The sequence below is a fragment of the Schistocerca piceifrons genome, chromosome 4, assembly GCF_021461385.2.
Source record: "Schistocerca piceifrons isolate TAMUIC-IGC-003096 chromosome 4, iqSchPice1.1, whole genome shotgun sequence".
NCBI lineage: Eukaryota > Metazoa > Arthropoda > Insecta > Orthoptera > Acrididae > Schistocerca > Schistocerca piceifrons.
In genome coordinates, this window is record NC_060141.1 from 810,855,756 (window position 1) to 810,927,844 (window position 72,089).

Below are 72,089 nucleotides of genomic sequence, written 5' to 3' on the forward strand. Positions count from 1 at the left end.
CTTTCTACCCTTGATGAAGAACAACTGTTAGGAGCTGCAGAAAGCACCATTCCCGCCATTCACAATGTGTAGACATAGTTAGCGCACTTTCTACCGTAGGTGAGGGAGAACTGTAAGGAGCTGCAGAAAGCACCATTTCCAACATTCACCATCTGTAAACACAGTTAGCGCACAGCTGTTCATGTCTCCCTTACTTTCCACCCTAGGTGAATGAGAACTGTAAGGAGCTGCAGAAATCAACATTTCCAACATTCTCAATCTGTTGACACAGTTAGCGCACAGCTGTACATGTCGCCCTTACTTTCTACCCTTGATGAAGAAGAACTGTTAGGAGCTGCAGAAAGCACCATTTCCGCCATTCACAATGTGTAGACATAGTTAGCGCACTTTCTGCCGTAGGTGAAGGAGAACTGTAAGGAGCTGCATAAAGCACCATTTCTAACATTCACCATCTGTAGACATAGTTAGTGCACAGCTGTACATGTCTCCCTTACTTTCTACACTTGATGAAGAAGAACTGTTAGGAGCTGCAGAAAGCACCATTTCCGCCATTCACAATGTGTAGACATAGTTAGCGCTCTTTCTACCCTAGGTGAAGGAGAACTGTAAGGAGCTGCAGAAAGCACCATTTCCAACATTCACCATCTGTAGACATAGTTAGCGCACAGCTGTACATGCCTCCCTTACTTTCTACCCTAGGTGAAGGAGAACTGTAAGGAGCTGCAGAAAGCACCATTTCCATCATTCACCATCTGCAGACACAGTTAGCGCACAGCTGTACATGTCTCCCTTACTTTCTACCCTTGATGAAGATGAACTGTTAGGAGATGCAGAAAGCACCATTTCCGCCATTCACAATGTGTAGACATAGTTAGCGCACTTTCTACCCTAGGTGAAGGAGAACTGTAAGGAGCTGCAGAAAGCACCATTTCCAACATCCACCATATGTAGACATAGTTAGCGCACAGCTGTACATGCCTCCCTTTCTTTCTACCCTAGGTGAAGGAGAACTGTAAGGAGCTGCAGAAAGCACCATTTCCAACATTCACCATCTGTAGACACAGTTAGCGCACAGCTGTACATGTCTCCCTTAATTTCTACCCTTGATGAAAAAGAACTGTTAGGAGCTGCAGAAAGCACCATTTCCGCCATTCACAATGTGTAGACATAGTTAGCGCACTTTCTACCCTAGGTGAAGGAGAATTGTAAGGAGCTGCAGAAAACACTATTTCCAACATTCACCATCTGTAGACATAGTTAGCGCACAGCTGTACATGTCTCCCTTACTTTCTACCCTTGATGATGAAGAACTGTTAGGAGCTGCAGAAAGCACCATATCCGCCATTCACAATGTGTAGACATAGTTAGCGCAATTTCTACCCTAGGTGAAGGAGAACTGTAAGGAGCTGCAGAAAGCACCATTTCCAACATTCACCATCTGTAGACATAGTTAGCGCACAGCTGTACATGCCTCCCTTACTTTCTACCCTAGCTGAAGGAGAACTGTAAGGACCTGCAGAAAGCACCATTTGCAACATTCACCATCTGTACACACAGTTAGCGTACAGCTGTACATGTCTCCCTTACTTTCTATCCTAGGTGAAGGAGAACTGTAAGGAGCTGCAGACAGCACCATTTCCAACATTCACAATCTGTAGACACAGTTAGCGCACAGCTGTACATGTCTCCCTTACTTTCTACCCTTGATGAAGAAGAACTGTTAGGAGCTGCTGAAAGCGCCATTTCCGCCATTCACAATGTGTAGACATAGTTAGCGCACTTTCGACCCTAGGTGAAGGAGAACTGTAAGGAGCTGCAGAAAGCACCATTTCCAACATTCACCATCTGTAGACATAGTTAGCGCACAGCTGTACATGTCTCCCTTACTTTCTACCCTTGATGATGAAGAACTGTTAGGAGCTGCAGAAAGCACCATATCCGCCATTCACAATGTGTAGACATAGTTAGCGCAATTTCTACCCTAGGTGAATGAGAACTGTAAGGAGCTGCAGAAAGCTACATTTCCAACATTCTCAATCTGTAGACACAGTTAGCGCACAGCTGTACATGTCGCCCTTACTTTCTACCCTTGATGAAGAAGAACTGTTAGGAGCTGCAGAAAGCACCATTTCCGCCATTCACAATGTGTAGACATAGTTAGCGCACTTTCTGCCGTAGGTGAAGGAGAACTGTAAGGAGCTGCATAAAGCACCATTTCTAACATTCACCATCTGTAGACATAGTTAGTGCACAGCTGTACATGTCTCCCTTACTTTCTACACTTGATGAAGAAGAACTGTTAGGAGCTGCAGAAAGCACCATTTCCGCCATTCACAATGTGTAGACATAGTTAGCGCACTTTCTACCCTAGGTGAAGGAGAACTGTAAGGAGCTGCAGAAAGCACCATTTCCAACATTCACCATCTGTAGACATAGTTAGCGCACAGCTGTACATGCCTCCCTTACTTTCTACCCTAGGTGAAGGAGAACTGTAAGGAGCTGCAGAAAGCACCATTTCCAACATTCACCATCTGCAGACACAGTTAGCGCACAGCTGTACATGTCTCCCTTACTTTCTACCCTTGATGAAGAAGAACTGTTAGGAGCTGCAGAAAGCACCATTTCCGCCATTCACAATGTGTAGACATAGTTAGCGCACTTTCTACCCTAGGTGAAGGAGAACTGTAAGGAGCTGCAGAAAGCACCATTTCCAACATCCACCATATGTAGACATAGTTAGCGCACAGCTGTACATGCCTCCCTTTCTTTCTACCCTAGGTGAAGGAGAACTGTAAGGGGCTGCAGAAAGCACCATTTCCAACATTCACCATCTGTAGACACAGTTAGCGCACAGCTGTACATGTCTCCCTTAATTTCTACCCTTGATGAAAAAGAACTGTTAGGAGCTGCAGAAAGCACCATTTCCGCCATTCAGAATGTGTAGACATAGTTAGCGCACTTTCTACCCTAGGTGAAGGAGAACTGTAAGGAGCTGCAGAAAACACCATTTCCAACATTCACCATCTGTAGACATAGTTAGCGCACAGCTGTTCATGTCTCCCTTACTTTCTACCCTAGGTGAAGGAGAACTGTTAGGAGCTGCAGAAAGCACCATTTCCAACATTCACCATCTGTAGACTTAGTTAGCGCACAGCTGTTCATGTCTCCCTTACTTTCTACCCTAGGTGAAGGAGAACTGTTAGGAGCTGCAGAAAGCACCATTTCCAACATTCACCATCTGTAGACACAGTTAGCGCACAGCTGTACATGTCTCCCTTACTTTCTACCCTAGGTGAAGGAGAACTGTAAGGAGCTGCAGAAAGCTACATTTCCAACATTCACCATCTGTAGACATAGTTAGCGCACAGCTGTACATGCCTCCCTTACTTTCTACCCTTGATGAAGAACAACTGTTAGGAGCTGTAGAAAGTACCATTCCCGCCATTCACAATGTGTAGACATAGTTAGCGCACTTTCTACCGTAGGTGAGGGAGAACTGTAAGGAGCTGCAGAAAGCACCATTTCCAACATTCACCATCTGTAGACACAGTTAGCGCACAGCTGTTCATGTCTCCCTTACTTTCTTTCCTAGGTGAATGAGAACTGTAAGGAGCTGCAGAAAGCTACATTTCCAACATTCACCATCTGTAGACATAGTTAGCGCACAGCTGTACATGCCTCCCTTACTTTCTACCCTTGATGAAGAACTACTGTTAGGAGCTGCAGAAAGTACCATTCCCGCCATTCACAATGTGTAGACATAGTTAGCGCACTCTCTACCGTAGGTGAGGGAGAACTGTAAGGAGCTGCAGAAAGCACCATTTCCAACATTCACCATCTGTAGACACAGTTAGTGCACAGCTGTTCATGTCTCCCTTACTTTCTACCCTAGGTGAATGAGAACTGTAAGGAGCTGCAGAAAGCTACATTTCCAACACTCACCATCTGTAGACATAGCTAGCGCACAGCTGTAGATGCCTCCCTTACTTTCTACCCTTGATGAAGAACAACTGTTAGGAGCTGCAGAAAGTACCATTCCCGCCATTCACAATTTGTAGACATAGTTAGCGCACTTTCTACCGTAGGTGAGGGAGAACTGTAAGGAGCTGCAGAAAGCACCATTTCCAACATTCACCATCTGTAGACATAGTTAGCGCACAGCTGTTCATGTCTCCCTTACTTTCTACCCTAGGTGAAGGAGAACTGTTAGGAGCTGCAGAAAGCACCATTTCCAACATTCAGCATCTGTAGACACAGTTAGCGCACAGCTGTACATGTCTCCCTTACTTTCTACCCTAGGTGAAGGAGAACTGTAAGGAGCTGCAGAAAGCTACATTTCCAACATTCACCATCTGTAGACATAGTTAGCGCACAGCTGTACATGCCTCCCTTACTTTCTACCCATGATGAAGAACAACTATTAGGAGCTGCAGAAAGTACCATTCCCGCCATTCACAATGTGTAGACATAGTTAGCGCACTTTCTACCGTAGGTGAGGGATAACTGTAAGGAGCTGCAGAAAGCACCATTTCCAACATTCACCATCTGCAGACACAGTTAGCGCACAGCTGTTCATGTCTCCCTTACTTTCTACCCTAGGTGAATGAGATCTGTAAGGAGCTGCAGAAAGCTACATTTCCAACATTCACCATCTGTAGACATAGTTAGCGCACAGCTGTACATGCCTCCCTTACTTTCTACCCTTGATGAAGAACAACTGTTAGGAGCTGCAGAAAGTACCATTCCCGCCATTCACAATGTGTAGACATAGTTAGCGCACTTTCTACCGTAGGTGAGGGAGAACTGTAAGGAGCTGCAGAAAGCACCATTTCCAACATTCACCATCTGTAGACACAGTTAGCGCACAGCTGTTCATGTCTCCCTTACTTTCTACCCTAGGTGAATGAGAACTGTAATGAGCTGCAGAAAGCACCATTTCCAACATTCACCATCTGTAGGCATAGTTAGCGCACAGCTGTACATGTCTCCCTTACTTTCTACCCTTGATGAAGAACAACTGTTAGGAGCTGCAGAAAGCACCATTCCCGCCATTCACAATGTGTAGACATAGTTAGCGCACTTTCTACCGTAGGTGAGGGAGAAGTGTAAGGAAGTGCAGAAAGCACCATTTCCAACATTCACCATCTGTAGACACAGTTAGCGCACAGCTGTTCATGTCTCCCTTACTTTCTACCATAGGTGAATGAGAACTGTAATGAGCTGCAGAAAGCACCATTTCCAACATTCACCATCTGTAGACATAGTTAGCGCACAGCTGTACATGTCTCCCTTACTTTCTACCCTTGATGAAGAACAACTGTTAGGAGCTGCAGAAAGTACCATTCCCGCCATTCACAATGTGTAGACATAGTTAGCGCACTTTCTACCGTAGGTGAGGGAGAACTGTAAGGAGCTGCAGAAAGCACCATTTCCAACATTCACCATCTGTAGACACAGTTAGCGCACGGCTGTTCATGTCTCCCTTACTTTCTACCCTAGGTGAATGAGAACTGTAAGGAGCTGCAGAAAGCTACATTTCCAACATTCACCATCTGTAGACATAGTTAGCACACAGCTGTACATGCCTCAGTTACTTTCTACCCTTGATGAAGAACAACTGTTAGGAGCTGCAGAAAGCACCATTCCCGCCATTCACAATGTGTAGACATAGTTAGCGCACTTTCTACCGTAGGTGAGGGAGAACTGTAAGGAGCTGCAGAAAGCACCATTTCCAACATTCACCATCTGTAAACACAGTTAGCGCACAGCTGTTCATGTCTCCCTTACTTTCCACCCTAGGTGAATGAGAACTGTAAGGAGCTGCAGAAATCAACATTTCCAACATTCTCAATCTGTTGACACAGTTAGCGCACAGCTGTACATGTCGCCCTTACTTTCTACCCTTGATGAAGAAGAACTGTTAGGAGCTGCAGAAAGCACCATTTCCGCCATTCACAATGTGTAGACATAGTTAGCGCACTTTCTGCCGTAGGTGAAGGAGAACTGTAAGGAGCTGCATAAAGCACCATTTCTAACATTCACCATCTGTAGACATAGTTAGTGCACAGCTGTACATGTCTCCCTTACTTTCTACACTTGATGAAGAAGAACTGTTAGGAGCTGCAGAAAGCACCATTTCCGCCATTCACAATGTGTAGACATAGTTAGCGCTCTTTCTACCCTAGGTGAAGGAGAACTGTAAGGAGCTGCAGAAAGCACCATTTCCAACATTCACCATCTGTAGACATAGTTAGCGCACAGCTGTACATGCCTCCCTTACTTTCTACCCTAGGTGAAGGAGAACTGTAAGGAGCTGCAGAAAGCACCATTTCCATCATTCACCATCTGCAGACACAGTTAGCGCACAGCTGTACATGTCTCCCTTACTTTCTACCCTTGATGAAGATGAACTGTTAGGAGATGCAGAAAGCACCATTTCCGCCATTCACAATGTGTAGACATAGTTAGCGCACTTTCTACCCTAGGTGAAGGAGAACTGTAAGGAGCTGCAGAAAGCACCATTTCCAACATCCACCATATGTAGACATAGTTAGCGCACAGCTGTACATGCCTCCCTTTCTTTCTACCCTAGGTGAAGGAGAACTGTAAGGAGCTGCAGAAAGCACCATTTCCAACATTCACCATCTGTAGACACAGTTAGCGCACAGCTGTACATGTCTCCCTTAATTTCTACCCTTGATGAAAAAGAACTGTTAGGAGCTGCAGAAAGCACCATTTCCGCCATTCACAATGTGTAGACATAGTTAGCGCACTTTCTACCCTAGGTGAAGGAGAATTGTAAGGAGCTGCAGAAAACACTATTTCCAACATTCACCATCTGTAGACATAGTTAGCGCACAGCTGTACATGTCTCCCTTACTTTCTACCCTTGATGATGAAGAACTGTTAGGAGCTGCAGAAAGCACCATATCCGCCATTCACAATGTGTAGACATAGTTAGCGCAATTTCTACCCTAGGTGAAGGAGAACTGTAAGGAGCTGCAGAAAGCACCATTTCCAACATTCACCATCTGTAGACATAGTTAGCGCACAGCTGTACATGCCTCCCTTACTTTCTACCCTAGCTGAAGGAGAACTGTAAGGACCTGCAGAAAGCACCATTTGCAACATTCACCATCTGTACACACAGTTAGCGTACAGCTGTACATGTCTCCCTTACTTTCTATCCTAGGTGAAGGAGAACTGTAAGGAGCTGCAGACAGCACCATTTCCAACATTCACAATCTGTAGACACAGTTAGCGCACAGCTGTACATGTCTCCCTTACTTTCTACCCTTGATGAAGAAGAACTGTTAGGAGCTGCTGAAAGCGCCATTTCCGCCATTCACAATGTGTAGACATAGTTAGCGCACTTTCGACCCTAGGTGAAGGAGAACTGTAAGGAGCTGCAGAAAGCACCATTTCCAACATTCACCATCTGTAGACATAGTTAGCGCACAGCTGTACATGTCTCCCTTACTTTCTACCCTTGATGATGAAGAACTGTTAGGAGCTGCAGAAAGCACCATATCCGCCATTCACAATGTGTAGACATAGTTAGCGCAATTTCTACCCTAGGTGAAGGAGAACTGTAAGGAGCTGCAGAAAGCACCATTTCCAACATTCACCATCTGTAGACATAGTTAGCGCACAGCTGTTCATGCCTCCCTTACTTTCTACCCTAGGTGAAGGAGAACTGTAAGGAGCTGCAGAAAGCACCATTTCCAACATTCACTATCTGCAGACATAGTTTGCGCACAGCTGTACATGCCTCCCTTACTTTCTACCCTAGGTGAAGGAGAACTGTAAGGAGCTGCAGAAAGCACCATTTCCAACATTCACCATCTGTAGACATAGTTAGCGCACAGCTGTACATGTCTCCCTTACTTTCTACCCTTGATGAAGAAGAACTGTTAGAAGCTCCAGAAAGCACAATTTCCGCCATTCACAATGTGTAGACATGGGTAGCGCAGTTTCTACCCTAGGTGAAGGAGAACTGTAAGGAGCTGCAGAGAGCACCATTTCCAATATTCACCATCTGTAGACATAGTTAGCGCACAGCTGTACATTTCTCCCTTACTTTCTACCCTTGATGAAGAAGAACTGTTAGGAGCTGCAGAAAGCACCATTTCCGCCATTCACAATGTGTAGACATAGTTAGCGCACTTTCAACCCTAGGTGAAGGAGAACTGTAAGGAGCTGCAGAAAGCACCATTTCCAACATTCACCATCTGTGGACACAGTTAGCGCACAGCTGTACATGTCTCCCTTACTTTCTACCCTAGGTGAAGGAGAACTGTAAGGAGCTGCAGAAAGCACCTTTTCCAACATTCACCATCTGTAGACATAGTTAACGCATAGCTTTATGTGTCTCCCTTACTTTCTACCCTTGATGAAGAAGAACTGTTAGGAGCTGCAGAAAGCACCATTTCCGCCATTCACAATGTGTAGACATAGTTAGCGCACTTTCAACCCTAGGTGAAGGAGAACTGTAAGGAGCTGCAGAAAGCACCATTTCCAACATTCACCATCTGTAGACATAGTTAGCGCACAGCTGTACATGCCTCCCTTGCTTTCCACCCTAGGTGAAGGAGAACTGTAAGGAGCTGCAGAAAGCACCATTTCCAACATTCACCATCTGTAGACATAGTTAGCGCACAGCTGTACATGTCTCCCTTACTTTCTACCCTTGATGATGAACAACTGTTAGGAGCTGCAGAAAGCACCATATCCGCCATTCACAATGTGTAGACATAGTTAGCGCAATTTCTACCCTAGGTGAAGGAGAACTGTAAGGAGCTGCAGAAAGCAACATTTCCAACATTCACCATCTGTAGACATAGTTAGCGCACAGCTGTACATGCCTCCCTTACTTTCTACCCTAGGTGAAGGAGAACTGTAAGGACCTGCAGAAAGCACCATTTGCAACATTCACCATCTGTAGACACAGTTAGCCTACAGCTGTACATGTCTCCCTTACTTTCTACCCTAGGTGAAGGAGAACTGTAAGGAGCTGCAGAAAGCACCATTTCCAACATACACCATCTGTAGACACAGTTAGCGCACAGCTGTACATGTCTCCCTTATTTTCCACCCTAGGTGAAGGGGAACTGTAAGGAGCTGCAGAAAGCACCTTTTCCAACATTCACAATCTGTAGACACAGTTAGCGCACAGCTGTACATATCTCCCTTACTTTCTACCCTTGATGAAGAAGAACTGTTAGGAGCTGCGGAAAGCACCATTTCCGCCATTCACAATGTGTAGACATAGTTAGCGCACTTTCTACCCTAGGTGAAGGAGAACTGTAAGGCGCTGCAGAAAGCACCATTTCCAACATTCACCATCTGTAGACATGGTTAGCGCACAGCTGTACATGCCTCCCTTACTTTCTACCCTAGGTGAAGGAGAACTGTAAGGAGCTGCAGAAAGCACCATTTCCAACATTCACCATCTGTGGACACAGTTAGCGCACAGCTGTACATGTCTCCCTTACTTTCTACCCTAGGTGAAGGAGAACTGTAAGGAGCTGCAGAAAGCACCATTTCCAACATTCACAATCTGTAGACACAGTTAGCGCACAGCTGTACATGTCACCCCTTCTTTCTACCCTAGGTGAAGGAGAACTGTATGGAGCTGCAGAAAGCACCATTTCCAACATTCACAATCTGTAGACACCGTTAGCACACAGCTGTACATGTCTCCCTTACTTTCTACCCTTGATGAAGAACAACTGTTAGGAGCTGCAGAAAGCACCATTTCCGCCATTCACAATGTGTAGACATAGTTAGCGCACTTTCTACCCTAGGTGAAGGAGAACTGTAAGGAGTTGCAGAAAGCACCTTTTAAAACATTCACCATCTGTAGACATAGTTAATGCACAGCTGTATGTGTCTCCCTTACTTTCTACCCATGATGAAGAAGAACTGTTAGGAGCTGCAGAAAGCTCCATTTCCGCCATTCACAATGTGTAGAAATAGTTAGCGCACTTTCTACCCTAGGTAAAGGAGAACAGTAAGGAGTTGCAGAAAGCACTATTTCCAAATTCACCATCTGTAGACACAGTTAGCGCACAGCTGTACATGTCTCCCTTACTTTCTACCCTAGGTGAAGGAGAACTGTAAGGAGCTGCAGAAAGCACAATTTCCAACATTCACCATCTGTAGACACAGTTAGCACACAGCTGTACATGTCTCCCTTACTTTCTACCCTAGGTGAAGGAGAACTGTAAGGACCTGCAGAAAGCACAATTTCCAAGATTCAAAATCTGTAGACACAGTTAGCGCACAGCTGTACATGTCTCCCTTACTTTCTACCCTAGGTGAAGGAGAACTGTAAGGAGCTGCAGAAAGCACAAATTCCAACATTCACCATCTGTAGACACAGTTAGCGCACAGCTGTACATGTCTCCCTTACTTTCTACCCTTGATGAAGAACAACTGTTTGGAGCTGCAGAAAGTACCATTCCCGCCATTCACAATGTGTAGACATAGTTAGCGCACTTTCTACCGTAGGTGAGGGAGAACTGTAAGGAGCTGCAGAAAGCACCATTTCCTACATTCACCATCTGTAGACACAGTTAGCGCACAGCTGTTCATGTCTCCCTTACTTTCTACCCTAGGTGAATGAGAACTGTAAGGAGCTGCAGAAAGCTACATTTCCAACATTCACCATCTGTAGACATAGTTAGCGCACAGCTGTACATGCCTCCCTTACTTTCTACCCTTGATGAAGAACAACTGTTAGGAGCTGCAGAAAGCACCATTCCCGCCATTCACAATGTGTAGACATAGTTAGCGCACTTTCTACCGTAGGTGAGGGAGAACTGTAAGGAGCTGCAGAAAGCACCATTTCCAACATTCACCATCTGTAGACACAGTTAGCGCACAGCTGTTCATGTCTCCCTTACTTTCTACCCTAGGTGAATGAGAACTGTAAGGAGCTGCAGAAAGCTACATTTCCAACATTCACAATCTGTAGACACAGTTAGCGCACAGCAGTACATGTCGCCCTTACTTTCTACCCTTGATGAAGAAGAACTGTTGGGAGCTGCAGAAAGCACCATTTCCGCCATTCACAATGTGTAGACATAGTTAGCGCACTTTCTGCCGTAGGTGAAGGAGAACTGTAAGGAGCTGCATAAAGCACCATTTCTAACATTCACCATCTGTAGACATAGTTAGTGCACAGCTGTACATGTCTCCCTTACTTTCTACCCTTGATGAAGAAGAACTGTTAGGAGCTGCAGAAAGCACCATTTCCGCCATTCACAATGTGTAGACATAGTTAGCGCACTTTCTACCCTAGGTGAAGGAGAACTGTAAGGAGCTGCAGAAAGCACCATTTCCAACATTCACCATCTGTAGACATAGTTAGCGCACAGCTGTACATGCCTCCCTTACTTTCCACCCTAGGTGAAGGAGAACTCTAAGGAGCTGCAGAAAGCACCATTTCCAACATTCACCATCTGTAGACATAGTTAGCGCACAGCTGTACATGTCTCCCTTACTTTCTACCCTTGATGATGAAGAACTGTTAGGAGCTGCAGAAAGCACCATATCCGTCATTCACAATGTGTAGACATAGTTAGCGCAATTTCTACCCTAGGTGAAGGAGAACTGTAAGGAGCTGCAGAAAGCACCATTTCCAACATTCACCATCTGTAGACATAGTTAGCGCACAGCTGTACATGCCTCCCTTACTTTCTACCCTAGGTGAAGGAGAACTGTAAGGACCTGCAGAAAGCACCAATTGCAACATTCACCATCTGTAGACACAGTTAGCGTACAGCTGTACATGTCTCCCTTACTTTCCACCCTAGGTGAAGGAGAACTGTAAGGAGCTGCAGAAAGCACCATTTCCAACATACACCATCTGTAGACACAGTTTGCGCACAGCTGTACATGTCTCCCTTATTTTCCACCCTAGGTGAAGGAGAACTCTAAGGAGCTGCAGAAAGCACCTTTTCCAACATTCACAATCTGTAGACACAGTTAGCGCACAGCTGTACATGTCTCCCTTACTTTCTACCCTTGATGAAGAAGAACTGTTAGGAGCTGCGGAAAGCACTATTTCCGCCATTCACAATGTGTAGACATAGTTAGCGCACTTTCTACCCTAGGTGAAGGAGAACTGTAAGGCGCTGCAGATAGCACCATTTCCAACATTCACCATCTGTAGACATAGTTAGCGCACAGCTGTACATGCCTCCCTTACTTTCTACCCTAGGTGAAGGAGAACTGTAAGGAGCTGCAGAAAGCACCATTTCCAACATTCACTATCTGCAGACATAGTTTGCGCACAGCTGTACATGCCTCCCTTACTTTCTACCCTAGGTGAAGGAGAACTGTAAGGAGCTGCAGAAGGCACCATTTCCAACATTCACCATCTGTAGACATAGTTAGCGCACAGCTGTACATGTCTCCCTTACTTTCTACCCTTGATGAAGAAGAACTGTTAGAAGCTGCAGAAAGCACCATTTCCGCCATTCACAATGTGTAGACATGGTTAGCGCAGTTTCTACCCTAGGTGAAGGAGAACTGTAAGGAGCTGCAGAAAGCACCTTTTCCAACATTCACCATCTGTAGACATAGTTAACGCACAGCTTTATGTGTCTCCCTTACTTTCTACCCTTGATGAAGAAGAACTGTTAGGAGCTGCAGAAAGCACCATTTCCGCCATTCACAATGTGTAGACATAGTTAGCGCACTTTCAACCCTAGGTGAAGGAGAAATGTAAGGAGCTGCAGAAAGCACCATTTCCAACATTCACCATCTGTAGACACAGTTAGCGCACAGCTGTTCATGTCTCCCTTACTTTCTACCCTAGGTGAATGAGAACTGTAAGGAGCTGCAGAAAGCTACATTTCCAACATTCACCATCTGTAGACATAGTTAGCGCACAGCTGTACATGCCTCCCTTACTTTCTACCCTTGATGAAGAACAACTGTTAAGAGCTGCAGAAAGCTCCATTCCCGCCATTCACAATGTGTAGACATAGTTAGCGCACTTTCTACCGTAGGTGAGGGAGAACTGTAAGGAGCTGCAGAAAGCACCATTCCCAACATTCACCATCTGTAGACACAGTTAGCGCACAGCTGTTCATGTCTCCCTTACTTTCTACCCTAGGTGAATGAGAACTGTAAGGAGCTGCAGAAAGCTACATTTCCAACATTCACCATCTGTAGACATAGTTAGCGCACAGCTGTACATGCCTCCCTTACTTTCTACCCTTGATGAAGAACAACTGTTAAGAGCTGCAGAAAGCACCATTCCCGCCATTCACATTGTGTAGACATAGTTAGTGCACTTTCTACCGTAGGTGAGGGAGAACTGTAAGGAGCTGCAGAAAGCACCATTTCCAACATTCACCATCTGTAGACACAGTTAGCGCACAGCTGTTCATGTCTCCCTTACTTTCTACCCTAGGTGAATGAGAACTGTAAGGAGCTGCAGAAAGCTACATTTCCAACATTCACCATCTGTGGACACAGTTAGCGCACAGCTGTACATGTCGCACTTACTTTCTACCCTAGGTGAAGGAGAACTGTAAGGACCTGCAGAAAGCACAATTTCCAAGATTCAAAATCTGTAGACACAGTTAGCGCACAGCTGTACATGTCTCCCTTACTGTCTACCCTAGGTGAAGGAGAACTGTAAGGAGCTGCAGAAAGCACAAATTCCAACATTCACCATCTGTAGACACAGTTAGCGCACAGCTGTACATGTCTCCCTTACTTTCTACCCTTGATGAAGAACAACTGTTTGGAGCTGCAGAAAGTACCATTCCCGCCATTCACAATGTGTAGACATAGTTAGCGCACTTTCTACCGTAGGTGAGGGAGAACTGTAAGGAGCTGCAGAAAGCACCATTTCCTACATTCACCATCTGTAGACACAGTTAGTGCACAGCTGTTCATGTCTCCCTTATTTTCTACCCTAGGTGAATGAGAACTGTAAGGAGCTGCAGAAAGCTACATTTCCAACACTCACCATCTGTAGACATAGTTAGCGCACAGCTGTAGATGCCTCCCTTACTTTCTACCCTTGATGAAGAACAACTGTTAGGAGCTGCAGAAAGTACCATTCCCGCCATTCACAATGTGTAGACATAGTTAGCGCACTTTCTACCGTAGGTGAGGGAGAACTGTAAGGAGCTGCAGAAAGCACCATTTCCAACATTCACCATCTGTAGACATAGTTAGCGCACAGCTGTACATGCCTCCCTTACTTTCCACCCTAGGTGAAGGAGAACTCTAAGGAGCTGCAGAAAGCACCATTTCCAACATTCACCATCTGTAGACATAGTTAGCGCACAGCTGTACATGTCTCCCTTACTTTCTACCCTTGATGATGAAGAACTGTTAGGAGCTGCAGAAAGCACCATATCCGTCATTCACAATGTGTAGTCATAGTTAGCGCAATTTCTACCCTAGGTGAAGGAGAACTGTAAGGAGCTGCAGAAAGCACCATTTCCAACATTCACCATCTGTAGACATAGTTAGCGCACAGCTGTACATGCCTCCCTTACTTTCTACCCTAGGTGAAGGAGAACTGTAAGGACCTGCAGAAAGCACCAATTGCAACATTCACCATCTGTAGACACAGTTAGCGTACAGCTGTACATGTCTCCCTTACTTTCTACCCTAGGTGAAGGAGAACTGTAAGGAGCTGCAGAAAGCACCATTTCCAACATACACCATCTGTAGACACAGTTTGCGCACAGCTGTACATGTCTCCCTTATTTTCCACCCTAGGTGAAGGAGAACTCTAAGGAGCTGCAGAAAGCACCTTTTCCAACATTCACAATCTGTAGACACAGTTAGCGCACAGCTGTACATGTCTCCCTTACTTTCTACCCTTGATGAAGAAGAACTGTTAGGAGCTGCGGAAAGCACTATTTCCGCCATTCACAATGTGTAGACATAGTTAGCGCACTTTCTACCCTAGGTGAAGGAGAACTGTAAGGCGCTGCAGATAGCACCATTTCCAACATTCACCATCTGTAGACATAGTTAGCGCACAGCTGTACATGCCTCCCTTACTTTCTACCCTAGGTGAAGGAGAACTGTAAGGAGCTGCAGAAAGCACCATTTCCAACATTCACTATCTGCAGACATAGTTTTTCGCACAGCTGTACATGCCTCCCTTACTTTCTACCCTAGGTGAAGGAGAACTGTAAGGAGCTGCAGAAGGCACCATTTACAACATTCACCATCTGTAGACATAGTTAGCGCACAGCTGTACATGTCTCCCTTACTTTCTACCCTTGATGAAGAAGAACTGTTAGAAGCTGCAGAAAGCACCATTTCCGCCATTCACAATGTGTAGACATGGTTAGCGCAGTTTCTACCCTAGGTGAAGGAGAACTGTAAGGAGCTGCAGAAAGCACCTTTTCCAACATTCACCATCTGTAGACATAGTTAACGCACAGCTTTATGTGTCTCCCTTACTTTCTACCCTTGATGAAGAAGAACTGTTAGGAGCTGCAGAAAGCACCATTTCCGCCATTCACAATGTGTAGACATAGTTAGCGCACTTTCAACCCTAGGTGAAGGAGAAATGTAAGGAGCTGCAGAAAGCACCATTTCCAACATTCACCATCTGTAGACACAGTTAGCGCACAGCTGTACATGTCTCCCTTACTTTCTACCCTAGGTGAAGGAGAACTGTAAGGAGCTGCAGAAAGCACAATTGCCAACATTCACCATCTGTAGACACAGTTAGCACACAGCTGTACATGTCTCCCTTACTTTCTACCCTAGGTGAAGGAGAACTGTAAGGAGCTGCAGAAAGCACAATTTCCAACATTCAAAATCTGTAGACACAGTTAGCGCACAGCTGTACATGTCTCCCTTACTTTCTACCCTAGGTGAAGGAGAACTGTAAGGAGCTGCAGAAAGCACAAATTCCAACATTCACCATCTGTAGACACAGTTAGCGCACAGCTGTTCATGTCTCCCTTACTTTCTACCCTAGGTGAATGAGAACTGTAAGGAGCTGCAGAAAGCTACATTTCCAACATTCACCATCTGTAGACATAGTTAGCGCACAGCTGTACATGCCTCCCTTACTTTCTACCCTTGATGAAGAACAACTGTTAAGAGCTGCAGAAAGCTCCATTCCCGCCATTCACAATGTGTAGACATAGTTAGCGCACTTTCTACCGTAGGTGAGGGAGAACTGTAAGGAGCTGCAGAAAGCACCATTTCCAACATTCACCATCTGTAGACACAGTTAGCGCACAGCTGTTCATGTCTCCCTTACTTTCTACCCTAGGTGAATGAGAACTGTAAGGAGCTGCAGAAAGCTACATTTCCAACATTCACCATCTGTAGACATAGTTAGCGCACAGCTGTACATGCCTCCCTTACTTTCTACCCTTGATGAAGAACAACTGTTAAGAGCTGCAGAAAGCACCATTCCCGCCATTCACATTGTGTAGACATAGTTAGTGCACTTTCTACCGTAGGTGAGGGAGAACTGTAAGGAGCTGCAGAAAGCACCATTTCCAACATTCACCATCTGTAGACACAGTTAGCGCACAGCTGTTCATGTCTCCCTTACTTTCTACCCTAGGTGAATGAGAACTGTAAGGAGCTGCAGAAAGCTACATTTCCAACATTCACCATCTGTGGACACAGTTAGCGCACAGCTGTACATGTCGCACTTACTTTCTACCCTAGGTGAAGGAGAACTGTAAGGACCTGCAGAAAGCACAATTTCCAAGATTCAAAATCTGTAGACACAGTTAGCGCACAGCTGTACATGTCTCCCTTACTGTCTACCCTAGGTGAAGGAGAACTGTAAGGAGCTGCAGAAAGCACAAATTCCAACATTCACCATCTGTAGACACAGTTAGCGCACAGCTGTACATGTCTCCCTTACTTTCTACCCTTGATGAAGAACAACTGTTTGGAGCTGCAGAAAGTACCATTCCCGCCATTCACAATGTGTAGACATAGTTAGCGCACTTTCTACCGTAGGTGAGGGAGAACTGTAAGGAGCTGCAGAAAGCACCATTTCCTACATTCACCATCTGTAGACACAGTTAGCGCACAGCTGTTCATGTCTCCCTTACTTTCTACCCTAGGTGAATGAGAACTGTAAGGAGCTGCAGAAAGCTACATTTCCAACATTCACCATCTGTAGACATAGTTAGCGCACAGCTGTACATGCCTCCCTTACTTTCCACCCTAGGTGAAGGAGAACTGTAAGGAGCTGCAGAAAGCACCATTTCCAACATTCACCATCTGTAGACATAGTTAGCGCACAGCTGTACATGTCTCCCTTACTTTCTACCCTTGATGATGAAGAACTGTTAGGAGCTGCAGAAAGCACCATATCCGTCATTCACAATGTGTAGACATAGTTAGCGCAATTTCTACCCTAGGTGAAGGAGAACTGTAAGGAGCTGCAGAAAGCACCTTTTCCAACATTCACAATCTGTAGACACAGTTAGCGCACAGCTGTACATGTCTCCCTTACTTTCTACCCTTGATGAAGAAGAACTGTTAGGAGCTGCGGAAAGCACCATTTCCGCCATTCACAATGTGTAGACATAGTTAGCGCACTTTCTACCCTAGGTGAAGGAGAACTGTAAGGCGCTGCAGAAAGCACCATTTCCAACATTCACCATCTGTAGACATAGTTAGCGCACAGCTGTACATGCCTCCCTTACTTTCTACCCTAGGTGAAGGAGAACTGTAAGGAGCTGCAGAAAGCACCATTTCCAACATTCACTATCTGCAGACATAGTTTGCGCACAGCTGTACATGCCTCCCTTACTTTCTACCCTAGGTGAAGGAGAACTGTAAGGAGCTGCAGAAGGCACCATTTCCAACATTCACCATCTGTAGACATAGTTAGCGCACAGCTGTACATGTCTCCCTTACTTTCTACCCTTGATGAAGAAGAACTGTTAGAAGCTGCAGAAAGCACCATTTCCGCCATTCACAATGTGTAGACATGGTTAGCGCAGTTTCTACCCTAGGTGAAGGAGAACTGTAAGGAGCTGCAGAAAGCACCTTTTCCAACATTCACCATCTGTAGACATAGTTAACGCACAGCTTTATGTGTCTCCCTTACTTTCTACCCTTGATGAAGAAGAACTGTTAGGAGCTGCAGAAAGCACCATTTCCGCCATTCACAATGTGTAGACATAGTTAGCGCACTTTCAACCCTAGGTGAGGGAGAACTGTAAGGAGCTGCAGAAAGCACCATTTCCAACATTCACCATCTGTAGACACAGTTAGCGCACAGCTGTTCATGTCTCCCTTACTTTCTACCCTAGGTGAATGAGAACTGTAAGGAGCTGCAGAAAGCTACATTTCCAACATTCACCATCTGTAGACACAGTTAGCGCACAGCTGTACATGTCGCACTTACTTTCTACCCTTGATGAAGAAGAACTGTTAGGAGCTGCAGAAAGCACCATTTCCGCCATTCACAATGTGTAGACATAGTTAGCGCACTTTCTGCCGTAGGTGAAGGAGAACTGTAAGGAGCTGCATAAAGCACCATTTCTAACATTCACCATCTGTAGACATAGTTAGTGCACAGCTGTACATGTCTCCCTTACTTTCTACCCTTGATGAAGAAGAACTGTTAGGAGCTGCAGAAAGCACCATTTCCGCCATTCACAATGTGTAGACATAGTTAGCGCACTTTCTACCCTAGGTGAAGGAGAACTGTAAGGAGCTGCAGAAAGCACCATTTCCAACATTCACCATCTGTAGACATAGTTAGCGCACAGCTGTACATGCCTCCCTTACTTTCCACCCTAGGTGAAGGAGAACTCTAAGGAGCTGCAGAAAGCACCATTTCCAACATTCACCATCTGTAGACATAGTTAGCGCACAGCTGTACATGTCTCCCTTACTTTCTACCCTTGATGATGAAGAACTGTTAGGAGCTGCAGAAAGCACCATATCCGTCATTCACAATGTGTAGACATAGTTAGCGCAATTTCTACCCTAGGTGAAGGAGAACTGTAAGGAGCTGCAGAAAGCACCATTTCCAACATTCACCATCTGTAGACATAGTTAGCGCACAGCTGTACATGCCTCCCTTACTTTCTACCCTAGGTGAAGGAGAACTGTAAGGACCTGCAGAAAGCACCAATTGCAACATTCACCATCTGTAGACACAGTTAGCGTACAGCTGTACATGTCTCCCTTACTTTCTACCCTAGGTGAAGGAGAACTGTAAGGAGCTGCAGAAAGCACCATTTCCAACATACACCATCTGTAGACACAGTTTGCGCACAGCTGTACATGTCTCCCTTATTTTCCACCCTAGGTGAAGGAGAACTCTAAGGAGCTGCAGAAAGCACCTTTTCCAACATTCACAATCTGTAGACACAGTTAGCGCACAGCTGTACATGTCTCCCTTACTTTCTACCCTTGATGAAGAAGAACTGTTAGGAGCTGCGGAAAGCACTATTTCCGCCATTCACAATGTGTAGACATAGTTAGCGCACTTTCTACCCTAGGTGAAGGAGAACTGTAAGGCGCTGCAGATAGCACCATTTCCAACATTCACCATCTGTAGACATAGTTAGCGCACAGCTGTACATGCCTCCCTTACTTTCTACCCTAGGTGAAGGAGAACTGTAAGGAGCTGCAGAAAGCACCATTTCCAACATTCACTATCTGCAGACATAGTTTGCGCACAGCTGTACATGCCTCCCTTACTTTCTACCCTAGGTGAAGGAGAACTGTAAGGAGCTGCAGAAGGCACCATTTCCAACATTCACCATCTGTAGACATAGTTAGCGCACAGCTGTACATGTCTCCCTTACTTTCTACCCTTGATGAAGAAGAACTGTTAGAAGCTGCAGAAAGCACCATTTCCGCCATTCACAATGTGTAGACATGGTTAGCGCAGTTTCTACCCTAGGTGAAGGAGAACTGTAAGGAGCTGCAGAAAGCACCTTTTCCAACATTCACCATCTGTAGACATAGTTAACGCACAGCTTTATGTGTCTCCCTTACTTTCTACCCTTGATGAAGAAGAACTGTTAGGAGCTGCAGAAAGCACCATTTCCGCCATTCACAATGTGTAGACATAGTTAGCGCACTTTCAACCCTAGGTGAAGGAGAAATGTAAGGAGCTGCAGAAAGCACCATTTCCAACATTCACCATCTGTAGACACAGTTAGCGCACAGCTGTACATGTCTCCCTTACTTTCTACCCTAGGTGAAGGAGAACTGTAAGGAGCTGCAGAAAGCACAATTTCCAACATTCACCATCTGTAGACACAGTTAGCACACAGCTGTACATGTCTCCCTTACTTTCTACCCTAGGTGAAGGAGAACTGTAAGGAGCTGCAGAAAGCACAATTTCCAACATTCAAAATCTGTAGACACAGTTAGCGCACAGCTGTACATGTCTCCCTTACTTTCTACCCTAGGTGAAGGAGAACTGTAAGGAGCTGCAGAAAGCACAAATTCCAACATTCACCATCTGTAGACACAGTTAGCGCACAGCTGTTCATGTCTCCCTTACTTTCTACCCTAGGTGAATGAGAACTGTAAGGAGCTGCAGAAAGCTACATTTCCAACATTCACCATCTGTAGACATAGTTAGCGCACAGCTGTACATGCCTCCCTTACTTTCTACCCTTGATGAAGAACAACTGTTAAGAGCTGCAGAAAGCTCCATTCCCGCCATTCACAATGTGTAGACATAGTTAGCGCACTTTCTACCGTAGGTGAGGGAGAACTGTAAGGAGCTGCAGAAAGCACCATTCCCAACATTCACCATCTGTAGACACAGTTAGCGCACAGCTGTTCATGTCTCCCTTACTTTCTACCCTAGGTGAATGAGAACTGTAAGGAGCTGCAGAAAGCTACATTTCCAACATTCACCATCTGTAGACATAGTTAGCGCACAGCTGTACATGCCTCCCTTACTTTCTACCCTTGATGAAGAACAACTGTTAAGAGCTGCAGAAAGCACCATTCCCGCCATTCACATTGTGTAGACATAGTTAGTGCACTTTCTACCGTAGGTGAGGGAGAACTGTAAGGAGCTGCAGAAAGCACCATTTCCAACATTCACCATCTGTAGACACAGTTAGCGCACAGCTGTTCATGTCTCCCTTACTTTCTACCCTAGGTGAATGAGAACTGTAAGGAGCTGCAGAAAGCTACATTTCCAACATTCACCATCTGTGGACACAGTTAGCGCACAGCTGTACATGTCGCACTTACTTTCTACCCTAGGTGAAGGAGAACTGTAAGGACCTGCAGAAAGCACAATTTCCAAGATTCAAAATCTGTAGACACAGTTAGCGCACAGCTGTACATGTCTCCCTTACTGTCTACCCTAGGTGAAGGAGAACTGTAAGGAGCTGCAGAAAGCACAAATTCCAACATTCACCATCTGTAGACACAGTTAGCGCACAGCTGTACATGTCTCCCTTACTTTCTACCCTTGATGAAGAACAACTGTTTGGAGCTGCAGAAAGTACCATTCCCGCCATTCACAATGTGTAGACATAGTTAGCGCACTTTCTACCGTAGGTGAGGGAGAACTGTAAGGAGCTGCAGAAAGCACCATTTCCTACATTCACCATCTGTAGACACAGTTAGTGCACAGCTGTTCATGTCTCCCTTATTTTCTACCCTAGGTGAATGAGAACTGTAAGGAGCTGCAGAAAGCTACATTTCCAACACTCACCATCTGTAGACATAGTTAGCGCACAGCTGTAGATGCCTCCCTTACTTTCTACCCTTGATGAAGAACAACTGTTAGGAGCTGCAGAAAGTACCATTCCCGCCATTCACAATGTGTAGACATAGTTAGCGCACTTTCTACCGTAGGTGAGGGAGAACTGTAAGGAGCTGCAGAAAGCACCATTTCCAACATTCACCATCTGTAGACATAGTTAGCGCACAGCTGTACATGCCTCCCTTACTTTCCACCCTAGGTGAAGGAGAACTCTAAGGAGCTGCAGAAAGCACCATTTCCAACATTCACCATCTGTAGACATAGTTAGCGCACAGCTGTACATGTCTCCCTTACTTTCTACCCTTGATGATGAAGAACTGTTAGGAGCTGCAGAAAGCACCATATCCGTCATTCACAATGTGTAGTCATAGTTAGCGCAATTTCTACCCTAGGTGAAGGAGAACTGTAAGGAGCTGCAGAAAGCACCATTTCCAACATTCACCATCTGTAGACATAGTTAGCGCACAGCTGTACATGCCTCCCTTACTTTCTACCCTAGGTGAAGGAGAACTGTAAGGACCTGCAGAAAGCACCAATTGCAACATTCACCATCTGTAGACACAGTTAGCGTACAGCTGTACATGTCTCCCTTACTTTCTACCCTAGGTGAAGGAGAACTGTAAGGAGCTGCAGAAAGCACCATTTCCAACATACACCATCTGTAGACACAGTTTGCGCACAGCTGTACATGTCTCCCTTATTTTCCACCCTAGGTGAAGGAGAACTCTAAGGAGCTGCAGAAAGCACCTTTTCCAACATTCACAATCTGTAGACACAGTTAGCGCACAGCTGTACATGTCTCCCTTACTTTCTACCCTTGATGAAGAAGAACTGTTAGGAGCTGCGGAAAGCACTATTTCCGCCATTCACAATGTGTAGACATAGTTAGCGCACTTTCTACCCTAGGTGAAGGAGAACTGTAAGGCGCTGCAGATAGCACCATTTCCAACATTCACCATCTGTAGACATAGTTAGCGCACAGCTGTACATGCCTCCCTTACTTTCTACCCTAGGTGAAGGAGAACTGTAAGGAGCTGCAGAAAGCACCATTTCCAACATTCACTATCTGCAGACATAGTTTTTCGCACAGCTGTACATGCCTCCCTTACTTTCTACCCTAGGTGAAGGAGAACTGTAAGGAGCTGCAGAAGGCACCATTTACAACATTCACCATCTGTAGACATAGTTAGCGCACAGCTGTACATGTCTCCCTTACTTTCTACCCTTGATGAAGAAGAACTGTTAGAAGCTGCAGAAAGCACCATTTCCGCCATTCACAATGTGTAGACATGGTTAGCGCAGTTTCTACCCTAGGTGAAGGAGAACTGTAAGGAGCTGCAGAAAGCACCTTTTCCAACATTCACCATCTGTAGACATAGTTAACGCACAGCTTTATGTGTCTCCCTTACTTTCTACCCTTGATGAAGAAGAACTGTTAGGAGCTGCAGAAAGCACCATTTCCGCCATTCACAATGTGTAGACATAGTTAGCGCACTTTCAACCCTAGGTGAAGGAGAAATGTAAGGAGCTGCAGAAAGCACCATTTCCAACATTCACCATCTGTAGACACAGTTAGCGCACAGCTGTACATGTCTCCCTTACTTTCTACCCTAGGTGAAGGAGAACTGTAAGGAGCTGCAGAAAGCACAATTGCCAACATTCACCATCTGTAGACACAGTTAGCACACAGCTGTACATGTCTCCCTTACTTTCTACCCTAGGTGAAGGAGAACTGTAAGGAGCTGCAGAAAGCACAATTTCCAACATTCAAAATCTGTAGACACAGTTAGCGCACAGCTGTACATGTCTCCCTTACTTTCTACCCTAGGTGAAGGAGAACTGTAAGGAGCTGCAGAAAGCACAAATTCCAACATTCACCATCTGTAGACACAGTTAGCGCACAGCTGTTCATGTCTCCCTTACTTTCTACCCTAGGTGAATGAGAACTGTAAGGAGCTGCAGAAAGCTACATTTCCAACATTCACCATCTGTAGACATAGTTAGCGCACAGCTGTACATGCCTCCCTTACTTTCTACCCTTGATGAAGAACAACTGTTAAGAGCTGCAGAAAGCACCATTCCCGCCATTCACATTGTGTAGACATAGTTAGTGCACTTTCTACCGTAGGTGAGGGAGAACTGTAAGGAGCTGCAGAAAGCACCATTTCCAACATTCACCATCTGTAGACACAGTTAGCGCACAGCTGTTCATGTCTCCCTTACTTTCTACCCTAGGTGAATGAGAACTGTAAGGAGCTGCAGAAAGCTACATTTCCAACATTCACCATCTGTGGACACAGTTAGCGCACAGCTGTACATGTCGCACTTACTTTCTACCCTAGGTGAAGGAGAACTGTAAGGACCTGCAGAAAGCACAATTTCCAAGATTCAAAATCTGTAGACACAGTTAGCGCACAGCTGTACATGTCTCCCTTACTGTCTACCCTAGGTGAAGGAGAACTGTAAGGAGCTGCAGAAAGCACAAATTCCAACATTCACCATCTGTAGACACAGTTAGCGCACAGCTGTACATGTCTCCCTTACTTTCTACCCTTGATGAAGAACAACTGTTTGGAGCTGCAGAAAGTACCATTCCCGCCATTCACAATGTGTAGACATAGTTAGCGCACTTTCTACCGTAGGTGAGGGAGAACTGTAAGGAGCTGCAGAAAGCACCATTTCCTACATTCACCATCTGTAGACACAGTTAGCGCACAGCTGTTCATGTCTCCCTTACTTTCTACCCTAGGTGAATGAGAACTGTAAGGAGCTGCAGAAAGCTACATTTCCAACATTCACCATCTGTAGACATAGTTAGCGCACAGCTGTACATGCCTCCCTTACTTTCCACCCTAGGTGAAGGAGAACTGTAAGGAGCTGCAGAAAGCACCATTTCCAACATTCACCATCTGTAGACATAGTTAGCGCACAGCTGTACATGTCTCCCTTACTTTCTACCCTTGATGATGAAGAACTGTTAGGAGCTGCAGAAGGCACCATATCCGTCATTCACAATGTGTAGACATAGTTAGCGCAATTTCTACCCTAGGTGAAGGAGAACTGTAAGGAGCTGCAGAAAGCACCTTTTCCAACATTCACAATCTGTAGACACAGTTAGCGCACAGCTGTACATGTCTCCCTTACTTTCTACCCTTGATGAAGAAGAACTGTTAGGAGCTGCGGAAAGCACCATTTCCGCCATTCACAATGTGTAGACATAGTTAGCGCACTTTCTACCCTAGGTGAAGGAGAACTGTAAGGCGCTGCAGAAAGCACCATTTCCAACATTCACCATCTGTAGACATAGTTAGCGCACAGCTGTACATGCCTCCCTTACTTTCTACCCTAGGTGAAGGAGAACTGTAAGGAGCTGCAGAAAGCACCATTTCCAACATTCACTATCTGCAGACATAGTTTGCGCACAGCTGTACATGCCTCCCTTACTTTCTACCCTAGGTGAAGGAGAACTGTAAGGAGCTGCAGAAGGCACCATTTCCAACATTCACCATCTGTAGACATAGTTAGCGCACAGCTGTACATGTCTCCCTTACTTTCTACCCTTGATGAAGAAGAACTGTTAGAAGCTGCAGAAAGCACCATTTCCGCCATTCACAATGTGTAGACATGGTTAGCGCAGTTTCTACCCTAGGTGAAGGAGAACTGTAAGGAGCTGCAGAAAGCACCTTTTCCAACATTCACCATCTGTAGACATAGTTAACGCACAGCTTTATGTGTCTCCCTTACTTTCTACCCTTGATGAAGAAGAACTGTTAGGAGCTGCAGAAAGCACCATTTCCGCCATTCACAATGTGTAGACATAGTTAGCGCACTTTCAACCCTAGGTGAGGGAGAACTGTAAGGAGCTGCAGAAAGCACCATTTCCAACATTCACCATCTGTAGACACAGTTAGCGCACAGCTGTTCATGTCTCCCTTACTTTCTACCCTAGGTGAATGAGAACTGTAAGGAGCTGCAGAAAGCTACATTTCCAACATTCACCATCTGTAGACACAGTTAGCGCACAGCTGTACATGTCGCACTTACTTTCTACCCTTGATGAAGAAGAACTGTTAGGAGCTGCAGAAAGCACCATTTCCGCCATTCACAATGTGTAGACATAGTTAGCGCACTTTCTGCCGTAGGTGAAGGAGAACTGTAAGGAGCTGCATAAAGCACCTTTTCTAACATTCACCATCTGTAGACATAGTTAGTGCACAGCTGTACATGTCTCCCTTACTTTCTACCCTTGATGAAGAAGAACTGTTAGGAGCTGCAGAAAGCACCATTTCCGCCATTCACAATGTGTAGACAAAGTTAGCGCACTTTCTGCCCTAGGTGAAGGAGAACTGTAAGGAGCAGCAGAAAGCACCATTTCCAACATTCACCATCTGTAGACATAGTTAGCGCACAGCTGTACATGCCTCCCTTACTTTCTACCCTAGGTGAAGGAGAACTGTAAGGAGCTGCAGAAAGCACCATTTCCAACTTTCACCATCTGTAGACATAGTTAGCGCACAGCTGTACATGTCTCCCTTACTTTCTACGCTTGATGATGAAGAACTGTTAGGAGCTGCAGAAAGCACCATATCCGCCATTCACAATGTGTAGACATAGTTAGCGCAATTTCTACCCTAGGTGAAGGAGAACTGTAAGGAGCTGCAGAAAGCACCATTTCCAACATTCACTATCTGCAGACATAGTTTGCGCACAGCTGTACATGCCTCCCTTACTTTCTACCCTAGGTGAAGGAGAACTGTAAGGAGCTGCAGAAAGCACCATTTCCAACATTCACCATCTGTAGACATAGTTAGCGCACAGCTGTACATGTCTCCCTTACTTTCTACCCTTGATGAAGAAGAACTGTTAGAACCTGCAGAAAGCACCATTTCCGCCATTCACAATGTGTAGACATGGTTAGCGCAGTTTCTACCCTAGGTGAAGGAGAACTGTAAGGAGCTGCAGAAAGCACCATTTCCGATATTCACCATCTGTAGACATAGTTAGCGCACAGCTGTACATGTCTCCCTTACTTTCTACCCTTGATGAAGAAGAACTGTTAGGAGCTGCGGAAAGCACCATTTCCGCCATTCACAATGTGTAGACATAGTTAGCGCACTTTCAACCCTAGGTGAAGGAGAACTGTAAGGAGCTGCAGAAAGCACCATTTCCAACATTCACCATCTGTGGACACAGTTAGCGCACAGCTGTAGATGTCTCCCTTACTTTCTACCCTAGGTGAAGGAGAACTGTAACGAGCTGCACAAAGCACCATTTCCAACATTCACAATCTGTAGACACAGTTAGCGCACAGCTGTACATGTCACCCTTTCTTTCTACCCTAGGTGAAGGAGAACTGTAAGCAGCTGCAGAAAGCACCATTTCCAACATTCACAATCTGTAGACACCGTTAGCGCACAGCTGTACATGTCTCCCTTACTTTCTACCCTTGATGATGAACAACTGTTAGGAGCTGCAGAAAGCACCATTTCCGCCATTCACAATGTGTAGACATAGTTAGCGCACTTTCTACCCTAGGTGAAGGAGAACTGTAAGGCGCTGCACAAAGCACCTTTTCCAACATTCACAATCTGTAGACACAGTTAGCGCACAGCTGTACATGTCTCCCTTACTTTCTAACCTAGGTGAAGGAGAACTGTAAGCAGCTGCAGAAAGCACAAATTCCAACATTCACCATCTGTAGACACAGTTAGCGCACAGCTGTACATGTCTCCCTTACTTTCTACCCTAGGTGAAGGAGAACTGTAAGGAGCTGCAGAAAGCACCATTTCCAACATTCACCATCTGTAGACACAGTTAGCGCACAGCTGTACATGTCTCCCTTACTTTCTACCCTAGGTGAAGGAGAACTGTAAGGAGCTGGAGAAAGCACAATTTCCAACATTCACCATCTGTAGACACAGTTAGCGCACAGCTGTACATGTCTTCCTTACTTTCTACACTAGCTGAAGGAGAAATGTAAGGAGCTGCAGAAAGCACAATTTCCAACATTCACCATCTGTAGGCACAGTTAGCGCACAGCTGTACATGTCTCCCTTACTTTCTACCCTAGGTGAAGGAGAACTGTAAGGAGCTGCAGAAAGCACAATTTCCAACATTCAAAATCTCTAGACACAGTTAGCGCACAGCTGTACATGTCTCCCTTACTTTCTACCCTAGGTGAAGGAGAACTGTAAGGAGCTGGAGAAAGCACAATTTCCAACATTCACCATCTGTAGGCACAGTTAGCGCACAGCTGTACATGTCTCCCTTACTTTCTAACCTAGGTGAAGGAGAACTGTAAGGAGCTGCAGAAAGCACAATTTCCAACATTCACCATCTGTAGACACAGTTAGCGCACAGCTGTACATGTCTCCCTTACTTTCTACCCTTGATGGAGAAGAACTGTTAGGAGCTGCAGAAAGCAGAATTTCCAACATTCACCATCTGTAGACACAGTTAGCGCACAGCTGTAAATGACTCCCTTACTTTCTACCCTAGGTGAAGGAGAACTGTAAGGAGCTGCAGAAAGCACCATTTCCAACATTCACCATCTGTAGACATAATTAGCGCACAGCTGTACATGTCTTCCTTACTTTCTACCCTTGATGAAGAAAAACTGTTAGGAGCTGCAGAAAGCACAATTTCCAACATTCACCATCTGTAGACACAGTTAGCGCACAGCTGTACATGTCTCCCTTACTTTCTACCCTAGGCGAAGGAGAACTGTAAGGAGCTGCAGAAAGCACCATTTCCAACATTCAACATCTGTAGACACAGTTAGTGCACAGCTGTACATGTCTTCCTTACTTTCTACACTAGGTGAAGGAGAACTGTAAGGAGCTGCAGAAAGCACAATTTCCAACATTCACCATCTGTAGACACAGTTAGCGCACAGCTGTACATGTCTCCCTTACTTTCTACCCTTGATGAAGAACAACTGTTAGGAGCTGCAGAAAGTACCATTCCCGCCATTCACAATGTGTAGACATAGTTAGCGCACTTTCTACCGTAGGTGAGGGAGAACTGTAAGGAGCTGCAGAAAGCACCATTTCCTACATTCACCATCTGTAGACACAGTTAGAGCACAGCTGTTCATGTCTCCCTTACTTTCTACCCTAGGTGAATGAGAACTGTAAGGAGCTGCAGAAAGCTACATTTCCAACATTCACCATCTGTAGACATAGTTAGCGCACAGCTGAACATGCCTCCCTTACTTTCTACCCTTGATGAAGAACAACTGTTAGGAGCTGCAGAAAGCACCATTCCCGCCATTCACAATGTGTAGACATAGTTAGCGCACTTTCTACCGTAGGTGAGGGAGAACAGTAAGGAGCTGCAGAAAGCACCATTTCCAACATTCACCATCTGTACACACAGTTAGCGCACAGCTGTTCATGTCTCCCTTACTTTCTACCCTAGGGGAATGAGAACTGTAAGGAGCTGCAGAAAGCTACATTTCCAACATTCACAATCTGTAGACACAGTTAGCGCACAGCAGTACATGTCGCCCTTACTTTCTACCCTTGATGAAGAAGAACTGTTAGGAGCTGCAGAAAGCACCATTTCCGCCATTCACAATGTGTAGACATAGTTAGCGCACTTTCTGCCGTAGGTGAAGGAGAACTGTAAGGAGCTGCATAAAGCACCATTTCTAACATTCACCATCTGTAGACATAGTTAGTGCACAGCTGTACATGTCTCCCTTACTTTCTACCATTGATGATGAAGAACTGTTAGGAGCTGCAGAAAGCACCCTTTCCGCCATTCACAATGTGTAGACATAGTTAGCGCACTTTCTACCCTAGGTGAAGGAGAACTGTAAGGAGCTGCAGAAAGCACCATTTCCAACATTCACCATCTGTAGACATAGTTAGCGCACAGCTACACATGTCTCCCTTACTTTCTACCCTTGATGATGAAGAACTGTTAGGAGCTGCAGAAAGCACCATATCCGCCATTCACAATGTGTAGACATAGTTAGCGCAATTTCTACCCTAGGTGAAGGAGAACTGTAAGGAGCTGCAGAAAGCACCATTTCCAACATTCACCATCTGTAGACATAGTTAGCACACAGCTGTACATGCCTCCCTTACTTTCTACCCTAGGTGAAGGAGAACTGTAAGGACCTGCAGAAAGCACCATTTGCAACATTCACCATCTGTAGACACAGTTAGCGTACAGCTGTACATGTCTCCCTTACTTTCTACCCTAGGTGAAGGAGAACTGTAAGGAGCTGCAGAAAGCACCATTTCCAACATACACCATCTGTAGACACAGTTAGCGCACAGCTGTACATGTCTCCCTTACTTTCCACCCTAGGTGAAGGAGAACTGTAAGGAGCTGCAGAAAGCACCTTTTCCAACAATCACAATCTGTAGACACAGTTAGCGCACAGCTGTACATGTCTCCCTTACTTTCTACCCTTGATGAAGAAGAACTGTTAGGAGCTGCGGAAAGCACCATTTCCGCCATTCACAATGTGTAGACACAGTTAGCGCCCTTTCTACCCTAGGTGAAGGAGAACTGTAAGGCGCTGCAGAAAGCACCATTTCCAACTTTCACCATCTGTAGACATAGTTAGCGCACAGCTGTACATGCCTCCCTTACTTTCTACCCTAGGTGAAGGAGAACTATAAGGAGCTGCAGAAGGCACTATTTCCAACATTCACCATCTGTAGACATAGTTAGCGCTCAACTGTACATGTCTCCCTTACTTTCTACCCTTGATGAAGAAGAACTGTTAGAAGCTGCAGAAAGCACCATTTCCGCCATTCACAATGTGTAGACATGGTTAGCGCAGTTTCTACCCTAGGTGAAGGAGAACTGTAAGGAGCTGCAGAAAGCACCTTTTCCAACATTCACCATCTGTAGACATAGTTAACGCACAGCTTTATGTGTCTCCCGTACTTTCTACCCTTGATGAAGAAGAACTGTTAGGAGCTGCAGAAAGCACCATTTCCGCCATTCACAATGTGTAGACATAGTTAGCGCACTTTCAACCCTAGGTGAAGGAGAACTGTAAGGAGCTGCAGAAAGCACCATTTCCAACATTCACCATCTGTAGACACAGTTAGCACACAGCTGTACATGTCTCCCTTACTTTCTCTCCTAGGTGAAGGAGAACTGTAAGGAGCTGCAGAAAGCACATTTCCAACATTCAAAATCTGTAGACACAGTTAGCGCACAGCTGTACATGTCTCCCTTACTTTCTACCCTAGGTGAAGGAGAACTGTAAGGAGCTGCAGAAAGCACAAATTCCAACATTCACCATCTGTAGACACAGTTAGCGCACAGCTGTACATGTCTCCCTTACTTTCTACCCTACATGAAGAACAACTGTTAGGAGCTGCAGAAAGTACCATTCCCGCCATTCACAATGTGTAGACATAGTTAGCGCACTTTCTACCGTAGGTGAGGGAGAACTGTAAGGAGCTGCAGAAAGCACCATTTCCTACATTCACCATCTGTAGACACAGTTAGCGCACAGCTGTTCATGTCTCCCTTACTTTCTACCCTAGGTGAATGAGAACTGTAAGGAGCTGCAGAAAGCTACATTTCCAACATTCACCATCTGTAGACATAGTTAGCGCACAGCTGTACATGCCTCCCTTGCTTTCCACCCTAGGTGAAGGAGAACTGTAAGGAGCTGCAGAAAGCACCATTTCCAACATTCACCATCTGTAGACATAGTTAGCGCACAGCTGTACATGTCTCCCTTACTTTCTACCCTTGATGAAGAACAACTATTAGGAGCTGCAGAGAGCACCATTCCCGCCATTCACAATGTGTAGACATAGTTAGCGCACTTTCTACCGTAGGTGAGGGAGAACTGTAAGGAGCTGCAGAAAGCACCATTTCCAACATTCACCATCTGTAGACACAGTTAGCGCACAGCTGTTCATGTCTCCCTTACTTTCTACCCTAGGTGAATGAGAACTGTAAGGAGCTGCAGAAAGCTACATTTCCAACATTCACAATCTGTAGACACAGTTAGCGCACAGCAGGACATGTCGCCCTTACTTTCTACCCTTGATGAAGAAGAACTGTTAGGAGCTGCAGAAAGCACCATTTCCGCCCTTCACAATGTGTAGACATAGTTAGCGCACTTTCTGCCGTAGGTGAAGGAGAACTGTAAGGAGCTGCATAAAGCACCATTTCTAACATTCACCATCTGTAGACATAGTTAGTGCACAGCTGTACATGTCTCCCTTACTTTCTACCCTTGATGATGAAGAACTGTTAGGAGCTGCAGAAAGCACCCTTTCCGCCATTCACAATGTGTAGACATAGTTAGCGCACTTTCTACCCTAGGTGAAGGAGAACTGTAAGGAGCTGCAGAAAGCACCATTTCCAACATTCACCATCTGTAGACATAGTTAGCGCACAGCTACACATGTCTCCCTTACTTTCTACCCTTGATGATGAAGAACTGTTAGGAGCTGCAGAAAGCACCATATCCGCCATTCACAATGTGTAGACATAGTTAGCGCAACTTCTGCCCTAGGTGAAGGAGAACTGTAAGGAGCTGCAGAAAGCACCAATTCCAACATTCACCATCTGTAGACATAGTTAGCACACAGCTGTACATGCCTCCCTTACTTTCTACCCTAGGTGAAGGAGAACTGTAAGGACCTGCAGAAAGCACCATTTGCAACATTCACCATCTGTAGACACAGTTAGCGTACAGCTGTACATGTCTCCCTTACTTTCTACCCTAGGTGAAGGAGAACTGTAAGGAGCTGCAGAAAGCACCATTTCCAACATACACCATCTGTAGACACAGTTAGCGCACAGCTGTACATGTCTCCCTTACTTTCCACCCTAGGTGAAGGAGAACTGTAAGGAGCTGCAGAAAGCACCTTTTCCAACATTCACAATCTGTAGACACAGTTAGCGCACAGCTGTACATGTCTCCCTTACTATCTACCCTTGATGAAGAAGAGCTGTTAGGAGCTGCGGAAAGCACCATTTCCGCCATTCACAATGTGTAGACATAGTTAGCGCACTTTCTACCCTAGGTGAAGGAGAACTGTAAGGAGCTGCAGAAGGCACCATTTCCAACATTCGCCATCTGTAGACATAGTTAGCGCTCAGCTGTACATGTCTCCCTTACTTTCTACCGTTGATGAAGAAGAACTGTTAGAAGCTGCAGAAAGCACCATTTCCGCCATTCACAATGTGTAGACATGGTTAGCGCAGTTTCTACCCTAGGTGAAGGAGAACTGTAAGGAGCTGCAGAAAGCACCTTTTCCAACATTCACCATCTGTAGACATAGTTAACGCACAGCTTTATGTGTCTCCCTTACTTTCTACCCTTGATGAAGAAGAACTGTTAGGAGCTGCAGAAAGCACCATTTCCGCCATTCACAATGTGTAGACATAGTTAGTGCACTTTCAACCCTAGGTGAAGGAGAACTGTAAGGAGCTGCAGAAAGCACCATTTCCAACATTCACCATCTGTAGACACAGTTAGCGCACAGCTGTACATGTCTCCCTTACTTTCTACCCTAGGTGAAGGAGAACTGTAAGGAGCTGCAGAAAGCACAATTTCGAACATTCACCATCTGTAGACACAGTTAGCACACAGCTGTACATGTCTCCCTTACTTTCTACCCTAGGTGAAGGAGAACTGTAAGGAGCTGCATAAAGCACAATTTCCAACATTCAAAATCTGTAGACACAGTTAGCGCACAGCTGTACATGTCTCCCTTACTTTCTACCCTAGGTGAAGGAGAACTGTAAGGAGCTGCAGAAAGCACAAATTCCAACATTCACCATCTGTAGACACAGTTAGCGCACAGCTGTACATGTCTCCCTTACTTTCTACCCTTGATGAGAACAACTGTTAGGAGCTGCAGAAAGTACCATTCCCGCCATTCACAATGTGTAGACATAGTTAGCGCACTTTTTACCGTAGGTGAGGGAGAACTGTAAGGAGCTGCAGAAAGCACCATTTCCAACATTCACCATCTGTAGACACAGTTAGCGCACAGCTGTTCATGTCTCCCTTACTTTCTACCCTAGGTGAATGAGAACTGTAAGGAGCTGCAGAAAGCTACATTTCCAACATTCACCATCTGTAGACATAGTTAGCGCACAGCTGTACATGTCGCCCTTACTTTCTACCCTTGATGAAGAAGAACTGTTAGGAGCTGCAGAAAGCACCATTTCCGCCATTCACAATGTGTAGACATAGTTAGCGCACTTTCTGCCGTAGGTGAAGGAGAACTGTAAGGAGCTGCATAAAGCACCTTTTCTAACATTCACCATCTGTAGACATAGTTAGTGCACAGGTGTACATGTCTCCCTTACTTTCTACCCTTGATGAAGAAGAACTGTTAGGAGCTGCAGAAAGCACCATTTCCGCCATTCACAATGTGTAGACATAGTTAGCGCACTTTCTACCCTAGGTGAAGGAGAACTGTAAGGAGCTGCAGAAAGCACCATTTCCAACATTCACCATCTGTAGACATAGTTAGCGCACAGCTGTACATGCCTCCCTTACTTTCTACCCTAGGTGAAGGAGAACTGTAAGGAGCTGCAGAAAGCACCATTTCCAACATTCACCATCTGTAGACATAGTTAGCGCACAGCTGTACATGTCTCCCTTACTTTCTACGCTTGATGATGAAGAACTGTTAGGAGCTGTAGAAAGCACCATATCCGCCATTCACAATGTGTAGACATAGTTAGCGCAATTTCTACCCTAGGTGAAGGAGAACTGTAAGGAGCTGCAGAAAGCACCATTTCCAACATTCACCATCTGTAGACATAGTTAGCGCACAGCTGTACATGCCTCCCTTACTTTCTACCCTAGGTGAAGGAGAACTGTAAGGACCTGCAGAAAGCACCATTTGCAACATTCACCATCTGTAGACACAGTTAGCGTACAACTGTACATGTCTCCCTTACTTTCTACCCTAGGTGAAGGAGAACTGTAAGGAGCTGCAGAAAGCACCATTTCCAACATTCACTATCTGCAGACATAGTTTGCGCACAGCTGTACATGCCTCCCTTACTTTCTACCCTAGGTGAAGGAGAACTAAAAGGAGCTGCAGAAAGCACCATTTCCAACATTCACCATCTGTAGACATTGTTAGCGCTCAGCTGTACATGTCTCCCTTACTTTCTACCCTTGATGAAGAAGAACTGTTAGAAGCTGCAGGAAGCACCATTTCCGCCATTCACAATGTGTAGACATGGTTAGCGCAGTTTCTACCCTAGGTGAAGGAGAACTGTAAGGAGCTGCAAAAGTACCATTTCCAATATTCACCATCTGTAGACATAGTTAGCGCACAGCTGTACATGTCTCCCTTACTTTCTACCCTTGATGAAGAAGAACTGTTAGGAGCTGCGGCAAGCACCATTTCCGCCATTCACAATGTGTAGACATAGTTAGCGCACTTTCTACCCTAGGTGAAGGAGAACTGTAAGGCGCTGCAGAAAGCACCATTTCCAACATTCACCATCTGTAGACATAGTTAGCGCACAGCTGTACATGCCTCCCTTACTTTCTACCCTAGGTGAAGGAGAACTGTAAGGAGCTGCAGAAAGCACCATTTCCAACATTCACTATCTGCAGACATAGTTTGCGCACAGCTGTACATGCCTCCCTTACTTTCTACCCTAGGTGAAGGAAAACTGTAAGGAGCTGCAGAAAGCACCATTTCCAACATTCACCATCTGTAGACATAGTTAGCGCACAGCTGTACATGTCTCCCTTACTTTCTACCCTTGATGAAGAAGAACTGTTAGAAGCTGCAGAAAGCACCATTTCCGCCATTCACAATGTGTAGACATGGTTAGCGCAGTTTCTACCCTAGGTGAAGGTGAACTGTAAGGAGCTGCAGAAAGCACCATTTCCAATATTCACCATCTGTAGACATAGTTAGCGCACAGCTGTACATGTCTCCCTTACTTTCTACCCTTGATGAAGAAGAACTGTTAGGAGCTGCGGAAAGCACCATTTCCGCCATTCACAATGTGTAGACATAGTTAGCGCACTTTCAACCCTAGGTGAAGGAGAACTGTAAGGAGCTGCAGAAAGCACCATTTCCAACATTCACCATCTGTGGACACAGTTAGCGCACAGCTGTACATGTCTCCCTTACTTTCTACCCTAGGTGAAGGAGAACTGTAAGGAGCTGCAGAAAGCACCATTTCCAACATTCACAATCTGTAGACACAGTTAGCGCACAGCTGTACATGTCACCCATTCTTTCTACCCTAGGTGAAGGAGAACTGTAAGGAGTTGCAGAAAGCACCATTTCGAACATTCACAATCTGTAGACACCATTAGCGCACAGCTGTACATGTCTCCCTTACTTTCTACCCTTGATGAAGAACAACTGTTAGGAGCTGCAGAAAGCACCATTTCCGCCATTCACAATGTGTAGACATAGTTAGCGCACTTTCTACCCTAGGTGAAGGAGAACTGTAAGGAGCTGCACAAAGCACCTTTTCCAACATTCACCATCTGTAGACATAGTTAACGCACAGCTGTATGTGTCTCCCTTACTTTCTACCCTTGATGAAGAAGAACTGTTAGGAGCTGCAGAAAGCTCCATTTCCGCCATTCACAATGTGTAGAAATAGTTAGCGCACTTTCTACCCTAGGTAAAGGAGAACAGTAAGGAGTTGCAGAAAGCACTATTTCCAAAATTCACCATCTGTAGACACAGTTAGCGCACAGCTGTACATGTCTCCCTTACTTTCTACCCTAGGTGAAGGAGAACTGTAAGGAGCTGCAGAAAGCACAATTTCCAACATTAACCATCTGTAGACACAGTTAGCACACAGCTGTACATGTCTCCCTTACTTTCTACCCTAGGTGAAGGAGAACTGTAAGGAGCTGCAGAAAGCACAATTTCCACATTCACCATCTGTAGGCACAGTTAGCGCACAGCTGTACATGTCTCCCTTACTTTCTAACCTAGGTGAAGGAGAACTGTAAGGAGCTGCAGAAAGCACAATTTCCAACATTCACCATCTGTAGACACAGTTAGCGCACAGCTGTACATGTCTCCCTTACTTTCTACCCTAGGTGAAGGAGAATTGTAAGGAGCTGCAGAAAGCACCATTTCCAACATTCACCATCTGTATACATAGTTAGCGCACAGCTGTACATGTCTCCCTAACTTTCTACCCTTGATGGAGAAGAACTGTTAGGAGCTGCAGAAAGCAGAATTTCCAACATTCACCATCTGTAGACACAGTTAGCTCACAGCTGTACATGACTCCCTTACTTTCTACCCTAGGTGAAGGAGAACTGTAAGGAGCTGCAGAAAGCACCATTTCCAACATTCACCATCTGTAGACATAATTAGCGCACAGCTGTACATGTCTTCCTTACTTTCTACCCTTGATGAAGAAAAACTGTTAGGAGCTGCAGAAAGCACAATTTCCAACATTCACCATCTGTAGACACAGTTAGCGCACAGCTGTATATGTCTCCCTTACTTTCTACCCTAGGCGAAGGAGAACTGTAAGGAGCTGCAGAAAGCACCATTTCCAACATTCAACATCTGTAGACACAGTTAGTGCACAGCTGTACATGTCTTCCTTACTTTCTACACTAGGTGAAGGACAACTGTAAGTCGCTGCAGAAAGCACAATTTCCAACATTCACCATCTGTAGACACAGTTAGCACACAGCTGTACATGTCTCCCTTACTTTCTACCCTAGGTGAAGGAGTACTGTAAGGAGCTGCAGAAAGCACCATTTCAACATTTGCCATCTGTAGACAGAGTTAGCGCACAGCTGTACATGTCTCCCTTATTTTCTACCCTAGGTGAAGGAAAACTGTAAGGAGCTGCAGAAAGCACAATTCCCAACATTCACCATCTGTAGACACAGTTAGCGCACAGCTGTACATGTCTCCCTTACTTTCTACCCTAGGTGAAGGAGAACTGTAAGGAGCTGCAGAAAGCACAATTTCAAACATTCACCATCTGTAGACACAGTTAGCGCACAGCTGTACATGTCTCCTTTTCTTTCTAACCTAGGTGAAGGAGAACTGTAATGAGCTGCAGAAAGCACAATTTCCAACATTCACCATCTGTAGACACAGTTAGCGCACAGCTGTATGTGTCTCCCTTACTTTCTACCCTAGGTGAAGGAGAACTGTAAGGAGCTGCAGAAAGCACAATTTCCAACATTCACCATCCGTAGACACAGTTAGCGCACAGCTGTACATGTCTTCCTTACTTTCTACACTAGGTGAAGGAGAACTGTAAGGGGCTGCAGAAAGCACAATTTCCAACATTCACCATCTGTAGACGCAGTTAGCGCACAGCTGTACGTGTCTCCCTTACTTCCTACCCTAGGTGAAGGAGAACTGTAAGGAGCTGCAGAAAGCACAATTTACAACATTCACCATCTGTAGAGACAGTTAGCGCACAGCTGTATGTGTCTCCCTTACTTTCTACCCTAGGTGAAGGAGAACTGTAAGGAGCTGCAGAAAGCACCATTTCCAACATTCACCATCTGTAGACATAGTTAGCACACAGCTGTACATGTCTCCTTTACTTTCTACCCTTGATGAAGAACAACTGTTAGGAGCTGCAGAAAGCACCATTCCCGCCATTCACAATGTGTAGACATAGTTAGCACACTTTCTACCCTAGGTGAAGGAGAACTGTAAGGAGCTGCAGAAAGAACCATTTCCAACATTCACCATCTGTAGACATAGTTAGCGCACAGCTGTACATGCCTCCCTTACTTTCTACGCTAGGTGAAGGAGAACTGTAAGGAGCTGCATAAAGCACCATTTCCAACATTCACCATCTGTAGACATAGTTAGCGCACAGCTGTACATGTCTCCCTTACTTTCTACCCTTGATGAAGAAGAACTGTTACGAGGTGCAGAAAGTACCATTTCCGCCATTCACAATGTGTAGACATAGTTAGCGCACTTTCTACCCTAGGTGAAGGAGAACTGTAAGGAGCTGCAGAAAGCACCATTTCCAACATTCACCATCTGTAGACATAGTTAGCGCACAGCTGTACATGCCTCCCTTACTTTCTACCCTAGGTGAAGGAGAACTGTAATGAGCTGCAGAAAGCACCATTTCCAACATTCACCATCTGTAGACATAGTTAGCGCACAGCTGTACATGTCTCCCTTACTCTCTACCCTTGATGAAGAACAACTGTTAGGAGCTGCAGAAAGCACCATTCCCGCCATTCACCATGTGTAGACATAGTTAGCGCACTTTTTACCGTAGGTGAGGGAGAACTGTAAGGAGCTGCAGAATGCACCATTTCCAACATTCACCATCTATAGACACAGTTAGCGCACAGCTGTTCATGTCTCCCTTACTTTCTACCCTAAGTGAATGAGAACTGTAGGGAGCTGCAGAAAGCTACATTTCCAACATTCACATTCTGTAGACACAGTTAGCGCACAGCTGTACATGTCGCCCTTACTTTCTACCCTTGATGAAGAAGAACTGTTAGGAGCTGCAGAAAGCACCATTTCCGCCATTCACCATGTGTAGACATAGTTAGCGCACTTTTTACCGTAGGTGAGGGAGAACTGTAAGGAGCTGCATAAAGCACCATTTCTAACATTCACCATCTGTAGACATAGTTAGTGCACAGCTGTACATGTCTCCCTTACTTTCTACCCTTGATGAAGTAGAACTGTTAGGAGCTGCAGAAAGCACCATTTCCGCCATTCACAATGTGTAGACATAGTTAGCGCACTTTCTACCCTAGGTGAAGGAGAACTGCAAGGAGCTGCAGAAAGCACCATTTCCAACATTCACCATCTGTAGACATAGTTAGCGCACAGCTGTACATGCCTCTCTTACTTTCAACCCTAGGTGAAGAAGAACTGTAAGGAGCTGCGGAAAGCACCATTTCCAACATTCACCATCTGCAGACACAGTTAGCGCACAGCTGTACATGTCTCCCTTACTTTCTACCCTTGATGAAGAAGAACTGTTAGGAGCTGCAGAAAGCACCATTTCCGCCATTCACAATGTGTAGACATAGTTAGCGCACTTTCTACCCTAGGTGAAGGAGAACTGTAAGGAACTGCAGAAAGCACCATTTCCAACTTCCACCATATGTAGACATAGTTAGCGCACAGCTGTACATGCCTCCCTTTCTTTCTACGCTAGGTGAAGGAGAACTGCAAGGAGCTGCATAAAGCACCATTTCCAACATTCACCATCTGTAGACACAGTTAGCGCACAGCTGTTCATGTCTCCCTTACTTTCTACCCTTGATGAAAAAGAACTGTTAGGAGCTGCAGAAAGCACCATTTCCGCCATTCACAATGTGTAGACATAGTTAGCGCACTTTCTACCCTAGGTGACGGAGAACTGTAAGGAGCTGCAGAAAGCACCATTTCCAACATTCACCATCTGTAGACATAGTTAGCGCACAGCTGTACATGTCTCCCTTACTTTCTACCCTTGATGATGAAGAACTGTTAGGAGCTGCAGAAAGCACCATATCCGCCATTCACAATGTGTAGACATAGTTAGCGCAATTTCTACCCTAGGTGAAGGAGAACTGTAAGGAGCTGCAGAAAGCACCATTTCCAACATTCACCATCTGTAGACATAGTTAGCGCACAGCTGTACATGTCTCCCTTACTTTCTACCCTAGGTGAAGGAGAACTGTAAGGACCTGCAGAAAGCACCATTTGCAACATTCACCATCTGTAGACACAGTTAGCGTACAGCTGTACATGTCTCCCTTACTTTCTACCCTAGGTGAAGGAGAACGGTAAGGAGCTGCAGAAAGCACCATTTCCAACATTCACAATCTGTAGACACAGTTAGCGCACAGCTGTACATGTCTCCCTTACTTTCTACCCTTGATGAAGAAGAACTGTTTGGAGCTGCTGAAAGCACCATTTCCGCCATTCACAATGTGTAGACATAGTTAGCGCACTTTCTACCCTAGGTGAAGGAGAACTGTAAGGAGCTGCAGAAAGCACCATTTCCAACATTCACCATCTGTAGACATAGTTAGCGCACAGCTGTACATGCCTCCCTTACTTTCTACGCTAGGTGAAGGAGAACTGCAAGGAGCTGCATAAAGCACCATTTCCAACATTCACCATCTGTAGACATAGTTAGCGCAAAGCTGTACATGTCTCCCTTACTTTCTACCCTTGATGAAGAAGAACTGTTAGGAGCTGCAGAAAGCACCATTTCCGCCATTCACAATGTGTAGACATAGTTAGTGCACTTTCTGCCCTAGGTGAAGGAGAACTGTAAGGAGCTGCAGAAAGCACCATTTCCAACATTCACCATCTGTAGACATAGTTAGCGCACAGCTGTACATGTCTCCCTTACTTTCTACCCTTGATGAAGAAGAACTGTTAGAAGCTGCAGAAAGCACCATTTCCGCCATTCACAATGTGTAGACATGGTTAGCGCAGTTTCTACCCTAGGTGAAGGAGAACTGTAAGGAGCTGCAGAAAGCACCATTTCCAATATTCACCATCTGTAGACATAGTTAGCGCACAGCTGTACATGTCTCCCTTACTTTCTACCCTTGATGAAGAAGAACTGTTAGGAGCTGCAGAAAGCACCATTTCCGCCATTCACAATGTGTAGACATAGTTAGCGCACTTTCAACCCTAGGTGAAGGAGAACTGTAAGGAGCTGCAGTAAGCACCATTTCCAACATTCACCATCTGTGGACACAGTTAGCACACAGCTGTACATGTCTCCCTTACTTTCTACCCTAGGTGAAGGAGAACTGTAAGGAGCTGCAGAAAGCACCATTTCCGCCATTCACAATGTGTAGACATAGTTAGCGCACTTTCAACCCTAGGTGAAGGAGAACTGTAAGGAGCTGCAGAAAGCACCATTTCCAACATTCACAATCTGTAGACACAGTTAGCGCACAGCTGTACATGTCTCCCTTACTTTCTACCCTTGATGATGAAGAACTGTTAGGAGCTGCAGAAAGCACCATATCCGCCATTCACAATGTGTAGACATAGTTAGCGCAATTTCTACCCTAGGTGAAGGAGAACTGTAAGGAGCTGCAGAAAGCAGCATTTCCAACATTCACCATCTGTAGACATAGTTAGCGCACAGCTGTACATGCCTCCCTTACTTTCTACCCTAGGTGAAACAGAACTGTAAGGACCTGCAGAAAGCACCATTTGCAACATTCACCATCTGTAGACACAGTTAGCGTACAGCTGTACATGTCTCCCTTACTTTCTACCCTAGGTGAAGGAGAACTGTAAGGAGCTGCAGAAAGCACCATTTCCAATATACACCATCTGTAGACACAGTTAGCGCACAGCTGTACATGTCTCCCTTACTTTCCACCCTAGGTGAAGGAGAACTGTAAGGAGCTGCAGAAAGCACCTTTTCCAACATTCACAATCTGTAGACACAGTTAGCGCACAGCTGTACATGTCTCCCTTACTTTCTACCCTTGATGAAGAAGAACTGTTAGGAGCTGCGGCAAGCACCATTTCCGCCATTCACAATGTGTAGACATAGTTAGCGCACTTCCTACCCTAGGTGAAGGAGAACTGTAAGGCGCTGCAGAAAGCACAATTTCCAACATTCACCATCTGTAGACATAGTTAGCGCACAGCTGTACAAGCCTCCCTTACTTTCTACCCTAGGTGAGGGAGAACTGTAAGGAGCTGCAGAAAGCACCATTTCCAACATTCACTATCTGCAGACATAGATTCCGCACAGCTGTACATGCCTCCCTTACTTTCTACCCTAGGTGAAGGAGAACTGTAAGGAGCTGCAGAAAGCACCATTTCCAACATTCACAATCTGTAGACACCGTTAGCGCACAGTTGTACATGTCTCCCTTACTTTCTACCCTTGATGAAGAACAACTGTTAGGAGCTGCAGAACGCACCATTTCCGCCATTCACAATGTGTAGACATAGTTAGCGCACTTTCTACCCTAGGTGAAGGAGAACTGTAAGGAGCTGCAGAAAGCACCTTTTCCAACATTCACCATCTGTAGACATAGTTAACGCACAGCTGTATGTGTCTCCCTTACTTTCTACCCTTGATGAAGAAGAACTGTTAGGTGCTGCAGAAAGCTCCATTTCCGCCATTCACAATGTGTAGAAATAGTTAGCGCACTTTCTACCCTAGGTAAAGGAGAACAGTAAGGAGTTGCAGAAAGCACTATTTCCAAAATTCACCATTTGTAGACACAGTTAGCACACAGCTGTACATGTCTCCCTTACTTTCTACCCTAGGTGAAGGAGAACTGTAAGGAGCTGCAGAAAGCACAATTTCCAACATTCACCATCTGTAGACACAGTTAGCACACAGCTGTACATGTCTCCCTTACTTTCTACCCTAGGTGAAGGAGAACTGTAAGGAGCTGCAGAAAGCACAATTTCCAACATTCAAAATCTGTAGACACAGTTAGCGCACAGCTGTACATGTCTCCCTTACTTTCTACCCTAGGTGAAGGAGAACTGTAAGGAGCTGCATAAAGCACAAATTCCAACATTCACCATCTGTAGACACAGTTAGCGCACAGCTGTACATGTCTCCCTTACTTTCTACCCTAGGTGAAGGAGAACTGTAAGGAGCTGCAGAAAGCACCATTTCCAACATTCACCATCTGTAGACACAGTTAGCGCACAGCTGTACATGTCTCCCTCACTTTCTACCCTAGGTGAAGGAGAACTGTAAGCAGCTGGAGAAAGCACAATTTCCGACATTCACCATCTGTAGACACAGTTAGCGCACAGCTGTACATGTCTTCCTTACTTTCTACACTAGCTGAAGGAGAACTGTAAGGAGCTGCAGAAAGCACAATTTCCAACATTCACCATCTGTAGACACAGTTAGCGCACAGCTGTACATGTCTCCCTTACTTTCTACCCTAGGTGAAGGAGAACTGTAAGGAGCTGCAGAAAGCACAATTTCCAACATTCACCATCTGTAGACATAGTTAGCGCACAGCTGTAAATGTCTCCCTTACTTTCTAACCAAGGTGAAGGAGAACTGTAAGGAGCTGCAGAAAGCACAATTTCCAACATTCACCATCTGTAGACACAATTAGCGCACAGCTGTACATGTCTCCCTTACTTTCTACCCTTGATGGAGAAGAACTGTTAGGAGCTGCAGAAAGCAGAATTTCCAACATTCACCATCTGTAGACACAGTAAGCGCACAGCTGTACATGACTCCCTTACTTTCTACCCTAGGTGAAGGAGAACTGTAAGGAGCTGCAGAAAGCACCATTACCAACATTCACCATCTGTAGACATAATTAGCGCACAGCTGTACATGTCTTCCTTACATTGTACACTTGATGAAGAAGAACTGCTAGGAGCTGCAGAAAGCACCCTTTCCGCCATTCACAATGTGTAGACATAGTTAGCGCACTTTCTCCCGTAGGTGAAGGAGAACTGTAAGGAGCTGCAGAAAGCTCCATTCCCAACATTCAGCATCTGTTGACAGAGTTAGCGAACAGCTGTACATGCCTCCCTTACTTTCTACCCTAGGTGAAGGAGAACTGTAATGAGCTGCAGAAAGCACCATTTCCAACATTCACCATCTGTAGACATAGTTAGCGCACAGCTGTACATGTCTCCCTTACTTTCTACCCTTGATGAAGAAGAACTGTTACGAGCTGCAGAAAGTACCATTTCCACCATTCACAATGTGTAGACATAGTTAGCGCACTTTCTACCCTAGGTGAAGGAGAACTGTAAGGAGCTGCAGAAAGCAGCATTTCCAACATTCACCATCTGTAGACATAGTTAGCGCACAGCTGTACATGCCTCCCTTACTTTCTACCCTAGGTGAAGGAGAACTGTAATGAGCTGCAGAAAGCATCATTTCCAACATTCACCATCTGTAGACATAGTTAGCGCACAGCTGTACATGTCTCCCTTACTTTCTACCCTTGATGAAGAACAACTGTTAGGAACTGCAGAAAGAACCATTCCCGCCATTCACAATGTGTAGACATAGTTAGCGCACTTTCTACCCTAGGTGAAGGAGAACTGTAAGGAGCTGCAGAAAGCACCATTTCCGACATTCACCATCTGTAGACATAGTTAGCGCACAGCTGTACATGCCTCCCTTACTTTCTACGCTAGGTGAAGGAGAACTGTAAGGAGCTGCATAAAGCACCATTTCCAACATTCACCATCTGTAGACATAGTTAGCGCACAGCTGTACATGCCTCCCTTACTTTCTACCCTAGGTGAAGGAGAACTGTAATGAGCTGCAGAAAGCACCATTTCCAACATTCACCATCTGTAGACATAGTTAGCGCACAGCTGTACATGTCTCCCTTACTTTCTACCCTTGATGATGAAGAACTGTTAGGAGCTGCAGAAAGCACCATTTCCAACATTCACCATCGGTAGACATAGTTAGCGCACAGCTGTACATGCCTCCCTTACTTTCTACCCTAGGTGAAGGAGAACTGTAAGGACCTGCAGAAAGCACCATTTGCAACATTCACCATCTGTAGACACAGTTAGCGTACAGCTGTACATGTCTCCCTTACTTTCTACCCTAGGTGAAGGAGGACTGTAATGAGCTGCAGAAAGCACCATTTGCAACATACACCATCTGTAGACACAGTTAGCGCACAGCTGTACATGTCTCCCTTACTTTCTACCCTAGGTGAAGGAGAACTGTAAGGAGCTGCATAAAGCACAAATTCCAACATTCACCATCTGTAGACACAGTTAGCGCACAGCTGTACATGTCTACCTTACTTTCTACCCTAGGTGAAGGAGAACTGTAAGGAGCTGCAGAAAGCACCATTTCCAACATTCACCATCTGTAAACACAGTTAGCGCACAGATGTACATGTCTCCCTCACTTTCTACCCTAGGTGAAGGAGAACTGTAAGGAGCTGGAGAAAGCACAATTTCCAACATTCACCATCTGTAGACACAGTTAGCGCACAGCTGTACATGTCTTCCTTACTTTCTACACTAGCTGAAGGAGAACTGTAAGGAGCTGCAGAAAGCACAATTTCCAACATTCACCATCTGCAGACACAGTTAGCGCACAGCTGTACATGTCTCCCTTACTTTCTACCCTAGGTGAAGGAGAACTGTAAGGAGCTGCAGAAAGCACAATTTCCAACATTCACCATCTGTAGACATAGTTAGCGCACAGCTGTAAATGTCTCCCTTACTTTCTAATCTAGGTGAAAGAGAACTGTAAGGAGCTGCAGAAAGCACAATTTCCAACATTCACCATCTGTAGACACAATTAGCGCACAGCTGTACATGTCTCCCTTACTTTCTACCCTTGACGGAGAAGAACTGTTAGGAGCTGCAGAAAGCAGAATTCCCAACATTCAGCATCTGTTGACAGAGTTAGCGCACAGCTGTACATGCCTCCCTTACTTTCTACCCTAGGTGAAGGAGAACTGTAATGAGCTGCAGAAAGCACCATTTCCAACATTCACCATCTGTAGACATAGTTAGCGCACAGCTGTACATGTCTCCCTTACTTTCTACCCTTGATGAAGAAGAACTGTTACGAGCTGCAGAAAGTACCATTTCCGCCATTCACAATGTGTAGACATAGTTAGCGCACTTTCTACCCTAGGTGAAGGAGAACTGTAAGGAGCTGCAGAAAGCAGCATTTCCAACATTCACCATCTGTAGACATAGTTAGCGCACAGCTGTACATGCCTCCCTTACTTTCTACCCTAGGTGAAGGAGAACTGTAATGAGCTGCAGAAAGCATCATTTCCAACATTCACCATCTGTAGACATAGTTAGCGCACAGCTGTACATGTCTCCCTTACTTTCTACCCTTGATGAAGAACAACTGTTAGGAGCTGCAGAAAGAACCATTCCCGCCATTCACAATGTGTAGACATAGTTAGCGCACTTTCTACCCTAGGTGAAGGAGAACTGTAAGGAACTGCAGAAAGCACCATTTCCGACATTCACCATCTGTACACATAGTTAGCGCACAGCTGTACATGCCTCCCTTACTTTCTACGCTAGGTGAAGGAGAACTGTAAGGAGCTGCATAAAGCACCATTTCCAACATTCACCATCTGTAGACATAGTTAGCGCACAGCTGTACATGCCTCCCTTACTTTCTACCCTAGGTGAAGGAGAACTGTAATGAGCTGCAGAAAGCACCATTTCCAACATTCACCATCTGTAGACATAGTTAGCGCACAGCTGTACATGTCTCCCTTACTTTCTACCCTTGATGAAGAAGAACTGTTAGGAGCTGCAGAAAGCACCATTTCCGCCATTCACAATGTGTAGACATAGTTAGCGCACTTTCAACCCTAGGTGAAGGAGAACTGTAAGGAGCTGCAGAAAGCACCATTTCCAACATTCACCATCTGTGGACACAGTTAGCGCACAGCTGTACATGTCTCCCTTACTTTCTACCCTAGGTGAAGGAGAACTGTAAGGAGCTGCAGGAAGCACCATTTCCAACATTCACAATCTGTAGACACAGTTAGCGCACAGCTGTACATGTCACCCTTTCTTTCTACACTAGGTGAAGGAGAACTGTAAGGAGCTGCAGAAAGCACCATTTCCAACATTCACAATCTGTAGACACCGTTAGCGCACAGTTGTACATGTCTCCCTTACTTTCTACCCTTGGTGAAGGAGAACTGTAAGGAGCTGCATAAAGCACAAATTCCAACATTCACCATCTGTAGACACAGTTAGCGCACAGCTGTACATGTCTCCCTTACTTTCTACCCTAGGTGAAGGAGAACTGTAAGGAGCTGCAGAAAGCACCATTTCCAACATTCACCATCTGTAGACACAGTTAGCGCACAGCTGTACATGTCTCCCTCACTTTCTACCCTAGGTGAAGGAGAACTGTAAGGAGCTGGAGAAAGCACAATTTCCAACATTCACCATCTGTAGACACAGTTAGCGCACAGCTGTACATGTCTTCCTTACTTTCTACACTAGCTGAAGGAGAACTGTAAGGAGCTGCAGAAAGCACAATTTCCAACATTCACCATCTGTAGACACAGTTAGCGCACAGCTGTACATGTCTCCCTTACTTTCTACCCTAGGTGAAGGAGAACTGTAAGGAGCTGCAGAAAGCACAATTTCCAACATTCACCATCTGTAGACATAGTTAGCGCACAGCTGTAAATGTCTCCCTTACTTTCTAACCTAGGTGAAGGAGAACTGTAAGGAGCTGCAGAAAGCATCATTTCCAACATTCACCATCTGTAGACATAGTTAGCGCACAGCTGTACATGTCTCCCTTACTTTCTACCCTTGATGAAGAACAACTGTTAGGAGCTGCAGAAAGAACCATTCCCGCCATTCACAATGTGTAGACATAGTTAGCGCACTTTCTACCCTATGTGAAGGAGAACTGTAAGGAGCTGCAGAAAGCACCATTTCCGACATTCACCATCTGTAGACATAGTTAGCGCACAGCTGTACATGCCTCCCTTACTTTCTACGCTAGGTGAGGGAGAACTGTAAGGAGCTGCATAAAGCACCATTTCCAACATTCACCATCTGTAGACATAGTTAGCGCACAGCTGTACATGCCTCCCTTACTTTCTACCCTAGGTGAAGGAGAACTGTAATGAGCTGCAGAAAGCACCATATCCAACATTCACCATCTGTAGACATGGTTAGCGCACAGCTGTACATGTCTCCCTTACTTTCTACCCTTGATGATGAAGAACTGTTAGGAGCTGCAGAAAGCACCATTTCCAACATTCACCATCTGTAGACATAGTTAGCGCACAGCTGTACATCCCTCCCTTACTTTCTACCCTAGGTGAAGGAGAACTGTAAGGACCTGCAGAAAGCACCATTTGCAACATTCACCATCTGTAGACACAGTTAGCGTACAGCTGTACATGTCTCCCTTACTTTCCACCCTAGGTGAAGGAGAACTGTAAGGAGCTGCAGAAAGCACCTCTTCCAACATTCACAATCTGTAGACACAGTTAGCGCACAGCTGTACATGTCTCCCTTACTTTCTACGCTTGATGAAGAAGAACTGTTAGGAGCTGCGGAAAGCACCATTTCCGCCATTCACAATGTGTAGACATAGTTAGCGCACTTTCTACCCTAGGTGAAGGAGAACTGTAAGGCGCTGCAGAAAGCACCATTTCCAACATTCACCATCTGTAGACATAGTTAGCGCACAGCTGTACATGCCTCCCTTACTTTCTACCCTAGGTGAAGGAGAACTGTAAGGAGCTGCAGAAAGCACCATTTCCAACATTCACTATCTGCAGACTTAGTTTGCGCACAGCTGTACATGCCTCCCTTACTTTCTACCCTAGGTGAAGGAGAACTGTAAGGAGCTGCAGAAAGCACCATTTCCAACATTCACCATCTGTAGACATAGTTAGCGCACAGCTGTACGTGTCTCCCTTACTTTCTACCCTTGATAAGGAAGAACTGTTAGAAGCTGCAGAAAGCACCATTTCCGCCATTCACAATGTGTAGACATGGTTAGCGCAGTTTCTACCCTAGGTGAAGGACAACTGTAAGGAGCTGCAGAAAGCACCATTTCCAATATTCACCATCTGTAGACATAGTTAGCGCACAGCTGTACATGTCTCCCTTACTTTCTACCCTAGGTTAAGGAGAACTGTAAGGAGCTGCAGAAAGCACCATTTCCAACATTCACAATCTGTAGACACAGTTAGCGCACAGCTGTACATGTCTCCCTTACTTTCTACACTTGATGAAGAACAACTGTTAGGAGCTGCAGAAAGCACCATTTCCGCCATTCACAATGTGTAGACATAGTTAGCGCACATTCTACCCTAGGTGAAGGAGAACTGTAAGGAGCTGCAGAAAGCACCTTTTCCAACATTCACCATCTATAGACATAGTTAACGCACAGCTGTATGTGTCTCCCTTACTTTCTACCCTTGATGAAGAAGAACTGTTAGAAGCTGCAGAAAGCTCCGATTCCGCCATTCACAATGTGTAGAAATAGTTAGCGCACTTTATACCCTAGGTAAAGGAGAAGAGTGAGGAGTTGCAGAAAGCACTATTTCCAAAATTCACCATCTGTAGACACAGTTAGCGCACAGCTGTACATGTCTCCCTTACTTTCTACCCTAGGTGAAGGAGAACTGTAAGGAGCTGCAGAAAGCACCATTTCCAACATTCACCATCTGTAGACACAGATAGCGCACAGCTGTACATGTCTCCCTTACTTTCTACCGTAGGTGAAGGAGAACTGTAAGGAGCTGGAGAAAGCACAATTTCCAACATTCACCATCTGTAGACACAGTTAGCGCACTGCTGTACATGTCTTCCTTACTTTCTACCCTAGGCGAAGAAGAACTGTAAGGAGCTGCAGATAGCACCATTTCTAACATTCAACATCTGTAGACACAGTTAGTGCACAGCTGTACATGTCTTCCTTACTTTCTACACTAGGTGAAGGAGAACTGTAAGGAGCTGCAGAAAGCACAATTTCCAACATTCACCATCTGTAGACACACTTAGCACACAGCTGTACATGTCTCCCTTACTTTCTACCCTAGGTGAAGGAGAACTGTAAGGAGCTGCAGAAAGCACCATTTCAACATTCGCCATCTGTAGACAGAGTTAGCGCACAGCTGTACATGTCTCCCTTACTTTCTACCCTAGGTGAAGGAGAACTGTAAGGAGCTGCAGAAAGCACAATATCCAACATTCACCATCTGTAGACACAGTTAGCGCACAGCTGTACATGTCTTCCTTACTTTCTACACTAGGTGAAGGAAAACTGTAAGGAGCTGCAGAAAGCACAATTCCCAACATTCACCATCTGTAGACACAGTTTGCGCACAGCTGTACATGTCTCCCTTACTTTCTACCCTAGGTGAAGGAGAACTGTAAGGAGCTGCAGAAAGCACAATTTCCAACATTCACCATCTGTAGACACAGTTAGCGCACAGCTGTACATGTCTCCCTTTCTTTCTACCCTAGGTGAAGGAGAACTGTAAGGAGCTGCAGAAAGCACAATTTCCAACATTCACCATCTGTAGACACAGTTAGCGCACAGCTGTACATGTCTCCCTTACTTTCTACCCTAGGTGAAGGAGAACTGTAAGGAGCTGCAGAAAGCACAATTTCCAACATTCACCATCTGTAGACACAGTTAGCGCACAGCCGTACATGTCTTCCTTAATTTCTACACTAGGTGAAGGAGAACTGTAAGGAGCTGCAGAAAGCACAATTTCCAACATTCACCATCTGTAGACTCAGTTAGTGCACAGCTGTACGTGTCTCCCTTACTTCCTACCCTAGGTGAAGGAGAACTGTAAGGAGCTGCAGAAAGCACAATTTCCAACATTCACCATCTGTAGAGACAGTTAGCGCACAGCTGTACATGTCTCCCTTACTTTCTACCCTAGGTGAAGGAGAACTGTAAGGAGCTGCAGAAAGCACAATTTCCAAGATTCACCATCTGTAGACACAGTTAGCGCACAGCTGTACATGTCTCCCTTACTTTCTACCCTAGGTGAAGGAGAACTGTAAGGAGCTGCAGAAAGCACCATTTCAACATTCACCATCTGTAGACACAGTTAGCGCACAGCTGTATGTGTCTCCCTTACTTTCTACCCTAGGTGAAGGATAACTGCAAGGAGCTGCAGAAAGCACCTTTTCCAACATTCACAATCTGTAGACACAGTTAGCACACAGCTGTTCATGTCTCCCTTACTTTCTACGCTTGATGAAGAAGAACTGTTAGGAGCTGCGGAAAGCACCATTTCCGCCATTCACAATGTGTAGACATAGTTAGCTCACTTTCTACCCTAGGTGAAGGAGAACTGTAAGGCGCTGCAGAAAGCACCATTTCCAACATTCACCATCTGTAGACATAGTTAGCGCACAGCTGTACATGCCTCCCTTACTTTCTACCCTAGGTGAAGGAGAACTGTAAGGAGCTGCAGAAAGCACCATTTCCAACATTCACTATCTGCAGACTTAGTTTGCGCACAGCTGTACATGCCTCCCTTACTTTGTACCCTAGGTGAAGGAGAACTGCAAGGAGCTGCAGAAAGCACCATTTCCAACATTCACCATCTGTAGACATAGTTAGCGCACAGCTGTACGTGTCTCCCTTACTTTCTACCCTTGATGAAGATGAACTGTTAGAAGCTGCAGAAAGCACCATTTCCGCCATTCACAATGTGTAGACATGGTTAGCGCAGTTTCTACCCTAGGTGAAGGACAACTGTAAGGAGCTGCAGAAAGCACCATTTCCAATATTCACCATCTGTAGACATAGTTAGCGCACAGCTGTACATGTCTCCCTTACTTTCTACCCTAGGTTAAGGAGAACTGTAAGGAGCTGCAGAAAGCACCATTTCCAACATTCACAATCTGTAGACACAGTTAGCGCACAGCTGTACATGTCTCCCTTACTTTCTACACTTGATGAAGAACAACTGTTAGGAGCTGCAGAAAGCACCATTTCCGCCATTCACAATGTGTAGACATAGTTAGCGCACATTCTACCCTAGGTGAAGGAGAACTGTAAGGAGCTGCAGAAAGCACCTTTTCCAACATTCACCATCTATAGACATAGTTAACGCACAGCTGTATGTGTCTCCCTTACTTTCTACCCTTGATGAAGAACAACTGTTAGAAGCTGCAGAAATCTCCGATTCCGCCATTCACAATGTGTAGAAATAGTTAGCGCACTTTATACCCTAGGTAAAGGAGAACTGTAAGGAGCTGCATAAAGCACAAATTCCAACATTCACCATCTGTAGACACAGTTAGCGCACAGCTGTATGTGTCTCCCTTACTTTCTACCCTAGGTGAAGGATAACTGCAAGGAGCTGCAGAAAGCACCTTTTCCAACATTCACAATCTGTAGACACAGTTAGCACACAGCTGTTCATGCCTCCCTTACTTTCTACCCTAGGTGAAGGAGAACTGTAAGGACCTGCAGAAAGCACCATTTGCAACATTCACCATCTGTAGACACAGTTAGCGCACAGCTGTACATGTCTCCCTTACTTTCTACCCTAGGTGAAGGAGAACTGTAAGGAGCTGCAGAAAGCACCATTTCAACATTCACCATCTGTAGACACAGTTAGCGCACAGCTGTATGTGTCTCCCTTACTTTCTACCCTAGGTGAAGGATAACTGCAAGGAGCTGCAGAAAGCACCTTTTCCAACATTCACAATCTGTAGACACAGTTAGCACACAGCTGTTCATGCCTCCCTTACTTTCTACCCTAGGTGAAGGAGAACTGTAAGGACCTGCAGAAAGCACCATTTGCAACATTCACCATCTGTAGACACAGTTAGCGTACAGCTGTACATGTCTCCCTTACTTTCTACCCTAGGTGAAGGAGGACTGTAATGAGCTGCAGAAAGCACCATTTGCAACATACACCATCTGTAGACACAGTTAGCGCACAGCTGTACATGTCTCCCTTACTTTCTACCCTAGGTGAAGGAGAACTGTAAGGAGCTGCATAAAGCACAAATTCCAACATTCACCATCTGTAGACACAGTTAGCGCACAGCTGTACATGTCTACCTTACTTTCTACCCTAGGTGAAGGAGAACTGTAAGGAGCTGCAGAAAGCACCATTTCCAACATTCACCATCTGTAAACACAGTTAGCGCACAGATGTACATGTCTCCCTCACTTTCTACCCTAGGTGAAGGAGAACTGTAAGGAGCTGGAGAAAGCACAATTTCCAACATTCACCATCTGTAGACACAGTTAGCGCACAGCTGTACATGTCTTCCTTACTTTCTACACTAGCTGAAGGAGAACTGTAAGGAGCTGCAGAAAGCACAATTTCCAACATTCACCATCTGTAGACACAGTTAGCGCACAGCTGTACATGTCTCCCTTACTTTCTACCCTAGGTGAAGGAGAACTGTAAGGAGCTGCAGAAAGCACAATTTCCAACATTCACCATCTGTAGACATAGTTAGCGCACAGCTGTAAATGTCTCCCTTACTTTCTAATCTAGGTGAAAGAGAACTGTAAGGAGCTGCAGAAAGCACAATTTCCAACATTCACCATCTGTAGACACAATTAGCGCACAGCTGTACATGTCTCCCTTACTTTCTACCCTTGACGGAGAAGAACTGTTAGGAGCTGCAGAAAGCAGAATTCCCAACATTCAGCATCTGTTGACAGAGTTAGCGCACAGCTGTACATGCCTCCCTTACTTTCTACCCTAGGTGAAGGAGAACTGTAATGAGCTGCAGAAAGCACCATTTCCAACATTCACCATCTGTAGACATAGTTAGCGCACAGCTGTACATGTCTCCCTTACTTTCTACCCTTGATGAAGAAGAACTGTTACGAGCTGCAGAAAGTACCATTTCCGCCATTCACAATGTGTAGACATAGTTAGCGCACTTTCTACCCTAGGTGAAGGAGAACTGTAAGGAGCTGCAGAAAGCAGCATTTCCAACATTCACCATCTGTAGACATAGTTAGCGCACAGCTGTACATGCCTCCCTTACTTTCTACCCTAGGTGAAGGAGAACTGTAATGAGCTGCAGAAAGCATCATTTCCAACATTCACCATCTGTAGACATAGTTAGCGCACAGCTGTACATGTCTCCCTTACTTTCTACCCTTGATGAAGAACAACTGTTAGGAGCTGCAGAAAGAACCATTCCCGCCATTCACAATGTGTAGACATAGTTAGCGCACTTTCTACCCTAGGTGAAGGAGAACTGTAAGGAACTGCAGAAAGCACCATTTCCGACATTCACCATCTGTACACATAGTTAGCGCACAGCTGTACATGCCTCCCTTACTTTCTACGCTAGGTGAAGGAGAACTGTAAGGAGCTGCATAAAGCACCATTTCCAACATTCACCATCTGTAGACATAGTTAGCGCACAGCTGTACATGCCTCCCTTACTTTCTACCCTAGGTGAAGGAGAACTGTAATGAGCTGCAGAAAGCACCATTTCCAACATTCACCATCTGTAGACATAGTTAGCGCACAGCTGTACATGTCTCCCTTACTTTCTACCCTTGATGAAGGAGAACTGTAAGGAGCTGCAGAAAGCACCATTTCCAACATTCACCATCTGTGGACACAGTTAGCGCACAGCTGTACATGTCTCCCTTACTTTCTACCCTAGGTGAAGGAGAACTGTAAGGAGCTGCAGGAAGCACCATTTCCAACATTCACAATCTGTAGACACAGTTAGCGCACAGCTGTACATGTCACCCTTTCTTTCTACACTAGGTGAAGGAGAACTGTAAGGAGCTGCAGAAAGCACCATTTCCAACATTCACAATCTGTAGACACCGTTAGCGCACAGTTGTACATGTCTCCCTTACTTTCTACCCTTGGTGAAGGAGAACTGTAAGGAGCTGCATAAAGCACAAATTCCAACATTCACCATCTGTAGACACAGTTAGCGCACAGCTGTACATGTCTCCCTTACTTTCTACCCTAGGTGAAGGAGAACTGTAAGGAGCTGCAGAAAGCACCATTTCCAACATTCACCATCTGTAGACACAGTTAGCGCACAGCTGTACATGTCTCCCTCACTTTCTACCCTAGGTGAAGGAGAACTGTAAGGAGCTGGAGAAAGCACAATTTCCAACATTCACCATCTGTAGACACAGTTAGCGCACAGCTGTACATGTCTTCCTTACTTTCTACACTAGCTGAAGGAGAACTGTAAGGAGCTGCAGAAAGCACAATTTCCAACATTCACCATCTGTAGACACAGTTAGCGCACAGCTGTACATGTCTCCCTTACTTTCTACCCTAGGTGAAGGAGAACTGTAAGGAGCTGCAGAAAGCACAATTTCCAACATTCACCATCTGTAGACATAGTTAGCGCACAGCTGTAAATGTCTCCCTTACTTTCTAACCTAGGTGAAGGAGAACTGTAAGGAGCTGCAGAAAGCATCATTTCCAACATTCACCATCTGTAGACATAGTTAGCGCACAGCTGTACATGTCTCCCTTACTTTCTACCCTTGATGAAGAACAACTGTTAGGAGCTGCAGAAAGAACCATTCCCGCCATTCACAATGTGTAGACATAGTTAGCGCACTTTCTACCCTATGTGAAGGAGAACTGTAAGGAGCTGCAGAAAGCACCATTTCCGACATTCACCATCTGTAGACATAGTTATGCGCACAGCTGTACATGCCTCCCTTACTTTCTACGCTAGGTGAGGGAGAACTGTAAGGAGCTGCATAAAGCACCATTTCCAACATTCACCATCTGTAGACATAGTTAGCGCACAGCTGTACATGCCTCCCTTACTTTCTACCCTAGGTGAAGGAGAACTGTAATGAGCTGCAGAAAGCACCATATCCAACATTCACCATCTGTAGACATGGTTAGCGCACAGCTGTACATGTCTCCCTTACTTTCTACCCTTGATGATGAAGAACTGTTAGGAGCTGCAGAAAGCACCATTTCCAACATTCACCATCTGTAGACATAGTTAGCGCACAGCTGTACATCCCTCCCTTACTTTCTACCCTAGGTGAAGGAGAACTGTAAGGACCTGCAGAAAGCACCATTTGCAACATTCACCATCTGTAGACACAGTTAGCGTACAGCTGTACATGTCTCCCTTACTTTCCACCCTAGGTGAAGGAGAACTGTAAGGAGCTGCAGAAAGCACCTCTTCCAACATTCACAATCTGTAGACACAGTTAGCGCACAGCTGTACATGTCTCCCTTACTTTCTACGCTTGATGAAGAAGAACTGTTAGGAGCTGCGGAAAGCACCATTTCCGCCATTCACAATGTGTAGACATAGTTAGCGCACTTTCTACCCTAGGTGAAGGAGAACTGTAAGGCGCTGCAGAAAGCACCATTTCCAACATTCACCATCTGTAGACATAGTTAGCGCACAGCTGTACATGCCTCCCTTACTTTCTACCCTAGGTGAAGGAGAACTGTAAGGAGCTGCAGAAAGCACCATTTCCAACATTCACTATCTGCAGACTTAGTTTGCGCACAGCTGTACATGCCTCCCTTACTTTCTACCCTAGGTGAAGGAGAACTGTAAGGAGCTGCAGAAAGCACCATTTCCAACATTCACCATCTGTAGACATAGTTAGCGCACAGCTGTACGTGTCTCCCTTACTTTCTACCCTTGATAAGGAAGAACTGTTAGAAGCTGCAGAAAGCACCATTTCCGCCATTCACAATGTGTAGACATGGTTAGCGCAGTTTCTACCCTAGGTGAAGGACAACTGTAAGGAGCTGCAGAAAGCACCATTTCCAATATTCACCATCTGTAGACATAGTTAGCGCACAGCTGTACATGTCTCCCTTACTTTCTACCCTAGGTTAAGGAGAACTGTAAGGAGCTGCAGAAAGCACCATTTCCAACATTCACAATCTGTAGACACAGTTAGCGCACAGCTGTACATGTCTCCCTTACTTTCTACACTTGATGAAGAACAACTGTTAGGAGCTGCAGAAAGCACCATTTCCGCCATTCACAATGTGTAGACATAGTTAGCGCACATTCTACCCTAGGTGAAGGAGAACTGTAAGGAGCTGCAGAAAGCACCTTTTCCAACATTCACCATCTATAGACATAGTTAACGCACAGCTGTATGTGTCTCCCTTACTTTCTACCCTTGATGAAGAAGAACTGTTAGAAGCTGCAGAAAGCTCCGATTCCGCCATTCACAATGTGTAGAAATAGTTAGCGCACTTTATACCCTAGGTAAAGGAGAAGAGTGAGGAGTTGCAGAAAGCACTATTTCCAAAATTCACCATCTGTAGACACAGTTAGCGCACAGCTGTACATGTCTCCCTTACTTTCTACCCTAGGTGAAGGAGAACTGTAAGGAGCTGCAGAAAGCACCATTTCCAACATTCACCATCTGTAGACACAGATAGCGCACAGCTGTACATGTCTCCCTTACTTTCTACCGTAGGTGAAGGAGAACTGTAAGGAGCTGGAGAAAGCACAATTTCCAACATTCACCATCTGTAGACACAGTTAGCGCACTGCTGTACATGTCTTCCTTACTTTCTACCCTAGGCGAAGAAGAACTGTAAGGAGCTGCAGATAGCACCATTTCTAACATTCAACATCTGTAGACACAGTTAGTGCACAGCTGTACATGTCTTCCTTACTTTCTACACTAGGTGAAGGAGAACTGTAAGGAGCTGCAGAAAGCACAATTTCCAACATTCACCATCTGTAGACACACTTAGCACACAGCTGTACATGTCTCCCTTACTTTCTACCCTAGGTGAAGGAGAACTGTAAGGAGCTGCAGAAAGCACCATTTCAACATTCGCCATCTGTAGACAGAGTTAGCGCACAGCTGTACATGTCTCCCTTACTTTCTACCCTAGGTGAAGGAGAACTGTAAGGAGCTGCAGAAAGCACAATATCCAACATTCACCATCTGTAGACACAGTTAGCGCACAGCTGTACATGTCTTCCTTACTTTCTACACTAGGTGAAGGAAAACTGTAAGGAGCTGCAGAAAGCACAATTCCCAACATTCACCATCTGTAGACACAGTTTGCGCACAGCTGTACATGTCTCCCTTACTTTCTACCCTAGGTGAAGGAGAACTGTAAGGAGCTGCAGAAAGCACAATTTCCAACATTCACCATCTGTAGACACAGTTAGCGCACAGCTGTACATGTCTCCCTTTCTTTCTACCCTAGGTGAAGGAGAACTGTAAGGAGCTGCAGAAAGCACAATTTCCAACATTCACCATCTGTAGACACAGTTAGCGCACAGCTGTACATGTCTCCCTTACTTTCTACCCTAGGTGAAGGAGAACTGTAAGGAGCTGCAGAAAGCACAATTTCCAACATTCACCATCTGTAGACACAGTTAGCGCACAGCCGTACATGTCTTCCTTAATTTCTACACTAGGTGAAGGAGAACTGTAAGGAGCTGCAGAAAGCACAATTTCCAACATTCACCATCTGTAGACTCAGTTAGTGCACAGCTGTACGTGTCTCCCTTACTTCCTACCCTAGGTGAAGGAGAACTGTAAGGAGCTGCAGAAAGCACAATTTCCAACATTCACCATCTGTAGAGACAGTTAGCGCACAGCTGTACATGTCTCCCTTACTTTCTACCCTAGGTGAAGGAGAACTGTAAGGAGCTGCAGAAAGCACAATTTCCAAGATTCACCATCTGTAGACACAGTTAGCGCACAGCTGTACATGTCTCCCTTACTTTCTACCCTAGGTGAAGGAGAACTGTAAGGAGCTGCAGAAAGCACCATTTCAACATTCACCATCTGTAGACACAGTTAGCGCACAGCTGTATGTGTCTCCCTTACTTTCTACCCTAGGTGAAGGATAACTGCAAGGAGCTGCAGAAAGCACCTTTTCCAACATTCACAATCTGTAGACACAGTTAGCACACAGCTGTTCATGTCTCCCTTACTTTCTACGCTTGATGAAGAAGAACTGTTAGGAGCTGCGGAAAGCACCATTTCCGCCATTCACAATGTGTAGACATAGTTAGCTCACTTTCTACCCTAGGTGAAGGAGAACTGTAAGGCGCTGCAGAAAGCACCATTTCCAACATTCACCATCTGTAGACATAGTTAGCGCACAGCTGTACATGCCTCCCTTACTTTCTACCCTAGGTGAAGGAGAACTGTAAGGAGCTGCAGAAAGCACCATTTCCAACATTCACTATCTGCAGACTTAGTTTGCGCACAGCTGTACATGCCTCCCTTACTTTGTACCCTAGGTGAAGGAGAACTGCAAGGAGCTGCAGAAAGCACCATTTCCAACATTCACCATCTGTAGACATAGTTAGCGCACAGCTGTACGTGTCTCCCTTACTTTCTACCCTTGATGAAGATGAACTGTTAGAAGCTGCAGAAAGCACCATTTCCGCCATTCACAATGTGTAGACATGGTTAGCGCAGTTTCTACCCTAGGTGAAGGACAACTGTAAGGAGCTGCAGAAAGCACCATTTCCAATATTCACCATCTGTAGACATAGTTAGCGCACAGCTGTACATGTCTCCCTTACTTTCTACCCTAGGTTAAGGAGAACTGTAAGGAGCTGCAGAAAGCACCATTTCCAACATTCACAATCTGTAGACACAGTTAGCGCACAGCTGTACATGTCTCCCTTACTTTCTACACTTGATGAAGAACAACTGTTAGGAGCTGCAGAAAGCACCATTTCCGCCATTCACAATGTGTAGACATAGTTAGCGCACATTCTACCCTAGGTGAAGGAGAACTGTAAGGAGCTGCAGAAAGCACCTTTTCCAACATTCACCATCTATAGACATAGTTAACGCACAGCTGTATGTGTCTCCCTTACTTTCTACCCTTGATGAAGAAGAACTGTTAGAAGCTGCAGAAATCTCCGATTCCGCCATTCACAATGTGTAGAAATAGTTAGCGCACTTTATACCCTAGGTAAAGGAGAAGAGTGAGGAGTTGCAGAAAGCACTATTTCCAAAATTCACCATCTGTAGACACAGTTAGCGCACAGCTGTACATGTCTCCCTTACTTTCTACCATAGGTGAAGGAGAACTGTAAGGAGCTGCAGAAAGCACCATTTCCAACATTCACCATCTGTAGACACAGATAGCGCACAGCTGTACATGTCTCCCTTACTTTCTACCGTAGGTGAAGGAGAACTGTAAGGAGCTGGAGAAAGCACAATTTCCAACATTCACCATCTGTAGACACAGTTAGCGCACTGCTGTACATGTCTTCCTTACTTTCTACCCTAGGCGAAGGAGAACTGTAAGGAGCTGCAGAAAGCACCATTTCTAACATTCAACATCTGTAGACACAGTTAGTGCACAGCTGTACATGTCTTGCTTACTTTCTACACTAGGTGAAGGAGAACTGTAAGGAGCTGCAGAAAGCACAATTTCCAACATTCACCATCTGTAGACACACTTACCACACAGCTGTACATGTCTCCCTTACTTTCTACCCTAGGTGAAGGAGAACTGTAAGGAGCTGCAAAAAGCACCATTTCAACATTCGCCATCTGTAGACAGAGTTAGCGCACAGCTGTACATGTCTCCCTTACTTTCTACCCTAGGTGAAGGAGAACTGTAAGGAGCTGCAGAAAGCACAATATCCAACATTCACCATCTGTAGACACAGTTAGCGCACAGCTGTACATGTCTTCCTTACTTTCTACACTAGGTGAAGGAAAACTGTAAGGAGCTGCAGAAAGCACAATTCCCAACATTCACCATCTGTAGACACAGTTTGCGCACAGCTGTACATGTCTCCCTTACTTTCTACCCTAGGTGAAGGAGAACTGTAAGGAGCTGCAGAAAGCACAATTTCCAACATTCACCATCTGTAGACACAGTTAGCGCACAGCTGTACATGTCTCCCTTTCTTTCTACCCTAGGTGAAGGAGAACTGTAAGGAGCTGCAGAAAGCACAATTTCCAACATTCACCATCTGTAGACACAGTTAGCGCACAGCTGTACATGTCTCCCTTACTTTCTACCCTAGGTGAAGGAGAACTGTAAGGAGCTGCAGAAAGCACAATTTCCAACATTCACCATCTGTAGACACAGTTAGCGCACAGCCGTACATGTCTTCCTTAATTTCTACACTAGGTGAAGGAGAACTGTAAGGAGCTGCAGAAAGCACAATTTCCAACATTCACCATCTGTAGACTCAGTTAGCGCACAGCTGTACGTGTCTCCCTTACTTCCTACCCTAGGTGAAGGAGAACTGTAAGGAGCTGCAGAAAGCACCATTTCAACATTCACCATCTGTAGACACAGTTAGCGCACAGCTGTACATGTCTCCCTTACTTTCTACACTGGCTGAAGGAGGACTGTAAGGAGCTGCAGAAAACACAATTTCCAACATTCACCATCTGTAGACACAGTTAGCGCACACCTGTATGTGTCTCCCTTACTTTCTACCCTAGGTGAAGGATAACTGTAAGGAGCTGCAGAAAGCACCTTTTCCAACATTCACAATCTGTAGACACAGTTAGCACACAGCTGTTCATGTCTCCCTTACTTTCTACGCTTGATGAAGAAGAACTGTTGGGAGCTGCGGAAAGCACCATTTCCGCCATTCACAATGTGTAGACATAGTTAGCTCACTTTCTACCCTAGGTGAAGGAGAACTGTAAGGCGCTGCAGAAAGCACCATTTGCAACATTCACCATCTGTAGACATAGTTAGCGCACAGCTGTACATGCCTCCCTTACTTTCTACCCTAGGTGAAGGAGAACTGCAAGGAGCTGCAGAAAGCACCATTTCCAACATTCACCATCTGTAGACATAGTTAGCGCACAGCTGTACATGTCTCCCTTACTTTCTACCCTTGATGAAGAAGAAATGTTAGAAGCTGCAGAAAGCACCATTTCCGCCATTCACAATGTGTAGACATGGTTAGCGCAGTTTCTACCCTAGGTGAAGGAGAACTGTAAGGAGCTGCAGAAAGCACCATTTCCAATATTCACCATCTGTAGACATAGTTAGCGCACAGCTGTACATGTCTCCCTTACTTTCTACCCTTGATGAAGAAGAACTGTTAGGAGCTGCAGAAAGCACCATTTCCGCCATTCACAATGTGTAGACATAGTTAGCGCACTTTCAACCCTAGGTGAAGGAGAACTGTAAGGAGCTGCAGAAAGCACCATTTCCAACATTCACCATCTGTGGACACAGTTAGCACACAGCTGTACATGTCTCCCTTACTTTCTACTCTAGGTGAAGGAGAACTGTAAGGAGCTGCAGAAAGCACCATTTCCAACATTCCCAATCTGTAGACACAGTTAGCGCACAGCGGTACATGTCTCCCTTACTTTCTACACTTGATGAAGAACAACTGTTAGGAGCTGCAGAAAGCACCATTTCCGCCATTCACAATGTGTGGACATAGTTAGCGCACTTTCTACCCTAGGTGAAGGAGAACTGTAAGGAGCTGCAGAAAGCACCTTTTCCAACATTCACCATCTGTAGACATAGTTAACGCACAGCTGTACATGTCTCCCTTACTTTCTACCCTAGGTGAAGGAGAACTGTAAGGAGCTGCAGAAAGCACCACTTCCAACATTCACCATCTGTAGACACAGTTAGCGCACAGCTGTACATGCCTCCCTTACTTTCTACCCCAGGTGAAGGAGAACTGTAAGGAGCTGCAGAAAGCACCATTTCAACATTCACCATCTGAAGACACAGTTAGCGCACAGCTGTACATGTCTCCCTTACTTTCTACACTGGGTGAAGGAGAACTGTAAGGAGCTGCAGAAAGCACGATTTCCAACATTCACCATCTGTAGACACAGTTAGCGCACACCTGTATGTGTCTCCCTTACTTTCTACCCTAGGTGAAGGAGAACTGTAAGGAGCTGCAGAAAGCACCATTCCCAACATTCACCATCTGTAGACACAGTTAGTGCACTGCTGTACATGTCTCACTTTCTTTCTACCCTAGGTGAAGGAGAACTGTAAGGAGCTGCAGAACACACCATTTCCAATATTCACCATCTGTAGACATAGTTAGCGCACAGCTGTACATGTCTCCCTTATTTTCTACCCTTGATGAAGAAGAACTGTTAGGAGCTGCAGAAAGCACCCTTTCCGCCATTCACAATGTGTAGACATAGTTAGCGCACTTTCTCCCGTAGGTGGAGGAGAACTGTAAGGAGCTGCAGAAAGCACCATTCCCAACATTCACCATCTGTAGACAGAGTTAGCGCACAGGTGTACATGTCTCCCTTACTTTCTACCCTAGGTGAAGGAGAACTGTAAGGAGCTGCAGAAAGCACCATTTCCAACATTCACCATCTGTAGACAGAGTTAGCGCACAGCTGTATACGTCTCCCTTACTTGCTACCCTACGTGAAGGAAAACTGTAACGAGTTGCATAAAGCACCAATTCCAACATTCACCATCTGTAGACACAGTTAGCGCACAGCTGTACGTGTCTCCCTTACTTTCTACCCTTGATGAAGAAGAACTGTTAGGAGCTGAAGAAAGCACAATTTCCAACATTCACCATCTGTAGACACAGTTAGCGCACAGCTGTACATGTCTCCCTTACTTTCTACCCTAGGTGAAGGAGAACTGTAAGGAGCTGCAGAAAGCACCATTTCCAACATTCACAATCTGTAGACATAGTTAGCGCACAGCTGTACATGTCTCCCTTACTTTCTACCCTTGAAGAAGAAAAACTGTTAGGAGCTGCAGAAAGCACAGTTTCCAACATTCAACATCTGTAGACACAGTTAGCGCACAGCTGTACATGTCTCCCTTACTTTCTACCCTAGGTGAAGGAAAACTGTAAGGAGCTGCAGAAAGCACCATTTCCAACATTCACCATCTGTAGACATAGTTAGCGCACAGCTGTACATGTCTCCCTTACTTTCTACCCTAGGTGAAGGAGAACTGTAGAGCTGCAGAAAGCACCGCTTCCAACATTCACAATCTGTAGACATAGTTAGCGCACAGCTGTACATGTATCCCTTACTTTCTACCCTAGGTGAAGGAGAACTGTAAGGAGCTGCAGAAAGCACCATTTCCAACATTCACCATCTGTAGACATAGTTAGCGCACAGCTGTACATGTCTCCCTTACTTTCTACCCTTGATGAAGAAGAACTGTTAGGAGCTGCAGAAAGCACAATTTCCAACATTCACCATCCGCAGACACAGTTAGCGCACAGCTGTACATGTCTCCCTTACTTTCTACCCTAGGTGAAGGAGAACTGTAAGGAGCTGCAGAAAGCACCATTTCAACATTCGCCATCTGTAGACAGAGTTAGCGCACAGCTGTACATGTCTCCCTTACTTTCTACCCTAGGTGAAGGAGAACTGTAAGGAGCTGCAGAAAGCACAATTTCCAATATTCACCATCTGTAGACACAGTTAGCGCACAGCTGTACATGTCTTCCTTACTTTCTACACTAGGTGAAGGAAAACTGTAAGGAGCTGCAGAAAGCACAATTCCAACATTCACCATCTGTAGACACAGTTAGCGCACAGCTGTACATGTCTCCCTTACTTTCTGCCCTAGGTGAAGGGGAACTGTAAGGAGCTGCAGAAAGCACAAATTCCAACATTCACCATCTGTAGACACAGTTAGCGCACAGCTGTACATGTCTCCCTTTCTGTCTACCCTAGGTGAAGAAGAACTGTAAGGAGCTGCAGAAAGCACAATATCCAACATTCACCATCTGTAGACACAGTTAGGGCACAGCTGTACGTGTCTCCCTTACTTTCTACACTAGGTGAAGGAGAACTGTAAGGAGCTGCAGAAAGCACAATTTGCCAACATTAACCATCTGTAGACACAGTTAGTGCACAGCTGTACATGTCTTCCTTACTTTCTACACTAGGTGAAGGAGAACTGTAACGAGCTGCAGAAAGCACAATTTCCAACATTCACCATCTGTAGACACAGTTAGCGCACAGCTGTACGTGTCTCCCTTACTTCCTACCCTAGGTGAAGGAGAACTGTAAGGAGCTGCAGAAAGCACAATTTCCAACATTCACCATCTGTAGAGACAGTTAGCGCACAGCTGTACATGTCTCCCTTACTTTCTACCCTAGGTGAAGGAGAACTGTAAGGAGCTGCAAAAAGCACAATTTCCAACATTCACCATCTGTAGACACAGTTAGCGCACAGCTGTACATGTCTCCCTTACTTTCTACCCCAGGTGAAGGAGAACTGTAAGGAGCTGCAGAAAGCACCATTTCAACATTCACCATCTGTAGACACAGTTAGCGCACAGCTGTACATGTCTCCCTTACTTTCTACACTGGGTGAAGGAGAACTGTAAGGAGCTGCAGAAAGCACGATTTCCAACATTCACCATCTGTAGACACAGTTAGCGCACACCTGTATGTGTCTCCCTTACTTTCTACCCTAGGTGAAGGAGAACTGTAACGAGCTGCAGAAAGCACCATTCCCAACATTCACCATCTGTAGACACAGTTAGTGCACTGCTGTACATGTCTCACTTTCTTTCTACCCTAGGTGAAGGAGAACTGTAAGGAGCTGCAGAACACACCATTTCCAATATTCACCATCTGTAGACATAGTTAGCGCACAGCTGTACATGTCTCCCTTACTTTCTACCCTTGATGAAGAAGAACTGTTAGGAGCTGCAGAAAGCACCCTTTCCGCCATTCACAATGTGTAGACATAGTTAGCGCACTTTCTCCCGTAGGTGAAGGAGAACTGTAAGGAGCTGCAGAAAGCACCATTCCCAACATTCACCATCTGTAGACAGAGTTAGCGCACAGGTGTACATGTCTCCCTTACTTTCTACCCTAGGTGAAGGAGAACTGTAAGGAGCTGCAGAATGCACCACTTCCAACATTCACCATCTGTAGACAGAGTTAGCGCACAGCTGTATACGTCTCCCTTACTTTCTACCCTACGTGAAGGAAAACTGTAACGAGTTGCATAAAGCACCAATTCCAACATTCACCATCTGTAGACACAGTTAGCGCACAGCTGTACGTGTCTCCCTTACTTTCTACCCTTGATGAAGAAGAACAGTTAGGAGCTGAAGAAAGCACAATTTCCAACATTCACCATCTGTAGACACAGTTAGCGCACAGCTGTACATGTCTCCCTTACTTTCTACCCTAGGTGAAGGAGAACTGTAAGGAGCTGCAGAAAGCACCATTTCCAACATTCACAATCTATAGAAATAGTTAGCGCACAGCTGTACATGTCTCCCTTACTTTCTACCCTTGAAGAAGAAAAACTGTTAGGAGCTGCAGAAAGCACAATTTCCAACATTCAACATCTGTAGACACAGTTAGCGCACAGCTGTAAATGTCTCCCTTACTTTCTACCCTAGGTGAAGGAAAACTGTAAGGAGCTGCAGAAAGCACCATTTCCAACATTCACCATCTGTAGACATAGTTAGCGCACAGCTGTACATGTCTCCCTTACTTTCTACCCTAGGTGAAGGAGAACTGCAGAGCTGCAGAAAGCACCGCTTCCAACATTCACAATCTGTAGACATAGTTAGCGCACAGCTGTACATGTATCCCTTACTTTCTACCCTAGGTGAAGGAGAACTGTAAGGAGCTGCAGAAAGCACCATTTCCAACATTCACCATCTGTAGACATAGTTAGCGCACAGTTCTACATGTCTCCCTTACTTTCTACCCTTGATGAAGAAGAACTGTTAGGAGCTGCAGAAAGCACAATTTCCAACATTCACCATCCGCAGACACAGTTAGCGCACAGCTGTACATGTCTCCCTTACTTTCTACCCTAGGTGAAGGAGAACTGTAAGGAGCTGCAGAAAGCACCATTTCCAACATTCACCATCTGTAGACATAGTTATCGCACAGCTGTACATGTCTCCCTTACTCTCTACCCTAGGTGAAGTGGAACTGTAAGGAGCTGCAGAAAGCACCTTTTCCAACATTAGCCATCTGTAGACATAGTTAGCGCACAGCTGTACATGTCTCCCTTACTTTCTACCATAGATGAAGAAGAACTGTTAGGAGCTGCAGAAAGCACAATTTCCAACATTCACCATCCGCAGACACAGTTAGCGCACAGCTGTACATGTCTCCCTTACTTTCTACCCTAGGTGAAGGAGAACTGTAAGGAGCTGCAGAAAGCACCATTTCCAACATTCACCATCTGTAGACATAGTTATCGCACAGCTGTACATGTATCCCTTACTTTCTACCCTAGGTGAAGTGGAACTGTAAGGAGCTGCAGAAAGCACCTTTTCCAACATTAGCCATCTGTAGACATAGTTAGCGCACAGCTGTACATGTCTCCCTTACTTTCTACCATTGATGAAGAAGAACTGTTAGGAGCTGCAAAAAGCACCATTTCCGCCATTCACAATGTGTAGACATAGTTAGCGCACTTTCTCCCGTAGGTGAAGGAGAACTGTAAGGAGCTACAGAAAGCACCATTTCCAACATTCACCATCTGTAGACACAGTTAGCGCACAGCTGTACATGTCTGCCTTACTTTCTACCCTTGATGAAGAAGAACTGTTAGGAGCTGCAGAAAGCACAATTTCCAACATTCACCATCTGTAGAGACAGTTAGCGCACAGCTGTACATGTCTCCATTACTTTCTACCCTAGGTGAAGGAGAACTGTAAGGAGCTGCAGAAAGCACCATTTCCAACATTCACCATCTGTAGACATAGTTAGCGCACAGCTGTACATGTCTCCCTTACTTTCTACCCTTGATGAAGAAGAACTGTTAGGAGCTGAAGAAAGCACAATTTCCAACATTCACCATCTGTAGACACAGTTAGCGCACAGCTGTACATGTCTCCCTTACTTTCTACCCTAGGTGAAGGAGAATTGTAAGGAGATGCAGAAAGCACCATTTCCAACATTCACAATCTGTAGACATAGTTAGCGCACAGCTGTACATGTCTCCCTTACTTTCTACCCTTGAAGAAGAAAAACTGTTAGGAGCTGCAGAAAGCACAATTTCCAACATTCAACATCTGTAGACACAGTTAGCGCACAGCTGTACATGTCTCCCTTACTTTCTACCCTAGGTGAAGGAAAACTGTAAGGAGCTGCAGAAAGCACCATTTCCAACATTCACCATCTGTAGACATAGTTAGCGCACAGCTGTACATGTCTCCCTTACTTTCTACCCTAGGTGAAGGAGAACTGTAAGGAGCTGCAGAAAGCACCATTTCCAACATTCACCATCTGCAGACACAGTTAGCGCACAGCTGTACAAGTCTCCCTTACTTTCTACCCTAGGTGAAGGAGAACTGTAAGGAGCTGCAGAAAGCACCATTTCCAACATTCACCATCTGTAGACATAGTTAGCGCACAGCTGTACATGTCTCCCTTACTTTCTACCCTAGGTGAAGAAAAACTGTTAGGAGTTTTAGAAAGCACCATTTCCAACATTCACCATCTGTAGACATAGTTATCACACAGCTGTACATGTCTCCCTTACTTTCTACCCTAGGTGAAGGAGAACTGTAAGGAGCTGCAGAAAGCACTTTTTCCAACATTAGCCATCTGTAGACATAGTTAGCGCACAGCTGTACATGTCTCCCTTACTTTCTACCCTTGATGAAGAAGAACTGTTAGGAGCTGCAGAAAGCACCCTTTCCGCCATTCACAATGTGTAGACATAGTTAGGGCACTTTCTCCCGTAGGTGAAGGAGAACTGTAAGGAGCTGCAGAAAGCACCATTCCCAACATTCACCATCTGTAGACAGAGTTAGCGCACAGGTGTACATGTCTCCCTTACTTTCTACCCCAGGTGAAGGAGAACTGTAAGGAGCTGCAGAATGCACCACTTCCAACATTCACCATCTGTAGACAGAGTTAGCGCACAGCTGTATACGTCTCCCTTACTTTCTACCCTACGTGAAGGAAAACTGTAACGAGTTGCATAAAGCACCAATTCCAACATTCACCATCTGTAGACACAGTTAGCGCACAGCTGTACGTGTCTCCCTTACTTTCTACCCTTGATGAAGAAGAACAGTTAGGAGCTGAAGAAAGCACAATTTCCAACATTCACCATCTGTAGACACAGTTAGCGCACAGCTGTACATGTCTCCCTTACTTTCTACCCTAGGTGAAGGAGAACTGTAAAGAGCTGCAGAAAGCACCATTTCCAACATTCACAATCTGTAGAAATAGTTAGCGCACAGCTGTACATGTCTCCCTTACTTTCTACCCTTGAAGAAGAAAAACTGTTAGGAGCTGCAGAAAGCACAATTTCCAACATTCAACATCTGTAGACACAGTTAGCGCACAGCTGTAAATGTCTCCCTTACTTTCTACCCTAGGTGAAGGAAAACTGTAAGGAGCTGCAGAAAGCACCATTTCCAACATTCACCATCTGTAGACATAGTTAGCGCACAGCTGTACATGTCTCCCTTACTTTCTACCCTAGGTGAAGGAGAACTGCAGAGCTGCAGAAAGCACCGCTTCCAACATTCACAATCTGTAGACATAGTTAGCGCACAGCTGTACATGTATCCCTTACTTTCTACCCTAGGTGAAGGAGAACTGTAAGGAGCTGCAGAAAGCACCATTTCCAACATTCACCATCTGTAGACATAGTTAGCGCACAGTTCTACATGTCTCCCTTACTTTCTACCCTTGATGAAGAAGAACTGTTAGGAGCTGCAGAAAGCACAATTTCCAACATTCACCATCCGCAGACACAGTTAGCGCACAGCTGTACATGTCTCCCTTACTTTCTACCCTAGGTGAAGGAGAACTGTAAGGAGCTGCAGAAAGCACCATTTCCAACATTCACCATCTGTAGACATAGTTATCGCACAGCTGTACATGTCTCCCTTACTCTCTACCCTAGGTGAAGTGGAACTGTAAGGAGCTGCAGAAAGCACCTTTTCCAACATTAGCCATCTGTAGACATAGTTAGCGCACAGCTGTACATGTCTCCCTTACTTTCTACCATAGATGAAGAAGAACTGTTAGGAGCTGCAGAAAGCACAATTTCCAACATTCACCATCCGCAGACACAGTTAGCGCACAGCTGTACATGTCTCCCTTACTTTCTACCCTAGGTGAAGGAGAACTGTAAGGAGCTGCAGAAAGCACCATTTCCAACATTCACCATCTGTAGACATAGTTATCGCACAGCTGTACATGTATCCCTTACTTTCTACCCTAGGTGAAGTGGAACTGTAAGGAGCTGCAGAAAGCACCTTTTCCAACATTAGCCATCTGTAGACATAGTTAGCGCACAGCTGTACATGTCTCCCTTACTTTCTACCATTGATGAAGAAGAACTGTTAGGAGCTGCAAAAAGCACCATTTCCGCCATTCACAATGTGTAGACATAGTTAGCGCACTTTCTCCCGTAGGTGAAGGAGAACTGTAAGGAGCTGCAGAAAGCACCATTTCCAACATTCACCATCTGTAGACACAGTTAGCGCACAGCTGTACATGTCTGCCTTACTTTCTACCCTTGATGAAGAAGAACTGTTAGGAGCTGCAGAAAGCACAATTTCCAACATTCACCATCTGTAGAGACAGTTAGCGCACAGCTGTACATGTCTCCATTACTTTCTACCCTAGGTGAAGGAGAACTGTAAGGAGCTGCAGAAAGCACCATTTCCAACATTCACCATCTGTAGACATAGTTAGCGCACAGCTGTACATGTCTCCCTTACTTTCTACCCTTGATGAAGAAGAACTGTTAGGAGCTGAAGAAAGCACAATTTCCAACATTCACCATCTGTAGACACAGTTAGCGCACAGCTGTACATGTCTCCCTTGCTTTCTACCCTAGGTGAAGGAGAATTGTAAGGAGATGCAGAAAGCACCATTTCCAACATTCACAATCTGTAGACATAGTTAGCGCACAGCTGTACATGTCTCCCTTACTTTCTACCCTTGAAGAAGAAAAACTGTAAGGAGCTGCAGAAAGCACCATTTCCAACATTCACCATCTGTAGACATAGTTAGCGCACAGCTGTACATGTCTCCCTTACTTTCTACCCTAGGTGAAGGAGAACTGTAAGGAGCTGCAGAAAGCACCATTTCCAACATTCACCATCTGCAGACACAGTTAGCGCACAGCTGTACAAGTCTCCCTTACTTTCTACCCTAGGTGAAGGAGAACTGTAAGGAGCTGCAGAAAGCACCATTTCCAACATTCACCATCTGTAGACATAGTTAGCGCACAGCTGTACATGTCTCCCTTACTTTCTACCCTAGGTGAAGAAAAACTGTTAGGAGTTTTAGAAAGCACCATTTCCAACATTCACCATCTGTAGACATAGTTATCACACAGCTGTACATGTCTCCCTTACTTTCTACCCTAGGTGAAGGAGAACTGTAAGGAGCTGCAGAAAGCACTTTTTCCAACATTAGCCATCTGTAGACATAGTTAGCGCACAGCTGTACATGTCTCCCTTACTTTCTACCATTGATGAAGAAGAACTGTTAGGAGCTGCAGAAAGCACAATTTCCAACATTCACCATCTGTAGACACAGTTAGCGCACAGCTGTACATGTCTCCCTTACTTTCTACCCTAGGTGAAGGAGAACTGTAAGGAGCTGCAGAAAGGGCCATTTCCAACATTCACCATCTGTAGACATAGTTAGCGCACAGCTGTACATGTCTCCCTTACTTTCTACCCTTGATGATGAAGAACTGTTAGGAGCTGCAGAAAGCACAATTTCCAACATTCACCATCTGTAGACACAGTTAGCGCACAGCGGTACATGTCTCCCTTACTTTCTACCCAAGGTGAAGGAGAACTGTATGGAGCTGCAGAAAGCACCATTTCCAACATTCACCATCTGTAGACATAGTTAGCGCACAGCTGTACATGTCTCCCTTACTTTCTACCCTAGGTGAAGAAGAAATGTTAGGTGTTGCAGAAAGCACCATTTCCAACATTCACCATCTGTAGACATAGTTAGAGCACAGCTGTACATGTCTCCCTTACTTTCTACCATAGGTGAAGGAGAACTGTAAGGAGCTGCAGAAAGCACCTTTTCC